The sequence below is a fragment of the Nicotiana sylvestris genome, chromosome 1, assembly GCF_000393655.2.
Source record: "Nicotiana sylvestris chromosome 1, ASM39365v2, whole genome shotgun sequence".
Classification (NCBI taxonomy): Eukaryota; Viridiplantae; Streptophyta; class Magnoliopsida; order Solanales; family Solanaceae; genus Nicotiana; species Nicotiana sylvestris.
In genome coordinates this window covers 99,944,329-100,016,417 of record NC_091057.1, presented here as the reverse complement: position 1 = coordinate 100,016,417, position 72,089 = coordinate 99,944,329, and the positions used below count along the sequence as shown (strand labels likewise).

Here is a 72,089-nt window from a genome sequence, read left to right as displayed (position 1 = left end):
TTTCCAGGAGACCCTCGGCTCAAAAAAGTAACAGGAGCCGATATATTAGTGACATAAAAATGCATAATAAAATAACAGCAATATATAAGAGATATGAAATACAGAATACGAAATACGAAATAGATGGCTGGTATAGTAAAACTAGAAGGTAAAGCCCTGCATCAATAGACGACCAATGACATTCTTAGTCTAACTCCTAACTGGCTAGTCTCACTCTATTGTGCTGTAGAAATATTCCCAACTCTCCCCTAACCTACAACCTTAATGCTCGACCTCCATAATTCCCTGTCAAGGGCCATGTCCTCAGTAATCCTAAGTCGCGCCATGTCCTGTCTGATCACCTCTCCCCAATACTTCTTAGGTCGCCCTCTACCTCTCCGCGTGCCCACTACAGCCAGTCGCTCACACCTCCTCACCGGTGCATCAGTGCTCCTCCTCTTGAATGTGCCCGAACCATCTGAGTCTTACTTCCCGCATCTTGTCCTCCATGGGGGCCACACCCACCTTCTCTCGAATATCTTCATTCCTAATCTTATCCATCCTTGTATGCCCGCACATCCACCTCAACATCCTCATCTCTGCTACTTTCATCTTCTGGATGTGTGAGTTCTTTACCGGCCAACATTCAGTTCCATATAACATGGCAGGCCTAACCACTGCTCTATAAAACTTACCTTTTAGTAACGGTGGCACTTTCTTGTCACACAAGACTCCCGACGCTAACCTCCACTTCATCCACCCCACCCCTATACGGTGTGTGACATCCTCGTCAATCTCCCCGATCCCCTGAATAACCGATCCAAGGTACTTGAAACTACCTCTCTTGGGAATGACTTGAGAGTCAAGCCTCACTTCAACTCCCGCTTCCGTCGGCTCAACTCCAAATTTGCACTCGAGGTATTCCGTCTTCGTCCTGCTCAACTTGAAACCTTTAGACTCAAGAGCATGTCTCCAAATCTCTAGCCTCTCGTTGACGCCGCCTCGTGTCTCGTCAATTAGAATAATGTCATCAGCAAATAGCATGCACCATGGCACCTCCCCTTGAATATGATGAGTCAGTGCATCCATCACCAGGGCAAATAGGAATGGGCTGAGCGCAGACCCTTGGTGCAACCCCGTAATAACTGGAAAGTGTTCAGAGTCGCCTCCTACTGTCCTAACTTGAGTCTTATCTCCATCATATATGTCTTTAATCACCCTAATATAGTCAATCGGGACCCCTTTATCCTCTAAGCAGCTCCATAAGACCTCCCTAGGAACCTTATCGTACGCTTTCTCCAGATCAATAAACACCATGTGGAGATCCTTCTTCCTATCTCTGTACTGTTCCACCATCCTCCTAATAAGGTGGATAGCTTCTGTGGTAGATCGTCCCGGCATGAACCCGAACTGGTTGTCTGAAATAGACACCGTCCTTCGCACTCTCATTTCTACCACTCTCTCCCAAACTTTCATGGTATGACTTAGTAATTTGATGCCCCTATAGTTGTTACAGCTCTGTACATCACCTTTGTTGTTATACAACGGGACCATTGTACTCCACCTCCACTCTTCAGGCATCCTATTAGTCTTGAATATAACATTAAACAATGCAGTAAGCCATTCCAAGCCTGCTCTACCCACACACCTCCACAGTTCAACCAGAATTTCGTCTAGCCCGGTAGCTCTGCCCCTTCTCATCTTACGCATTGCCTTCATGACTTCATCGATCTCAATGTCCCTACAATTACTTAATTCATGGTGACTGTCGGCATTCCTCGAATCCCCAAGTATAATATCCTGATCCCCTTCTTCACTTAGAAGTTTATGAAAGTAGGTCTGCCACCTCCTCTTAATCTGGTCATCTCCCATTAAAAATATTTATATGATAATCTTTATATAATCTGTACATTTTCAAGTTTCACAAAAAGTCGTCATTTCTTCCATCTCCTTACCTCTTATAATTTGTAAAATTTATTTACAATAAATTTTCAAGATATGAAAAATAAATTGCAATCACAAAATAAGAGAAAAATATTTTTACTAACCAATTACGAGTACAATTCTGTTTCTCCCTCGATTCTTTTCTCCTGATTATCTCTGTGATTCGAGGGCTGAAGCATCATATTTCTCGAATGTAGGATGATGCAGATCTCCTGGGGATGTATTTGATCTCCAGCTTCTTGAACTATTTGATTATCATGAAGTATCCGGCCATATTTTGATCTCTTTGTGAATATCCCAAGAGTTTATGTGATTTTTGAGACGCCTCTTCAAGGGAATATATATCCCTTTATTTAGGTATGAGTTAGGGTTTAGCGAAGACTAACTTCCAAGCAGCCCTAATAGACTTCTAGGATTTCAAGAATCTTGTAGTATCTTAAATTTAGGATTTATCTTGATCCGTTAACATTTTGATGTCTACAAATGCCCTCTGCTTCAAGGTTTGTCGGGGTGTAGGCTTGCCGAAACTTGAAGATGAGACTTGAAGTACTTGACCATCGCAATAAATAAATTTTAAAACTTGGAGTTTTTGATTTACAAGAGGAAGAGATAAAGGGTAGAACTGGTCCAACTGGGTGTGCCATAATTTGTAGACAGTAAATTGCATCAAGAAAATAATCGAGACAAAAAAATATTGCAACAATCGTAGTATTTGATTTTAAATAATTTGAGCGTTACAATCTCTATGATTCTTCTAATTCTTTTTTCCAATAGTAAATAAATTCAAGGGCCTTTAAGTTTGATCTTGAATCTATATTTGTTGTCACGGATGATGATCTTGAATTCAACTAGTATGAACTTTGATTTGAACTCGTACTCCTTAAACCTTGATTTGTTCTTCGTTCTTAAGCTTGAACTTGATTTCTTGAACTTGAGCTTGATTGCTTGAAGCTTGAGACTTGCACAGAAATTTATGTCGTGTGATCCACGAGCTCTCTCTTGCTTATTTTTATAACTTATGGTATTTTTTCTAAGTTATAAAGACTCATATTTATAGTTGTGGAAGGGAAGAGTTGCAATGAGACCAAACTCTTTCCGACCAGTCAGATTGAAGCGTGACAAGGCCCAATTTGATTGGATAGAATATGTCACTTGCACATGTGGCGCGATTTCATTGGCCTTTTAATTTGACTTGGCATGCCTTGTCATTTTGACACGTGGCATGACCTTATTGGATCTTCTGTTTGACTTGGCGCACCACGTCATTTGATATCTGGCACCAAACTGAGCCTCTAGAAAGATGACATTTTAGGCTTAATGAAGTGGACTCATTAGTTGTAGCCTAATTAAATAGGTTAGCCCAACGCATTGTGGACTTATCCATATATATTGGACTTACATAATTAATCCAATTATATTACCACATAATATTTATTTGGACTAATGCATTAAAATATGGGATTTTTACCTTCCTATACACTATTTGAAACTTTATTACCCTCCCTACTCAAGTTTCAACTTAATTACAAACGCATATACAATTTACCAGTTATATACATTTTAGAAATTAAATGCGTATCATTTTATATTAGGAATTGAATAAGGAATCAATTATTTCTCATCCTTATTCTCTCTCCCTCCTACGCGCTCTCTCTCTCTCTCTCCGGCTCTCTTTCTCTTTCTCCGTCTCTCTCTGTCTCCCAATCTCTCATTCTCTATTCTTTCCCCAATTTTTCTTCCTCCGATGTTCTCTATTTTTTATCTTTTCATGTTGTATATATTTTTTAATGGAATTCATCAATGGATTTCAATCATACTATAGAATTTTAACTTAGCAATTTCCTTTCATGTTGCACAATTGTTGTTCAAATTAAAATTGTCAATCAATAAATTTTGAAGGTGTTTGACTCTCCATCATTAACAACCATTAAAAAGCTTTGAATTCGAATTTGGATTTTCAAAAACCATTATTTGCTTGGACTGGGTGTTGTTGCAAACAATTGAGAATGTTATTTGGAGGTTATATCTCAATTTTGAGGGTGTTTGGTGAAGATTAGACTTGATTTTGGCTAAATTTCAGATTGAAACACAAAGAAGAAGAAAAAGAAGAAGAAGAAGAAGAAGAAGAAGAAGAAGAAGAAGAAGAAGAAGAAGAAGAAGAACACATGACATTATATATACTTACGAAATTGTAGTAAAGTTGTGGTATAATTATATATAAATTGTATTTTGTTGTAGTTATATGTATTTTTTTTATTAGAATATTGTATGAAAGTTAAAAATTAGTTGTATAATATATGAAGCATTGTATAAAATTTGTATTTAAGTTATCAATACTATCTTTTTACATAAAGTTGTTGATATGTATCAAAATTGTATTAAGAGAGAAAGTTGTAGTTGGAATTTTAGAGAGGAAAAAGCATACACCGCATACAAAATATATACAAATTATATACAAAATACATATTGTATAAAATTTATATCAAAATTGTATTTAAGTTGTATGATATTGTAGTTGTACTTAATTGGGTAATAATAATGTATGAAAGTTGTAGATAAGTTGTAAATTAGTTGTATACCGTATAATTAGTTGTATGAAATTTGTTTTTACTATGTATATTATTGTAGATATCAAATTTGTATTCAATTTGACGAATTTTATTTTTAATTTGTATGTTGATGTACCATACATTGTTCTTTTCTCATTTGATTTATTAAGGAAAGAAAAATAGAGAATGAATTCCAAATCGACTCATGTACAATGATTCATATTTGTTTGAATAGAAAAAAATTGAATATTGATGGGAACGGAATAATTTTGGTGGAGAAATTTCGAGTATCTATACTATAATAAAAGCACGAAGGCCCTTAGCGAAATGTTTTTCGTCTTTTTTACCCTTTTAAAATATAGTTCACATTGGACAAAATAGTCATTAGATCATTCTCCTAATATTTAGCAATAATTATTTAATTATTTTTCTAATATATAGGAGCATTTACTTAATTAGGAGTATTCATTTAATTATTTTCCTTATATTTAGAATTTACTTTTTTTAATTCTAGAATTCCTATACTTTTCGATCCAAACTAGGAAAGTTTCATCCACTTTATAAGGTTTTGTTTTATTAATAAAGTTTTTAAAATTTCAACTCCACTCAGATTAGGAGTACTATATTAAAGAGAAAAAAATATTTTAAAAAAAGGATTGAAAGAAAATAGGTGAAAGATCTCATGCATGTCAACAACGATGAGATTTTGTTCTTATTTCCAGCTTTTGTTTCATTCACTTAATTATTGTAGTGTTTGTACAATTCGTATAGCTTAATTATTGTAGTGTCTGTATAATTCGTATAGCATTAGAAAACATCCAATTAAGAATTTAAATAATATTTTAATTTATTGACTTCAAAATATTAGACATCAATAATAATAAAACAATGATTGAAATAACTCTTAAAATAGTATTTGTATATATGACACAAGAATAAATGTTATTTTTACTAAAAGTAATAATAGTAATAATGTATTAATAAATACATATAGAATATATAAATAATGTATTTGGTATTCTATATTATTTTTTAGAATGTATAATGTATAATTAGGTGAATGACAAATAAAACAAATGAATTACAAATATTATGGTTCTGTGATTCCACAAAGATGTTTGTTGAACAAGTTTTATTTCAAAAACATCTAATACTGTATTATAAATTAAAATAATTATTTAATTTTTAATATTTAAAACTTTAAAATTATCTAAAATTTTATTAAAATTTTCTATTTGAATTAAGTAGGACTCCTAATATTAGAAATTTAAATTGAATAAGATTTTGCTTGCGTTGTAATATCTATCTATTTATCTATACTATTATAAAACATAAAGGCTTTCATTTAATTTTATTTTATAATTCAGGACAGATAAATTTAATATTTATATAATTTTTAAGAATTTTATATTCATTGATATGGATACACGCGCAACGCGCGTACCCTTTGACTAGTTACATTAAAAGCGCCATCGTCACACTTCGGAGAAACTGAGTTTTATGTGAGATTTAAATTTTGTGTGAGAAATTAATTGTGTAGCATAGATTCTTGTTGGAATTACTAATATAAAGTTGAATCCGAAATTTGAAGGCGATTGAATTTAATTTGAATCTGCTCAATTATGCTTTAAGTTGTATGATGTTTTAGTTGCAATATCGGCAACCTAGGTGTATGATAGTAGGATATATAGACGCTATTTACACTCTAAATGTACCATACTTTATTGTGTTTTAAAGGCTAAATGATAACAAAATACTCTAATTGGTGTTCTTTTGCTTTGCAGGGACTAATCCAAGTTAGGAAGAGACTATGAAGTGTTTTGGAATCAATAATGTGGATATAAGGCCAATCAAGAAGAACCTAAACGAAATTAAGCAAGAAAGAGGTAAAGGAGGACTGGACAAGAGGCCACCGCAACCGCGGTCGACCGCGGCTGGAACGCGATGGGACAAAAGATTGAGGCAGAATAGTTGCGATTCACCGCGGTCGCGCCGTGTTCTGCCGCGACCGCGGTCGACTGTGTAATCGCCCAGAAATTTTGGGATTAAAGTGTAAATCGGGGGAAACTTATCCTAACCCTTTATAAACTCAACAAACTCACCCAAGCAAAGGTTAAGTTTGTTTTTAGATTGAATTGGAGGCAAGAACAAGTGTGAGAAGAGCAATCAACCATTAGAGTTTTTCAATCTTCTCTTTGTTATCTTTATTTGCACATTATGAATACTTTTGTAGTTTTATCTTGCTTTGATATGAGTAGCTAAATATTTAGTCTAGGATTTTGATGGAACTTGTTGAAGGATGAACTTCGTGTTATGTTAATATAATTTGTCCGGTTTAATCTCTATTTGTTCAACTTCGTTCTTGTTGTAGTTAATTGATAGGATCCTCAATTAGCTGTGCCTATTTAGTATGTATTACTCGGGAAAGAGTGCATACTTAGGTAGTTGTTGAGCAAAACCACTCCCAAAGTATATGAGGGATCAATAACCGAGGGTTTAAAGGCGGGATTAAGGATAACGAAGCCTTGGGTGTGATCTAAAGTGAGATGTAATAAAGGCCAGCTAGCGTAACTCAGGAGAGTGCGTCTAGTAAATTATCGTAATTACTCTGGAGAGATTTACGGTAGTAAGAGTGCTCATGATCGATAGAGATGATTATACAAATCTGTATAAAACATAAGAGGAAGAGATTCCATCAATAGGGGAAATCTTAACATTAAACCCTGCTCTTAATTATTTACAACGCAATCATAGTTAGTCTTTAGTTTACCTAATTGTATTCGGTTATAGTCAGTAAAAATATCATAAATTGTTATTCAAAATATTTGGGAAGTTGATTACGTAGAATTTAGTGAATCTAACAAGAGTAGTTGATAGGTTAATTCCCTGTGGATTCGACTCTGAGCTAAATACTCAGATTATATTTGTAATGTCCCCTTTTTATAAGATATAGTTGGGCGTGGTCAGTGTAATTCTCCTAATAGAATTAGACCAAAGGAAAAAGAAGTTGGGCATGAATTACGCTGCAAATTCCAGTTACAACAAGGAAGCTGCTGGGATTTTGAATTGTTATGAGACCAGATTGAATGGAGATGAATTGGGCAAAGCCATAAAGACAAGTAATAAGGAAGGCTTAACTGTTGTGTCACGCAATACTATTCCAAGTAGAGATAGAGAGTAGAGTTATTGTTTCTAAAATTAGTATGTACCTCCTCATAATCATATTTTTTAAAAAATGAAAAATTAAACAGGTTAATTCCTTCAGTTGTCAGCTAAGACTTCTTTTATTAGGAACGTGTCAACTTGACTTCTATGAAACACAAAGTCTGTAGATTTACAGATGTCCAAATAGCCTTGGATGCTAGAGTGGATTGTGAGTCGAGAGTTTTCCTTTGCATCTAAATATTCATTTTAGTTTTTCTATAGCTAATTACGGACAGGAGGATATTGGGGTTGCCAATGATAAGGAAATGTAACTGAGTAGGTGGCAAGAGAATAGGGTTTTCTGTTTAAAGTGTAAAGGTTTGCCAAACTAAGCACGGGACACAAAGATAGGATCAAACCCAACTGCCAACTTGAGAATTAGACCAGCCAAACCAAAGGACTTTCAGATGTTAACTCATTTTTTTTTTTTTAATTTTGTTCAACTTAATTGTATCAATCCAAATTGTAGTTGCAGAGAGTCCTCCATCTTGGTTGTTTTCTATACCATTTATTTAGGACATGAGAATACACCACGGAATAGTGAATACTCTCTCCTTCATGTACTTATTTTTAGAATTCTAATATACAAGATGTATACCAACATTTAATCTCGGATCTTCACACAATTGTTTGGCTTAATAATGAATGAATAATAGTACACATGCTCTTAATAATGTTGAACGGGAGCAAATTAAGAGTTTGTAGAAAAACAAACATGACGTTTGGTTTCTCAATGAAGTGCTTATTTCATTTTACCTAGTTTCATTCTATCTGTTGTAGATTGATAAAAGCAAGAATTTGCAAACTAATGATAATGATTATGTTAAAGATCCCTTGTTCAGTGTAGTATAACAGTTACTTTTACCGAGTAAGACACGTTATCATTACAAGACTACCAATATAGAAAAATTATCGAGTCAGACAGTTGTACAAACAATGTTTATTATAATAACTAGTTAATTTGTTCGCGCGGTAATAAAATACGTTATTGCATTTTAAAATATATAGTAAAATATTTCAAAAAATCTTATTCTTTTTTATTCTTCAAATTCTAATAGATTAATATAGGTGAAACTAATATTTATTTTCTTTAATAAGCATGTAAATTAAGAAAAGAATCAAGAATTCTGATATCTTTAATTTGTAGAAATAAATGTTTGAACAGTTCGTTGAAGAAACTTCTTATTGAATGAGAAAGTTTCTAATATTTGAAGATGATTAATACATTGTCGTTATTCTAAAAGGTTATAGACGGAGTGTGAACGTAAAAGTTTCTTTTGTTTAAGAAAGCAACAATATTAACTAGAATATCAGATATGAAATATGTTGCAAATAAAATCAAACTTCATCAAGCGAATTATGAATCGGTTCCTTTTCATTAAAGTAAGTACATATCAATTTTTATACTATTATTTTATTAAGAAAGATAATTTAGCTTCTAAACAACATTATTTAGCATTTGCATTCCAAACCGAGAAAGGGCCGAGAAATGTACCTAAAAAAAAAGATAAGATAGAAATATAAGTACACAAGGATAATTTTTAAAATTATTTCAGGAAGATTAAAAGAATTTGACAAACAAACAAAAATAAATTATAGGACAAAATTAAATGGCACCTAATATATAACAATGATTAAAGACAAGGGTGAGAAAAGTGGGATTGGTCAGAGATAAGTTTTGAACTTTGTAATCATTCATATGAATTTAGCAACACATATAACATATAGGCACTAGCCGGATTATTGATATCAGGTCTGTCTATGCATTTATTATTACTCTCACATTCGTGAGGCAATTTTTTGACGATTAACTATATCATAAGCAGATTAGTATTTTAAATCGGAAAAAATCTTAATATAACATATAACTACAAAATAAAAAATGAAAGAAAGACAAAGAGCAAAAAAATTACCTTGAGAGGTTGGAACGTAATGTCCATATCTGCTAGACTTTAAAGATAGCTAACCACAAAGTCATCAAAGTAATAGATCAATAATGATGTCACAAATTAAACTTATCATTAATTCGTAAATTTAAACAGAAACTCTTGAAAAAGAAGAAGTAAACACCTCTCGTTGATCTTCATTTTCTCTTCAAGTTTCTTCATTATCAAATTATCATCCTTATGGATCCGCATCTTCAGTTTATCATTCTTAACATATATTACCATTATCATATAATAGTAATGTACCATAATTGTGGAACAGGGAAGGTAGTAATGGTCCGTAACATTCATTGTTGGGACCGTTTTTTTATTAATGGATGGATATTATATTGTATAAAGAAAATGGCACACAAATATGGAAAAGGGGATAAAAGCCACACACAAAAAAAAAGAAGAGAAAATAGATAAATAGGATTCGTGGCCGTGCCAACACATTTCCTATTGTCCTAACTATATATATAGATTCTGATTCAAAAATAACAAGTAGCTTTAAGTATTTAAAAAAAGTAAAGTTAAAAGCATAAGAAAAAGTTCAAAAAATTAAAATGTAAATAAATAAATAAAAACTCCTCTTGAAGTTGGGGTTTATTTTTCAGATTTCTTTTGACATAGTTCTCTTAAGTGTCTTAGTACCTTCTACTTGGTCACCTAGTTGTTAAATACTTCACTGCCGTACTGTGGGTCACTAAAGTATAGGAAAAAACAATGTGTATAGTACATGCCATGAATTGTCACCAGAAATATGCCTAGACCATTTGAAGCTACCATTGTTCCTTTCATCCTCACCAGCAGCAGCAATAGCCTCCTTGAATCTCTTCCAATCCATTATCACATTCTTTAAATCAGCCACTTTGGCTTCTATGCTCCGGCAACAATTAGCATGAACGGTCACAACCAGCTCAATATCTCTATTATCGCTACAAAAACCACTAAAAAAATGAGTGTCCAAATATTTAATTTTAAGACCTAGCTCTCGATTCGATTCACACTTTGACGTATCAATTTGGCTAATGTTGCGGAAGCCAAATGTATATAGTGTGAATAAGTCACATCTACTATACCAAAAAATTATGACAGCCACCAAATAATAAATAAGACAATAAAACAACAATAAAGGGAACACCAGAATTTACGAGGTTCGGCTAATTTTGCCTACTCCTCGGACACAACCAATATTTTATTTCACTCCAAAAATACAAGTGAAATAATACTAAAGAGAGAAGATACAAATGCCTTAAACAGATGAGAAGGCAAATGAGAGGTGTGTTTAAATCCTAAACATTAGGCCTTCTTTTATAGGGGGAAAATCCCCCCAAAATTCAAGAGCCCACCGATGTGGGACAAATTTGCCAAACTTCAACAAATCTCCACCTTGGCAAAATTCCACATCTTCAATTTTCTCTCAATAACAAATTTTGATTGTGTCTTCATCTTTAATCTTCAGTTTTCAACAATGTTGATCAAATCCAAACAATGTTGAAACTTGACCGCAGTCACCACCTTTGTCAGCATATCAGCAGGATTCTCTGTAGTATGAATTTTCTTCACTGTGACTCCACCTTCTTCTATGATTTCTCGTACGAAATGATACCGAACATCAATGTGTTTCGTCCTTGCATGATACACTTGGTTCTTCGCTAATTGAATAGCACTTTGACTATCACAAAAAATTGTGATACCTTTTTGTTCAACACCAAGCTCCTTTAGCAATCCTTGAAGCCAAATTGCCTCTTTCACAGCCTCTGTAATAGCCATGTACTCTGCCTCTGTTGTAGACAAAGCAACTGTTGACTGCAAAGTAGACTTCCAACTAACTGGTGCCTTTGCAAAAGTAAACACATAACCAGTAGTTGATCTTCGTTTGTCCAGATCACCCGCAAAATCTGAGTCACAATATCCAACTACAGACTGATTGTCTTCCTGCTCAAAAACTAACCCGACATCTACAGTATTATGAATATACCGTAGAATCCACTTCACAGCTTGCCAATGCTCCTTCCCTGGATTGTGCATATATCTGCTAATAACTCCAACAGCTTGTGAAATGTCAGGCCTTGTGCAAACCATTGCATACATCAAGCTACCAACAGCATTTGCGTATGGTACCTTTGACATATACTTTCGTTCAGCTTCATCCATTGGCGACATAGTAGTACTTAGCTTAAAATGGGAAGCAAGTGGAGTACTAACTGGCTTAGTCTTGTCATCTATGCCAAAACGTTGAAGTACTCTCTTCAAATATTCCTTTTGAGATAAACAGAGTTTCTTTGAACGTCTATCTCTAATTATCTCCATGCCAAGAATTTTCTTTGCCTCACCCAAATCCTTCATCTCGAACTCCTTCTTCAGTTGAATCTTCAACTTATCAATTTCTTCCAAATTCTTGGAAGCTATCAACATATCATCAACATATAGGAGAAGATATACAAAGGAACCATCTTTAAGCTTGTGCAAATACACACAATGATCGTATTTGCTTCTCTTGTACCCTTGCCGCAACATAAACTCGTCAAATCGCTTGTACCATTGTCTAGAAGATTGTTTCAATCCGTACAACGATTTTTCAAGTTTGCACACCATATTTTCTTTTCCAGCAACTTTGAATCCTTCTGGCTGAGTCATGTAGATTTCCTCCTCCAAGTTTCCATGTAAAAACGCAGTTTTTACATCCATCTGAACTAGTTCCAAATCCAATTGTGCTACCAAAGCCAACATAATTCTAATGGAGGAATGTTTTACAACTGGAGAAAACACTTCATTGTAATCAATTCCCTCCTTTTGAGCATATCCTTTGGCCACCAATCTTGCTTTGTAGCGAACATCTACTTGGTTAGGAAATCCTTCCTTCTTTGCAAATACCCATTTGCACCCAATTGCTTTCTTTCCCTTCGGGAGATTGGCCAATCTCCATGTATGATTCTGATGAAGGGACTGTATTTCATCATTCATGGCAATCCTCCACTTATCTTCTTCTGAACTTTGGACAACGTCTTTATAAGTAGTAGGAACATCATCAGCTACAATTGAGGTTGCACAAGCAACCGTCTCTATGAGACGAACAGGTTTCGTTATTGTTCTTTTTGGCCTGCTGGTTGCTATTGATTCAAGTTGTTGTTGAGGTTCCTGAGTTGGAATCTCCTCTACTAGCTCTCCTTCCAGAGGGTAATCTTCATTTGTTTCCTCCTCTGCTTCTTGTGTAGGAAAAATAAATTTTCCCTCAAACTCCACCTGCTTAGAAGCACCTTTATTTTGTTTGGTATCTTCTGTTACCTTATTTACCATAGATTCATCAAAGGTAACATCCCTGCTGAATATTACTTTCTTTGTCATAGGACACCATAAGCGATATCCTTTGACTCCAGAAGTAATTCCCATAAAAATAGCCTTCTTTGCCCTTGGATCTAATTTTGACTCTGTCACATGATAATATGCAGTTGAGCCAAACACGTGCAAAGAGTTATAATCTATAGCAGGTTTTCCATACCATTTTTCAAATGGTGTCTTGCCATCAATAGCAGCAGATGGTAAGCGATTAATGAGGTGGCATGCATATGTAATTGCCTCAGCCCAAAATTCTTTGCCCAAGCCAGCATTGGACAACATACACCGTACCTTCTCCAGCAAGGTCCGGTTCATACGTTCTGCCACTCCATTCTGTTGTGGTGTATGTCTAACAGTGAAGTGTCGGACGATGCCATCATTTTCACATACCTTATTGAAATGATCATTTTTGTATTCACCTCCATTGTCTGTGCGAATACACTTGATCCTCCTGCCTGTCTGATTCTCCACCATCGTCTTCCATTTGAGAAAAATTCCCAACACTTCATCTTTGCTCTTCATTGTATACACCCATACTCTTCGGGAAAAATCATCAACAAAGGTTACAAAATAGTGCTTCCCACCCAATGAAGGTGTTTTGGAAGGACCCCAAACATCAGAGTGTACATAATCCAAAATGCCTTTAGTATTATGGATCGCTGTACCAAATTTAACCCTTGTCTGTTTCCCTTTGACACAATGCTCACAAAACTCCAAGTTGCAAGCCTTTACTCCTTTTAACAATCCTTGATCTGATAGAGTTTTCAAGGATTTTCCTCCAGCATGTCCCAAGCGCATGTGTCATAGCTTGGTTGCTTCTGCCTCTTTGTCGTCACTGGATGTCACTGTCGCTGTCCCAATAACTGTACTGCCACGATAGCGGTACATATTATTATTCTTCTGATTAGCCTTCATTACCACTAGTGCACCGGAGCATACTCTTATCACTCCATTTTCTGCAATGATTTTGAACCCTTTTGATTCTAGGGCTCCTACAGAGATGAGATTCTTCTTCAAATCCGGTACATATCGAACATCTGTCAATGTTCTGATCATTCCATCATGGTTCCTTAATCGTATTGAACCAATGCCATATGAGGTAAGAGGGCTGTTATCCGCTGTGTGGATGACTCCATATTCTCCTTCTTGAAATTCCACAAACCAGTCCCTGTTGGGACACATATGATGGCTACAAGCCGAGTCCATCAACCATATGTCTGATGATGTTAATGACTCTGTTGTAACTAATGAGAAGTCTGAATCATCACAATCAGCTACATTTGAATCCATAATGGCCTTTCCATTATTATATTTGGCCTTATTCTTCAACTTCGGACAGTCTTTCTTCCAGTGCCCTTTTTCTCGACAAAAGGCACATTCATCTTTGCTGGGTCTGGATCTTGACTTGGATCTTCCCTTCTTTGTCCTTGTTTGACTTTGAGGACGACCCCTCACAAATAGTGTTTCTCCTTCTCCGCCCTTCTGTTTTTCTCGCTTTCTTTGTTCATAGCTGTACAAAGCCGAACAAACTTCTCTGAGAGAAACTTCGTCATTTCCATGGAGTAGAGTAGTTTCAAGGTGCTCGTACTCATCAGGAAGTGACGCCAACAACATCAAGGCCAAGTCACCATCATCATAAGTTGTATCCATATTTTGCAAATCTGTGACCAACTTATTGAAACTGGTGATATGTTCATTCATCGTGGTACCAGGAACATAGGTGAAGTGAAACAGTCTCTTCTTCATGTACAATTTATTTTGACTATTTTTCTTCAAAAATTTATCCTCCAGTGCTTTCCATAATTTACTTGCAGAAGTTTCCTTTGTGTATGGATATTTCTGCTCTCTAGCAAGGTAGGATCGAATGGTACCGCAAGCAACACGGTTGAGAATCTTCCAATCTTCTTCTCCAATAACATCTGGTTTCTTTTCTTCAATGGCCAGATCTAGCCCTTGTTGAAAAAGGACATCTAGAACCTCGCCTTGCCACATCCCAAAATGCCCGGACCCGTCAAAAATTTCTACCGCAAATTTCGCATTTGACACAATTCTTGTCATAAGCGAAGATGCCAATGATGACGTATTGTTGACACTTGATGTAGATTCTTCTTGTTTATTGTCTCCCATATTTGACACAAATATTATTTAATAGCTGACGACACAAATCAAGATTATTTCCTTTCTGATGTAGAAGATCAGACTAAGCTGCAACCACAGAGCATACTCAGACAGAACCTTGACTCAGTTACCAAGATAAATCTTTTCTGATGTGGAAGATCAGACTATGCTGCAACCACAGAGCATACTTAGACAGTACCTTGGCTCTGATACCAATTATTGCGGAAGCCAAATGTATATAGTGTGAATAAGTCAACTTATTTCGAATAGTGAGATTTGACACGTCTTGCTCTTTCATCAATTCCTCCTCATCGCGTACCATATTTCGAATAGTGAGATGGTTTTTCTGTTGGACCGCACATAGTAAAAGCCTGTATTGAGTTGGAGAAAGGGTCTCCATTGAACCAATCAGTACTCATTTGTATATCTAATTTCTTGCTCTTGCTTAACATCAAAAATGGATTTCTGAGCCGCATTACACCTGTGTCCTGCCAAATTGCAAAATTAGCTCTACTCATATGGGCAATGTGGGAGGAATAAATGTGCCTTATGCAAGTCATCCATAAAAGGGCATTAAATTTAAAAAAGGAACACGCCCAGTATATATATAGGGTAACGGCCCAAATTGATTATATTCTCTAGTAAAAAAAATATAAAAGATATATATATATATATATATATATATATATATATATAGCTAGAATTTTAGAAGCGGCTATAACCCATGGCAATTTTGTGGGTCAAGAAATGTGACAATACTCAATTAATGATTTAACTAAACAATATTATATTTCGAATACGATTATAAATTAAACAATCTTAAAATCTCATTTCACAGAAGACAATCAAAACCTGTGAGATTTTTTTCTATATCTTAATTTTAGCCAAATTAGAGAGAATACCATTTGCAACTAGTGGTGGCCAAATGGTTTAAAAAACAGTTATTTGCCTATATTATCCATTAAAAATGGGTTGGATAATAAACTTTTCAAATATGAATAACAACCATATTTATTATCCATATTTGTAATGAGTTTAACAGTTTACATTTGTAAAGCCTTAAATTAGAGATTCCTCAAGTTTGGGAGACTAAATTTTTTTCCAAAAGTGATCATATTTAATAAGTCAGGGATAATATGGTTATCCATATTATCCGCCGGCTAACCTTTTTTATTCGTATTAAATACGAATCGGATCGGATCGAGTAATTTATCCTTTTTTGTATTACCTATTTTCGATCCACTCAAATCTGACCCGACTTGCCCTTCTGAAGTCTAATAAAATGTTTGGCAAATACTCGAATTATATCAACATAAGTAGGAAAATTAATTGAAAAAAAATAACTTTGACTGACTAGTGACTAGCCGTCGAAACGTACATCTATGTTAACTTTAGTAAAATCAAACTTCGATATGATAGTTACGCTTTTTAAAATCTTCCATGATGAGATGTTTGTATGGGTCAAAATCTGACCGAGGAAATTCAATACGAATAGGTGATTATCGTGAGATTTGTAACTTACCATGGGCAGTATGGCCGAGGTCGATCAGTGGTCAACAGAACAAGCCGTTGAGTGGCTCATCAGGGCCGATGTCGAGCAACATGGACACAAGTAACGGCTAGTATAGCTTTGGAACCTTCAAAAGGAATATTCTATTGAATATTCTTTTTGTTGTACCTTTTAAGGTTCTTTGGGAATATCTCATATAAATAGTAGGAGAGATAAGACAAAAACATGTAATATTCTATTTGATAAGAACACTTTTGAAAAGTAAGCTCTCTAGATAAATACAAAGAACAACTTTCTGAGAGAGAGATTCGATCTTTATATTTTATCCATTATCATTTCTACAAGATCCGAGAAAGTGTCCAATATTCTCTCGTATTCTTATTATCCATCATTGTCAGGGGAAGAATCATTCGACTCATTCAAATATTGGGTGAATCTTCCTCCTTATTTACATTTAGTGCCATTTATTTTTATTTATTACTTATTATTATTCTCATCCCATTAATAACCGCAACATTTATTGTGTATTGTATTAAATCCATTTCAACGTGATCCCATATTATCCGCATAAACTGATTTTAGATATAGGGTTTCCCTTATCCCTATATTTAATTAGTTTAACCAAAGATTCATATTTGCAGGACGGAGTGCTTCCTGACGATAAAAAAGAAGCCAAGAAGCTTCGAATGTAGGCGGCCAGGTACAACGTCATCAACAACGACTTGTACAAAAGAACGTATTGCGGCCCCCTAGCAAAATGCTTAGGCCCAAACCAGACGCGGCGCGTTCTAGAGGAAGTCCATGAAGGTCACTGTGGAGCTCATACCAGCAATCGAGCCCTAGTCAGATGCCTCATACGAGCAGGCTACTACTAGCCTACAATGAAAAAAGAGGCCGCCGACTTCATAAGAAAATGCGAACAATGCCAAAGATATGCCCCATGATCTACCAAGCGGGCGAGCACCTCCACTCAGTCACCTCGCCCTGGCCTTTCATCAAATGAGGGATGGACATCGTCGGACCCCTCCCGGCGGAACGAGTTAATGTACAATTTCTTTTAGTTTTAACTGACTATTTTTCCAAGTGGGTAGAAGCAGATGCATTCGCCCAAATACACGAGCAAGAAGTGATCACCTTCATATGGAGGAATATCGTGTGCCGTTTCGGCCTCTCCAAAGAAATCAGTTATGACAACGAGCCTCAATTCAATGGAAAAAAGATTGTCGAGTTCTTCGAGAAATGGCATATCAAAAGAATACTCTCCATGCCATATCATCCCGCGGGCAATGGGCAAGCGGAGTCCTTCAATAAGTCGATATTGAATATCATGAAAAAGAAGCTCGAGAATGCCAAGGGACTGTGGCCATAGTTGTTACCGGAAGTTTTATGGGCATATCGCACAATGCCAAAAACAAGCACGGGAGAAACACCGTACTCACTGGTCTATGGGACTAATACAGTAATACCGGTCGAAGTTGGAGAACCAAGTCTAAGGTACTCACACGAGAGCGGGCCGAGAAATGATGAAAGCAAGAGGTAAGACCTCGATGAGGCAGAAGAACGAAGAGATATGGCTTACATAAGGATGACCGCTCAGAAACAACATGCATAGCGATACTACAACAAAAAAGTCAAGATCACACCGCTCAAAGTCAAAGACTACGTACTCAAAGTTAAAACACAGGCAAGCAATTATCCACGAGAAGGAAAGCTAGGGACTAATTGGGACGGCCCGTACAAAATTACGGTGGCAACAAGCAAAAGGTCGTTCCAACTATAAACAATGGAGGGAAAACTACTATCAAACAACTAGAACATCCCTCACCTCAAGTACTTCAACTTCTAAGGAAAGATGTTCTCCGAGCTGTACTCTATTTCCCTCACCTGAGTTTTATCCCAATTGGGTTTTCTCGGGGAGGTTTTTAACGAAGTGACGAGGAGGACATTTTGAAGTTAAGCACGAGCTGGTGAGATTACAAGTTAGAAAGTTTATTACTCGACGCCTTGAATACTTCTCCAGGTCGAACAATAAAGGGACTAGATAGACTGGGACTGGAATACCAACCCGAAAAACATGTAAACTTCTCCAATGTATACATGTAAGCAGAGCATACAAGCACAAGATGTTTGCTTGTATCCACCAAGTTTTAACTCCGCACCGATCAAGATACTCACATTCGACCTCGTTCGAATTAACTAAGAGTAACATTCGACCTCACACGAATCAACTCACATTCAACCTCGTTCAAACTAACTAAAAGTAGCATTCGACCTTGCTCGAATCAACTCACATTCGACCTTGTTAGAATTAACTAAGAGTAACATTTGACCTCACTCGAATCAACTCACATTCGGCCACGTTCGGATCAACTCACATTCGACCTCGTTCGAATTAACTAAGAGTAATATTCGACCTCACTTGAATCAACTCACATCCGACCTCGTTCTACTTAACCAAGAGTAATATTCGACCTTGCTCGAATTAACTCACATTAAACCTCGTTCGAATTAACTAAAAGTAACATTTGACCTCGCTCGAATCAACTCACATTTGACCTTGCTTGAATTAATTAAGATACTCACATTCGACCTAGTTCGAATTAGTTAAGAGTAACATTCGACCTTGCTCGAATCAACTCACGTTCAACCTCGTTCGAATTAACTAAGAGTAATATTCGACCTCGCTCGAATCAACTCATATGACCTCGCTCGAACTAATTAAGACACTCACATTCGACCTAGTTTGAATTAGTTAAGAGTAACATTTGACCTTGCTCGAATAAAATCACATTCGACCTCGCTCGAATTATTTAAGACACTCACATTTGACCTTGTTCGAATTAGTTAAGAGTGACGTTCGACCTCGCTCGAATTCAACTTACATTCGGCCTAACTCAAACCTGATTCACAGAATAACCTCGTTTGAGTTAATTATGGCAACGTTCGACTTCGATCGAAGTAATCGAAAACACTCGATCGCGTTCAAGCTAACGTCTACCAACATAATTCTTTTAATCAAGGCAATCAATTGAGGAAAATATTCAAGGAAAAAATAGGAGACTCGGAAATAAACAACAAAAGTAGCATTCCTAATCAAAAGGTATCTTACAAGGGCCGAACAGACGCCCACAAAATAAAAACAAAAGATTACAAAAAGCATTACTCAGTAGCATCGCCCCCACCATTGCCTCTATCATTGTCCTCGTCATTAGAGTATTCGTCATCGTACCAAGCACCGGGCTCAATCCCATCCAAGTCATTTTCACCATCACCAGCCCACGGCGTAGTAGGATCGTAACCACAAGCGACCCGAGCTACGCGTGCCTTAGCACGAGCATCCTCAAACTCAGCCTCAGAAACTCTCCCTGCTGTCATCAATCCCCTAAATATGTCTAGTTGAGCCTCGACATGAATCCACTTCTCGTACGAATCCTGTGGAACATCGGGATAAGTGGAAGTACGAGAAGAAGATGGTTGAGCCAGTAGCTGCACCTTTTCGGCCTAGAGAATGGAGATCTGCTCATTAAGGTCCGAAACCTCTTTCTCAAGCCCACTAATCCGCTTGCCTCCCTGAGCGCGACCGTCCCCGCATCACTCGACCGCTTAGATCTGAGGACACGGATGGTATCCTCTAACGCCGCACCTTTGCCAAAGTCGCTTCCCTGGCCTCCTCGGCCCTCTTCGGCTCTGCCACTTTTTCGATCAACTCATCACTTAAGTCGTTAACTCTTATCGAGCTCTGCTCAAGCTCAGCCCGCAGGGATGCCAGTTGAGTTTGAAGGTCGACATGCTCAGCCACAACCCCTTTGCTCACTTCGAGCTCGTCCTCCTTGGCTCTAAGCGCTCCATCGAGCTTGCTGCATCTGCCGATGACCTTCACGAGCTCATCGTTCTTTTGCCCCAACTCGTCTCTAAGAGACTTGAAATTACTGTCCGCGCTGAACTGGGTGCGCATCTCACGGTACTTGTCATGGTACTTATGATACTTCAAAACTATTTTCTTAAAAACAACCTTCCTCTTCTCCTCTCGGCGGGCGTTCTCGATCTCCAAGATGAGAGTCTAAGTGAAAAAGGAAGAGCCAAAAATCAGTAAAAGCAAAAAGGAGAAAGAACGTAAGATACAAGAACAACAAAAACAAAAATACAAACTTACCCTCAAAGCCATTCCGGATATACCTAACGACAGATCGGCATCCTTAAATATCTGTAAAGTCTTGTTCTCGGCGCTAGAGCAAAGAGGAACCAAAGAAGGGACTACGCTCTCTGTGTTCGTCAATAAGTTGCAGTCCAAGGGAATGATTATAGAATGAGTAGATCCCTTCGTTCTTACCTCTACCCGAGTGAACCCCTCATCGAATATCCTTTACTCTTCGGGGCCGACGTCAGAACCAGACTCATAGCTGTCTACAGCCACACCTTTCCCCATTTCCACGGTAGAGGAAGGAACGTCGGCCTGCCATAACAGTGATGTATCACTCCTCGGAATGACCTCCGCTTCCTCTGATCGTCCTCTTCCTTCCACGGAGACCTCCGGCAAGGGAGAAATTTCTATATCTAAAAGGGGCGCAGTCTTTGTGCCCAAAGCTATGTCACCTTCGGGTGCGACCACGACCAGCTCGGGATCACCCTTGTTAACCCTTCACTTCCTAGTGTCTTGCCACCTTCTATTCTCTGCCTTTTTAACGGAACCGCTTCCTCCTCGCTCGGCGATGACTCATCTGCTAAATGCAATATAGGAGAAGTCAAAATATTCTCTGATGGGGCAGCCACTCGACAGCCAGGCCTACGCAGGACCGGGGTCTGAGAAAAAGCAGCAGTCTGCACGGACTCGCCTATAGTCGCAACGAGTAGAGACCCGGTCAAGGTACCCGATTGACAAAAAGTGGGGGTAGGAGCCTTCACTTTCCTCGGATCCCTCCGACCTAACAATAAAGAAAAACTACATGAAGTGAAAAAAAAGACGGTACAAAGGTCGAAGTAACTGAAGATCAAAACTTGACTTACCTGTCGAAGAAGGTTTACGTCCAAACTTCTTATTGAATGAAGACTACTTATGGATCCCCACCGTGTGGGGTAAAATTTGAGTCACCCAGTCGCGAATGTCGGCGACCAACCTAGGAGGCTCCTTCTCGACTGCACAAAAAAGGAAGAACGATTAAGTCACCAAAGAGAAACAACAAACAATCAGTTAGCAAAAACACTTATTGGTGAAGTTCCACACCTCAGGGAATCCACTGGGGTTCGCCCCCACATGCTCGGTCTTGATATAGAAGAAGTTGAACCAAAATTGACGATTTGCCTTATCATCCATTTTCACCACCAGACCCTTGGTCCCACGGTGGCGGAGGTGTATCATCGTACCCCTGTGGAAGCTCGACGCAAAAAGATATAACAGATGGCGGATGGAAAACCCACGATTGGCTAGCTCCACATATTTATCAACATAATAAAGAGCTTGTAAATATAGGGGGAGAGTTGGGTCGTACAGATGCTGTAGTAGCGGAAGAATTCCTCCACCAATAGGGGAAGAGGATGAGAATAGCCCACTTGGAACGAGTACGCATAAAATGCTCAATACCCAAGATGATGAATCTGGATCACGTCGTTCCCAGCTGGGACTAGATCGATGTGAGCATAGATGTTGTACTTGGACCTAAGCTCGGCAATATGTGTTGCTTCCATCTCGAATTTCACAGGCTCAGGCTCGTCCGCAGGTGGCTTTGAGAAGTCCGACCTAGAGCCTGAATTACGAGGAATGATTTCCTCCATAGTAAGAAAGCTTTCATCCTCTACAACAATGGCTTTCCCTTCATCATGAGAGGGCATGACCACTAACGATGGAAACGGGTCAGAGGTTCCCTCAGGGTTAGAAGATTTACTAGCCATCTTTTGTTATGTATATGCGAAGGAATTGAAAGTGCAGAAGAAGTGATAATGGCGTAAGCTGCTGAAAGTAGGAAAACAGAAAGAAGAAGAAGAGAAGAAGAAAAGATGTAGGTTCAAAAGATTAGAAAATGTAAAGGTTCATTCAAAGGGTTCCCCCCTTTATTTATAGAGAACACCGGCACTCGGATCGAGACAATTAACTGTCACATGCACAGGGATTGAAACAATAGGGACACGGGAAATGATGCAACACATCGGGAAGATGCATAATGATGACATGTGAGGCTGTGACATCACTCTGAACCAATGTCATTAGTGTGGCTCTCAAAATGCCATGTCACCATCTCGACCGCGATTCTCACTACTCGACCTCCCTATTCGAATTTCTCAAACTATGACTAATGAAGTCCACTCATTGAGGTCGACCAAAAGACGGCGTCACTAAGCGGAAAGACTAATTGTATGGGTCAAAATCCGATCGAGAAAATTCAACACGAAAAGGTAATTATCGTGAGATTTGTAACTTACCATGGGCAGTTTGGCCGAGGTCGATCAGTGGTCAGCAGAACAAGTCGTTGAGTGGCTCATTAGGGCCGAGGTCGAGTAGCATTGACAGAAGTAACGACTAGTATAACTTTGGAACCTTCAAAGGAAATATTCTATTGAATATTCCTTATGTTGTACTTTTTAGAGTTATTTGGTAATATCCCATATAAATAGTAGGAGAGATAAGACAAAAGACATGTAATATTCTATTTGATAAGAATACTTTTGAAAAGTAAACTCTCTAGATAAATACAAAGAATAACTTTCTGAGAGAGAGATTCGATCTTTATATTTTATCCATTATCATTTCCACCAGATCCGAGAGAGTGTCAAATATTCTCACATATTCTTGTCATCCATCATTGTTAGAGAAAGGAATCATTTACCTCATTCAAATATTGGGTGAATCTTCCTCTTTATTTATATTTAGTGTCATTTATTGTTATTTATTACTCCCTCTGTTCCAGTTTATATGAACCTATTTCCTTTTTGGCCTGTTCCAAAAAGAATAACCCCTTTCTAAATTTGGTAACAATTTAGCTTAAACTTACAACTCTATCCTTAATGAGAAGCTTTTATAACCACACAAATACTCTAGGCCCTTTTTTGCTTTGTTTAGGACCACAAATTCCAAAAGTCTTCATTTTTTCTTAAACTCTTTGCTTAGTCAAACATGTTCACATAAATTGGAATAGAGGGAGTACTTATCATTATTTTTATCCCATTAATAACCGCAACATTTATTGTGTGTTGCATTAAATCCACTTCGACGTGGTACCACATTATCCGCATAAACTGATTTTAGATCTAAGGTTATTATCTTTAACTAGGATTAATTCTTTATCCCTTTATTTAATTAGTTTAACCAAAAATTCATGTTTTTTGGCCAAACAATGTTTTTTGTGATATAATTGCATACCTTTATTCTTACCGATTACAAAATTTAGCCTTAAATATAATTTTGACTGAAGTCTGATTTGACCACTAAAATAGGCAGCAAAAGGGAAAGTTTATCGTATGATAATTGGAAAAGAACATTTTCATCTCTGAACCGTGAAAGTAAATATCGATAAGGGTAAAGTAAGTACACTCCTTAAGTTCCTTACACGTGTCCACAAAACTGACAAAACTTTACAACCACAGCCATCACAGGAATCTGAAACTGAAATGATGCCTTTTTGGGTATAAAATACGTTTATACAGTTAAAAAAAGGTTACATTTCTACATAAAATGCAGTATAATACTGCATTTTACAATAATTTGGGCCCACCAAATATCTGCAGGGCTGCCAATTTGTTTTTTTAGTGTAAAACGTAGTATAATACTACGTTTTAATGAAACGTAGTATTATACTGTGTTTTACACTAATTTTTGGGCCCACCAATAAGTGTTCTGCGGATAGCTGACATAATAATAATTCAGATACATAAAACGTGATATTATACTGCGTTTTACATAAAAAAATTCTGCACCCCAAGCTAGGACTTGCCTTATTTAAAGGCGTTAGAATTTTATGAAAATCCATTTAAAACTTTTCTTCAAACTTCCATTCATACTTCTCTTCTTCTTATCAAGCATTTTTTATAATGTCTGAAGAGTCAAAAATAAGGGTTTCATTATATTGGCGGGGTAAGGTTGTAATGGAGAATAACTCTGTGAGGTATAGTTCACCTCCACAGTATCATGTTAAATTGCCGCTTACAATGGAGTACGATAAATTGGTATCGTTGTTACGTAAAAAAATGAGTGTGAGGAAACGTTCGATGAACCTAAAGTAACCGGTAGATTTTCGTATTCTATGACTCCGTAGGGGTTTGCTTATTATTTCGAGTTTAACACCGAATATATGAAACTCTTAGAGATTTTTTGCGGATTCCGGATGAATACAGGGAATTTATTATAATAAATTTGTTGGAAATATACGTCAAGGTTGAAAACGTTCCCAATAATGAGGGTGTGCATAGTAGGGATAACCCCCAGTCATCGGGTGGTTATTCTGGAGCAGTTTTTGTCGGGCAGATTCCTGATGAAAGAGCTTGCCTTGATTTAAACTTGTCACTACCGACGAATGGGCAGCTACAAAATAATTTTTCGACTTTATATAATCTACAAGACAACTGGTAAACTTTAATTTTTCTACGCTTTAGCGATGTTTATTTTATGTTTGAATTGGATTTGTATTAACACTCATATTTTTCATAGGGGGTACCGTCCGGATATGAATTTTACAAGTTATGACCCCGCTCCTAGTTGGAATATGCATAGTTCTGGCGTGTTGGACTACGGTGGTCCTTCCAGGAGTCAGCACCAACAAGAAAATGTACATCATGGAACATCAACACAGTACGACTTGTAAGTAAAGTGATATAGCTATATGTAAATTATTTATCTAGTTGAGTAGCTTATCATTTTGTTCTTTTTGTATAGTGAAAACGAGCAACTTGATATTCCTGACCTCACACAGTTGCCCATAGACGACGTATTGACTCGTGATTTGGCAGATGCGCAGTCAGGAAGAAGATAGTGATTACGACAACAATGCCGATGAGTTTGGAGATGACACACCCTTCCTTGATGAGGGTGATGACGAGGAGGAAGTGGATGCCGAACCTGAGCTGACGAGGGAGCATGCTCCTCCACCTCCTGTTAGACCAAGAGTGTACGAGTCCCATGTGTCGTTTCATGAGCAGAATATTCCCTACCTTGATAATCTATTAAGTATGTCGGACGTAGATGCCCTCATAAGGGATGATAATGAAATTCAGTCAACAATATGGGATGAGTCTAGACCAGCGGTGCTGGAAAAGGGCATGTATTTCCCCGATAAAGCTCGCCTAATCAGGGCTGTAAAAATCTACAGCGTAAGAGAGTGCCGTGAGATGACGGTAAGGGAGTCAACTATGGAGGTATACAAAGGAGCCAATTTTAACTTTGAACCGCTTTTATTCAAATTATTAAAGAAAATTGAACATCGTTTAAAACATGTCTTTGGATTGCGTCACATGAAATGCACCCGCAATCTTGAACACATTTGATTCGATGTTTTGGGATTTGGACTTGGGTCGCACGAAATGCACACCCGAATTTAAGAAGGTAAGATTAGTAAACACGCGCCTAAAGAGACTATCGTGTTATTATCTTGGGATGGGCCGCGAAATTCGCTAAATGGCCCCTCCCGAAATCTATGCAATTATTAACATCTATTGAGGGCCCCGCAGCCTGTGCATTTTATTTGGCGAGGCTCGTCTCATTTATTTTTAAAAGGATAATCCTAAAGTGACTACATTTTTTATTAAATTCGTCTCTAACATAAAAGAGAAAAATCCTAATTAATTACATGCTTGAAAAAGGGCGTAACATATTAATTGTTAGACTAAGACAAATGTTAACGGAAAGGAATATTACTAAAAATTGAAATTATAAATAAAATACGGAATCGACAAATAATATATTCAAAAGAGACCAATTATTCTATAACTAGTTTAAACTGACATTGTTAGATGACTTGAACCGTTGGAATTAATTATTTACAAATATTTGAAACTAGAATTAACCTTAATCACTAATGCTTATTGGAAAGTTTATTAAACTTAAACGTTATCTAGTCTTGTTTGAACTCAAATCATGTCTTAATACCTAATTCACGAAATTAGTTCAAATTCATGCCTTAACTAAATTTAGTTACATGTTCACGATTAACCTACTGTTGACAATATTAAAACCTTCATAGCTAGTGAACTAATTAGTTTTGCCAAGCCGATTCACTAAAGACCAACTTATGTTATTTTCCTCTTATTCCAATTATTAAACAGTTTGACAGTGATGAGCATGCTTAAACATATACTACCTAATAACCAAACTAAAACAGAGTATTATTTAGTACATAACTACAAGATGCCTAGTTATGCAAAGCAACAGAAATTTATAGAATAAGAATACATGAAATAGCCTAAATACAATCAGTAAAAGAAACAAAGAAAAAGCTAAATTAAAGCTTCAAAGTTCCATTCTTCATATGTATTCATGTTTTCACATTTCAGCTTACAATATCGACAAGGTTACAACCATGTACCTGGTATTAGAAGTAAAAGAAAAGGAAGATCAGCAGTAGCAAAGCAACAAGAACAGTCAGCAACATCAGTAGCAAATTGAACACCTACGGACAGACTTTAAAACCAACAGAGATGATTCCACAACCAGTAACAGATTCAGGAATAACCCAACAACAAACAATATCAGAAACCCAAGCTGAAACCCAAGAATTCAATTAAACAGCACTCTAGAACCAAAAGAAAACCCAGGAAGACCAATCTGAAAATCAGTAGTACCAAATGCAAATCACAGAAGCAGTAACAATATTCTGATTCTCAGTAGTAAAGAAAGGCTTTACTTTCAGTTTTTAATTCTCAAAGATTGAGTTTTTTAAGTTCTGACAAATCAGTTTTCTTTTCAACTTAAGCTCTGAATTTATGATGATCAAATCCAGTCTATTCTTTTTAACTCTCTAACTCGGACTCTCCAAGATTTTTCAAAAGTTCCCTTAATTCTGTCCAAACTCTCCTTATTTATGTCCAAAAACAGACCACTTTAAACAATTAATTGAATAAAGAAAAGGTCACATCTTCTTGAGCCTCGTAATCCCACTACTATATGTCTTGTTCCCCATTACTGATTAAACAAATACATTATCCCCTCCATTATATCTTGTCCCCCATGCCTACCTTAAATAATTATATTATTCCCCCACTAAATTATATCTTGTCTCTCACCATGTACTATTTTAATATTATTAATGCTTAGTGGGTGGAGCACTCAAAATAAATAATAGCTCAAATTTTCAATTCCAAAAATACCCCTCTGAAATTAGTAAAATTACCGTTCTACTCCCATCAGCTATAACCAATTCACCTAAATCAATTAACCAAAATATAGCAACTATAACCAATTTTTAATCAAATTCAATCAACAAATTCAAACTAAATGATGAACAACAAAAAAATAACTGGAATTATTTTGACTAAACAATATTTTTTAACAACAAACCTACTTTCAGATTCAACAACAATATCAAACAATCATATTCAAATTACTGAGTTCAAATTCAAATTAAGCTTAAACGGAACAAATAAACAGATTCAAATCACTGAACTAAATAACCAATTGAACCTCAAACTGAATCTAACAATATTATAGTCAAGACGAAGGATTCAAGTTATCAAACTAACATATTTCTATATTAAAACTAAATCCTTTTAAATGAATAAAAACAAACTGAAGAAATAATTAGTTGAACTTCAACTTAAATCTAACAACATTATAATTAAACTAACAATTTCTATATTAAAAATAAACTAGAACAAATGAAACAACCTGAAGAAATAATCAAGAAATGATGAACACGAACAAAAATAAGAATAAAAAATTTACTGATTCCAGATCCGAGAATATCAAACAAAATATGGATAGAAATGAAACTTAAAACCACTAACCGGATCGGAACGACGATGAACTCGAACGGAAACAAATCTGCCCGGAAACAATTATCGCACCAAAATAACTCGACGCCGAAGACGACCACGAACGGACTACTGTTCAGGTGGTCGTTGCTGGGCGATCGAGATGGAAATAAGGTGGTCACTTGGACGAAGAAGAAGGAGCAGGGTTGCCATGGAGGGGTTACTACTCGCTACTGCTCGCTACTGCTCGACGGGAGCTTGGAGATGGTCGTGCCTCGACTGACGAAAAAGAAGAAACAACAGCCATGGTTACCGGAGGTGAAGCTCGTTTTGGACTGGTTCGCTGCATGCTGAAGAAGATAACGAAGCAGCGGCAGCAGTAGGTGGTGACGCTGGGCAGTCCGTTGCTGGAAGAACTGGATGTCGACGAAGCAGCCGGTGACGACGATGCAGAAACTGGACGAAGCAGCAATAGCAACGCGGGCAGCCATGGTCGTGCGTCGTGATGGTTGACGGACTGGAGGTTCCATGGCGTGGAGCTTCGCGTCTGGAGGAGGGCAGCCAGTGGTCAACGAGGAGGGGGCTTTCGGACTAGTGGTCGTTTTGAGGAGGTGAAGCAGCAGCGATGGCTGCTTGTCGTGGTGGAGTTGGACGATGAAGAAGACGACGCAGCAGAGGTGGTCGTTGAAGGTGGTGAAGCAACGGGGGGGGGCAGCCATGGCAGTTGGAGGGGAGGTTGAAGAAGATGATACAGTAGGGGGTGGGTAGCTTTTTTTAGGTTTAGGGTTTGTTTTTTCTTTTTTTGTGAAATGAAAGATAGGGAGATAGGGGTGTTGGGTCTTTTGGGTTATGGACTGGGTCGACCCGGTTTGAAATGGACCGGGTCGTAGGGGAAGGTTGGGTATCTTTGGGCTTGTGGTTTAAAATTGAAGAAAAGGCTCAATCCGGTCTTCTTCTATTTTTGTTCTTTTCTATTTATTCAATTTCCTAAATAATAAAGCTAAAAGTGCTAAGATTAAATTATAAAACCCAAAATTATCTGGAAATACTAATTAACTCTTAATAATAATAATTAACACACAATTAAATAGCGATTAACGATAAAATCACACAATTTGGACATTAAATGCTAAAAATGCAACGTACATTATTTTTATGATTTTTTCATTTTGTAAAACAAACTTAATTAAATATCAAATGCAAATGCGACATATTTTTATATTTTTTTATTAATTTAACATATTAACATGCACATGCAAAAATTCAAATAATTATCAAAAACGTCACGAAAATTCAAAAATATCACACAAAGGAAAATTATTTTATTTTGAATTTTTGGGAGTAATTCTCATATAGGGCAAAAATCACGTGCTCACAGCTGCCCCTCTTTGTCCGGAAGCACGAAGGGTTTTCGCGCAAAGATAAAGTGAGCGGATACGAGCGATTTTTGCCCGTTGGAATACTCCGTGTGAAACATTTTTTGAAAGATTTGACTGAACCTTTGCTTCAGAGGTTTCCTACATATCCTGGGCTAAACAGGAATCAGGTCAATGTAGTTCGGGAAGTTTTGGTAGCTGGGACTACCATGGGACTGCAATTTTGCTGTTACTGCTGATGCATGCTGTTACTACTACTTACCGATCTCCTTATTACACTGTGCTTAAAAGAAAAATCAAGAAGCTAGGCTAGACTACGGATTACAAGATCCCATCTATCTTCCATTTGTTTTTGATGCCTTGCTTTGTTGTCGGCTTGCATCTATTCCGGTGCTTCTTTCTTCCGAGAACTGACGGGGATGACACCGGCCTCTTGCTTTCCTGAACACCAGTTTACATCATTTTGTTCTGTCCGCTTGAGGATGCGGCTTCCTGCATTATGCTGTGAATCTTTTGTTGTAACCTTCTGCCTTTCGGTGGGTTACGGATTTCAAGACCTGAAATGTAAAGACTGAAAAATATTCCCTCGTTATACAGGTGGACGCCTAATGCTAAAGACATGAAAAGTATGCCCTTGTTATACAGGTGGGCGCCTAATTGCTAAAGACATAAAATGTATTTCCTTGTTCTGCAAGTGGGCTCCTGACTCCACCTTGACTTTTGAAAGATGACACAACCTCCATTCTCCAGGAGGGCTCCTGACTTTCATCGGTAACTTTGAAAATAAAATGCATTTGGCAATGATTTATGAAAATATATATTTTGGCAATGTTTATACAAGCAGTACCACTCGGGTCAAAATAAATTAAATGTCCTTTTGAGAAAGGATTAAATTCAATATACTATTCGAGGGCGGATAGACCCATCATATCCTGTTCGAGGGCGGACAGACCCATCATATCCTATTCGAGGGCGGACGAACCCAAAATATCCTATTCGAGGGCGGACGAACCCAAAATATCCTATTCGAGGGCGGACGAACCCAAAATATCCTATTCGAGGGCGGGCGAACCCAAAATATCCTATTCGAGGGCGGGCGAACCCAAAATATCCTATTCGAGGGCGGACGAACCCAAAATATCCTATTCGAGGGCGGACGAACCCAAAATATCCTATTCGAGGGCGGACGAACCCAAAATATCCTATTCGAGGGCGGACGAACCCAAAATATCCTATTCGAGGGCGGACGAACCCAAAATATCCTATTCGAGGGCGGACGAACCCAAAATATCCTATTCGAGGGCGGACGAACCCAAAATATCCTATTCGAGGGCGGACGAACCCAAAATATCCTATTCGAGGGCGGACGAACCCAAAATATCCTTAAAACGTGAATTGATTTCCTCGTTCCTCCAAGAAAATTTTCGACAATGGCAGAAATTTTCTGCCTCAGTTTTGGTGCTTTTCCTTGTGGCATGTTTTTTCGCCATTAATAAGATTTCCTTTTCCTACTTCAAATCAAAAAAATTTGTTAGTTTTAAAACATGGTGAGTGGTCGTGTCACTCCTGCTGGGGATGGTTTTTCCCTTTCTCCCTTCTCCGCTCTGTGTTTCATTACGCTATCAAAACTTGCTGGGGATTATTTTGCTGGGGATGAATTTTCCTTTTCTTCCTTCCCCACTCTGTGTTGTCCGACCCTCTTGGAACTTGGTCGAAAATCTGTCGGGGATGCCCCTACATCTCGATGGTCTGCTGGGGCCCTCTTGGAATTGGGTCCACAATTTTCTCAACTGTTGTTTTCCTGTTTTTCTCCAATTTCCCCTGGAAATTTGGTCCTCTTAGGATCTAGACCCATTCATCATTTGGTCTTGCGACCAACTTCTTTTTGCTTTATCGCCTTATCTTTGGCCTGTCCTATTCGCATTTTGCTTTGCATCATTTTGGCAACATGTAGTAAGCTCTGAAAATCCTTTTTAAAAGAAACCTGCTGGAGAGGTAAAGTCTTTAAACCAAGAAATAAAAAAGTGATGATTTTAAAAAAAGTAGAAAAAGAAGAAGTCTTTCTGAACAAATGCTGGGGAAAAGGAAAGAAAAGAACTTATCTGAGTGATATAACCGATCCCAACGATCATGTCGCGCATTCCGGATTAATCAACCCAGTCTATTTGTATCAATCAACCCTTCGGACGACCTCATGTTGCTGGGGATAAACAGGCACTTAACTCTTTGCCAAATGCGGATCCTTTCCGCCAATCTTGTCTTGTCGCCTCATAGTGCCCTTCGAGGGGTTTTCACTAATAAGACTCTCTTGTTTCTCTCCACTCCCGTCGTCTTATGGTGCCTGTGAAGGTTTTCACCGATAAGACTCTCGTTTTATTTCTCTCATCTTTCGTCGACTTATGGTGCCTGTGAAGGTTTTCACCGATAAGACTCTCTCATTTTATTTTATTTTTCAGCTGGGGATTGGAGTGCTGCCGATATGACTCTCTCTGTTGGGGATTCTTTCGGCTATCAAGTCATTTCCAGCTTATGATCTTCTTCTTTGCTAGGGATCAGAGTGTTATTCCCGACTTCCGTTTGCATGACCTTGCACTTCTCGGATACTAATCGGGAGGTTTTTTTTGGACATCAATATGGGTTTTTGTGTATGTCAAAAAGAAAAGGGGTATCAAGAGGGTTCAAAATCATTTTGATGGGTAAAACATTACAACTCTTGGAATCGAACTTTCTTCCCAAAATTACAAACACAACTTCTGCCCCAGTTTTCTTGCTTGGGGATTTTTTTTTGTTACACTATGACCGAGCCGTGAGGCGCCTACGTATCCTTTTTTGAGGAATCAGGTCAAACGTAGTTCCCAATTCCTTTGTTTTTCTTATGACTTTTCTTTTGTCTTTATTATCATTATTTTTCTTTTTCTTCTCTTTTTCTTTCATTTTCATTATTGATTCCAAAAGAGGGGTATGAAAGAATAAATAAGGCTCAAAAGGGGAAGCAAAGGATAAAGTGTTTGGATAGAAGAAAGAATTGCCTCCGTCACTTCATTCTCCGATAAATGCTAAGTACAAACAAACAACAATTACAATTACAAGAAATCATACATAATATCTCTTAACTGCATCAGAATTGATAGCCATGTCGATGCATTTCCCTTCGATATCTGTTAAACGTAAAGCGCCATTGGGCTTGCTTTGTTCAGATTGCGATAATCAACACACACCCTGATTTTTCCATCTTTTTTGGCCCTGGCACCACATTAGCCAACCAATCAGGATATGGAGCGACCCGAATAACCTTAGAATGCAGCTATTTGGTTACTTCTTCCTTAATCTTCACACTCATGTCGGTTTTGAACTTCCTCAATTTTTCTTAACGGGAGGAAATGCCGGGTCAGTGGGCAATTTGTGAACCACTAAATTGGTGCTTAAACCCGGCACATCGTCGTATGACCATGTAAAACGTTTTTGAATTCAATAAGTGCTTTTATTAGTTCTTCCTTGATGTTTGGCTCAATATGGATGCTTATCTTAGCTTCCCTGATATCATCCGCATCCCCTAGATTGACGACTTCCGTGTCATTTGAGTTGGTTTTTTTTCTCAAATTGGCTCAACTCTCTGTTAATTTCTTCGAAGGCTTCATCCTCATCGTATTCCGACTCATTATCACAATCTTGTACTATAAGTTCGAAATCAGTTTGATTTTTTAGACTAGGTTGAGATCCATCATGCATGCCATGTCATTAGAACCAGTATAAAGAGAACTGTTCAGAAGAGAAAAAGAAGAAGAAAAATTAAAACAAAATAAGGAATGAAGAAAAAAATACTTTCACTTTATTAAAATAAGGGATAGCAAGGTTTCACACTTTGGCGAGCACAAAAAGAAATCTGGATTACAACCCTGAAATAATCCAGACAACAAGAAAGAAAATCAGAGCCCACTACCAAGACTCCCTTCGGATAGGAAGAGGAGTAGCCATTCAATTGTTGATTTTTGCTTTCAACCACACAAACTGTACATCCGCCTTGCTGGACCCTTCCCCCATCACCATAACTGGCTTGTCATCTACACACTGCACCACTGCTTTTCCACTGGTCGGTTTTTCTTTCAAACTATTTTCACTGGCACGGATCGTCATTACCGTTTGTGAGGGCTTCTTAATCTCCCCTACTTCGTGCACTAGCTCGATCATGTGGGTTTCATGGTGTGCCGGCAACGGGTTCTGATTGATGTTGGGTGCCTCTAGTGTCTGAACCTCAATCTTGTTGGTGTCAATAAGATTTTGCACTGCATGTTTCAACTTCCAACACTTCTCGGTATCATGTCCGGGAGCCCCCGAACAATACTCACAGCTTACCAAGTGGTCCATATTTTTGGGAAGGGGATTTGACAATCTGGGCTCAACAGGACTCAACAAGCCTAACTGCCTTAATTTGTGGAACACGACAGTATAGGTTTCTCCCAACTCAGTGAATGTTCTCTGTATTCTTTCATTTCTGAAAGCCTGATTTCCCCGGAAACTTACCCTTGAGGGTTCCTGTAGGCCCTTGGCGGCAGATAGGTGCTTTGTGGGGGTGGGTATGTATTTTGTGGAGTCGGCGCGCGCTATTGCAGTCGAGCCGGAGGCTGAGTGTATGTCTGGACTTGGTGTACGGAGAAGTGTGGTTCTTGTGGCGGGTAGTAGGGTTGTGAAGGGTAATTTGGAGTGTGAGGGTAGTTTGGGTGATGGGGTCTGGGTTGGTAGCGAGGGGAAGGACCTCTCGATCTGGACCAGTTGCCTGCCTCTATTGTCGCGACCTCTTCTCTCTTTTTCTTTCCAAGCGCACCTCCTGTGTCGCTCTGAATGGCCTGAGTCGTTGCCTTGATTGCCGAGTAACTCAGGATCTTATTGGAATTAAGTCCCTCTTCTATCATAACTCCCATTTTCACTACTTCATTGAAGGATTTACCAACCGACGTCACCAGGTGACCAAAGTAGGTTGGCTCCAACGTTTGTAAGAAGTAGTCCACCATTTCACCTTCCCTCATTGGCGGATCGACTCTTGCCGCTTGCTCTCTCCAACGGAATCCGAATTCCCTTAAGCTCTCTCCAGGCTTTTTCTCAAGTTTTAACAGTGTGAGACGGTCGGGGACGATCTCAAGGTTGTATTGGAAGTGTGCTGCAAAAGCCTATGCCAGATCATCCCAGGTGTACCACCTGCTTGGATCTTGTCTTGTATACCACTCTAGTGCCGACCCGCTCAAACTCTGGCCAAAATAAGCTATCAGTAGCTCATCTTTGCCCCCCGCTCCTCTCATCTTGCTACAAAAGCCCCGTAGATGTGCTATAGGATTGCCATGCCCTTCATATAAATCAAAATTGGGCATCTTGAACCCTGCTGGTAATTAGACGTCAGGGAAATGGCATAGATCCTTGTAGGCCACGCTGACCTGGTTGCCTAACCCGTGCATGTTCCTGAAGGACTGCTCCAGGCTTTTAAATTTCCGCATCACCTCGTCCTGCTCTGGGCTCTTAGCCTGCTTTTCAATCTCCGTCGAGACCTCAAAATGGGGATTATAATTATGGGGCTCGGGTGGTTTGAATGTGAGTTCAGGGGGGTAATATTGTGCATTGTGAGCTTGAAACAATGACTCACTAGACGATCTGTGCAATGAAGCTAGGGGAGGCGCCACAAAGACGGGAACATTTGGTGGAGGAGGATTTTGATTGGGTGGTGGAGCTTGGGGATCATATGCCTCTCCTCCCTGATAGTAGTGATGGCTTGGGAAACTCGTTGAAGGGCCGGGAGAGGGGTATTCCGGCGTGTGTCCTGGGGGAAGAATAGAAGTAACAGGTGATTCAGGCCCCTTTTGGGCTCTAGCTAAGGCTAGCTGCATTTCATTCATTTCTAGCCTCATCTTTTCCATTTTTTCCATGGCCTCCTTCAACATTTGATTTGTCGTCTTTTCCGACTCAACACTGTTGTCTGAGCCAGTCATGCTTTCTGGTATGGGCCCTTTCGATCTTGTTTGATAATGGTACGGTGCCAGTACGCTCTAACAAACTAACTGTTTTGAAATCTCTTTCTCTGATAATAGAACAACAAACTTGTTAGCGTTAGAGTTTAACACATATTGCAACTTCATATTGGGGAATGCAATGTTCCTAGGCAGTTAACCATTTCTATCATGTTTTTGCTTCGACTGCATGCGTCATTCCAACTTATATTCTTTCTTTCATTCATTTTGCCTCTTCTTTTTATCTTTTAGTGGCGGTCGAATCTTATGTGGATTGCCTACGTATCATGTCCCCGCATGAATCAGACCGGGCATAGTTCTGCCCAATAAAAGATAAATAATACTAAAACATTTTTTTGGAATTTTCAATTTTCATAATAAAACAAACTTGATTACAAAAGTTTAAAAACTGACCATACTAACAAACTTTGACAAAAGACAACAAACGGTCTCGAAAATCAAATAACCCGCATACTCTAATCAAAGAATTACAAACTCAAAAACAAACAGCCAGATTCTTTCCCCTATATGCCAATTTTAACCAAATGGTTGTTTTTCAGACGTGGCCCCTTCTCAATTTAATTTTAAGGCGGGGAAGGATTATTTTACGACCTTTCACAAACTTGTTCGTTTTTTTACGAAAATAGCCCTTCGACAACTGAAAGATACTCTAAGGCTATCTCAGAAAGAACGGTTTAAGACATCACCGAAGCTGGGGCGGCTTATTTTAACTAAAAATCAAATGGTATTCACTTGACCACTGACAATTTTCTTGTTTTTCAAATAATAAAAGACCTGGTTTTGCAAACACGACCTTTCAGCACTTCGGAGATGAAGATTTTAAGGCTGTGCGGGATAACTGATCACAACCCAAAAGAATGACCAAAGATGGTCGTTTATGCAAAGTCAGCCTTCCGGCGTCCCTTTCGGGAACATTCAGCTACATTTGACAAAAGCGGCGTCACCCGACTCATTTATGATAAAATTAAAATTCTGACATTTTGGCTATTTCTGCAAAAAGGGAGGTTGGACCCGACGAAGGTTGCCTACGTATCTCACGCCCTGTGAGAATCAAACCGGCGTAGTTCCGACAAATAAACTAACTAATTTTTGAAAACAAACATATTTCTTTTATAGCAAAAGAAACTTTTTTTCCTTTCCGTTTTTTTTAAAAAAAAAAACAAAGCAAACTAAAATAAAGGACTCTTTCCTACACACTTTCTGTTTTTTGGGTAAACAAACAACTTTTAAAAATAAAATATATATTTTTCAAAATTTCAGCAGAGTTCCGACAGTACTTAGACACTGGTTTTTTTTTCTTCTAAATTAATCATCTAACTCTCCCCTTGCTATTTTCTCTTTTTCTCAATTTTTTTTCCAAATATTTTCTAACATTTCCTTAGATTCAGAAGCCGGTCAACATGCGGGTTCGAAACAAATAAATGCACAGAGCGTAAGTAGGATGCATCAGGATGGTCTTTTCTGTTTCAGGTTGCTATTCCTAGATGGACCCAACCCCTGTGTTGAGTCCCCTAAGTCAAAAAATGCACATGATGCAGATAAGCGTTCCTACTAGGGATCCGGCATGAAGTTGAGTTATTCTAGGTTCAGAACCTGGGTGTTTGTTTTAGACCTGGGTTACCCAAGCGGACAGCTCGAGCCGAGGGGCAGCGTACCGGGGATACAGAAGCTCAACCCGGCTTTGCAACTTATCCGAACCTCGTTCTAAAAATGGGATTGACTCTAAACAGAAAAGAAGCCACACGAAGTGCACCCTTCTTCATGATTTAGAAGACTCAGAGAGCAGATGGGTTTCGACACTGTTTATATACAGTTCACAAAATATCAAAGCGGTAAAAGCATCATTTTGCATATTAAGCACAGATCATATGAGAATATCAGATAATAAAGTCAAAATACAACAATTTATCAAGCTCGAATTTCTAACCCTGAACTGGTGGTTCTGGGTAGTGTCCCGAGAAGAGTCGCCAGAGCTGTCACACCTCCTTTTTACCCGCGCCAGAGAGGGCGCAGAGGGTTCAGGGAGTTTTTCCAATCAAAGGACAATCAAAATGGGATTTATTTATTAAGACAGAGTCGCCACTTGGGAGATTTATGGTGTCCCAAGTCACCTGGTTATAATCCCGAATCGAGGGAAAGAATGACTCTGTATTACAGTCCGCGAACCAAAAATCCGGATAAGGAATTTTGTTAACCCGAGAGAAGGTGTTAGGCATTCCCGAGTTCCGTGGTTCTAGCACGGTCGCTCAACTGTCATATTTGGCTTGTTTATCTAATTTTCATACAATTGTGAACCTATGTGCCAATTTTAACTTTGAACCGCTTTTATTTAAATTATTAAAGAAAATTGAACATCGTTTAAAACATGTCTTTGGATTGCATCACATGAAATGCACCCGCAATCCTGAACACATTTGATTCGATGTTTTGGGATTTGGACTTGGGTCGCACGAAATGCACACCCGAATTTAAGAAGGTAAGATTATTAAACACGCGCCTAAAGAGACTATCACGTTATTATCTTGGGATGGGCCGTGAAATTCGCTAAATGGCCCCTCCCGAAATCTATACAATTATTAACATCTATTGAGGGCCCCGCAGCCTGTGCATTTTATTTGGCGAGACTCGTCTCATTTATTTTTAAAAGGATAATCCTAAAGTGACTACATTTTTTATTAAATTCGTCTCTAACATAAAAGAGAAAAATCCTAATTAATTACATGCTTGAAAAATGGCGTAACATATTAATTGTTAGACTAAGACAAATGTTAACAGAAAGGAATATTACTAAAAATTGAAATTATAAATAAAATACGGAATCGACAAATAATATATTCAAAAGAGACCAATTATTCTATAACTAGTTTAAACTCACATTGTTAGATGACTTGAACCGTTGGAATTAATTATTTACAATTATTTGAAAGTAGAATTAACCTTAATCACTAATGCTTATTCGAAAGTTTATTAAACTTAAACGTTATCTAGTCTTGTTTGAACTCAAATCATGCCTTAATACCTAATTCACGAAATTAGTTCAAATTCATGCCTTAACTAAATTTAGCTACATGTTCACGATTAACCTACTGTTGACAATATTAAAACCTTCATAGCTACTGAACTAACTAGTTTTGCCAAGCCGATTCACTAAAGACCAACTTATGTTATTTTCCTCCTATTCCAATTATTAAACAATTTGACAGTAATGAGCATTCTTAAACATATACTACCTAATAACCAAACTAAAACAGAGTATTATTTAGTACATAACTACAAGATGCCTAGTTATGCAAAGCGACAGAAATTTATAGAATAAGAATACATGAAATAGCCTAAATACAATCAGTAAAAGAAACAAAGAAAAAGCTAAATTAAAGCTTCAAAGTTCCATTCTTCATATGTATTCATGCTTTCACATTTCAGCTTACAATATCGACAAGGTTACAGCCATGTACCTGGTATTGGAAGTAAAAGAAAAGGAAGATCAGCAGTAGCAAAGCAACAAGAACAGGCAGCAACAGCAGTAGCAAATTGAACACCTAGGGACAGATTTTAAAACCAACAGAGATGATTCCACAACCAGTAACAGATTCAGGAATAACCCAACAACAAACAATACCAGAAACCCAAGCTGAAACCCAAGAATTCAATTAAACAGCACTCCAGAAGCAAAAGAAAACCCAGGAAGACCAATCTGAAAATCAGTAGTACCAAATGCAAATCACAGAAGCAGTAACAATATTCTGATTCTCAGTAGTAAAGAAAGGCTTTACTTTCAGTTTTTAATTCTCAAAGACTGAGTTTTTTAAGTTCTGACAAATCAGTTTTCTTTTCAACTTAAGCTCTGAATTTATGATGATCAAATCCAGTCTATTTTTTTTAACTCTCTAACTCGGACTCTCCAAGATTTTTCAAAAGTCCCCTTAATTCTGTCCAAACTCCCCTTATTTATGTCCAAAAACAGACCACTTTAAACAATTAAACGAATAAAGAAAAGGTCACATCTTCTTGAGCCCCGTAATCCCACTACTATATGTCTTGTTCCCCATTATTGATTAAACAAATACATTATCCCCTCCATTATATCTTGTCCCTTATGCCTACCTTAAACAATTATATTTCCCCCCACTACATTATGTCTTGTCTCCCACCATGTACTATTTTAATATTATTAATGCTTAGTGGGCGGAGCACTCAAAATAAATAATTGTTCAAATTTTCAATTCCAACCTCTCTGAAATTAGTAAAATTACCGTTCTACCCCCATCAGCTATAACCAATTCACCTAAATCAATTAACCAAAATATAGCAACTATAACCAATTTTTAATCAAATTCAATCAACAAATTCAAACTAAATGATGAACAACAAAGAAACAACTGGAATTATTTTGACTAAACAATATTTTTTAACAACAAACCTACTTTCAGATTCAACAACAATATCAAACAATCATATTCAAATTACTGAGTTCAAATTCAATTAAGCTTAAACGGAACAAATAAACAGATTCAAATCACTGAACTAAATAATCAATTGAACCTCAAACTGAATCTAACAATATTACAGTCAAGACGAAGGATTCAAGTTATCAAACTAACATATTTCTATATTAAAACTAAATCCTTTTAAATGAATAAAAATAAACTGAAGAAATAATTAATTGAACTTCAACTTAAATCTAACAACATTATAATTAAACTAACAATTTCTATATTAAAAATAAACTAGAACAAATGAAACAACCTGAAGAAATAATCAAGAAATGATGAACACGAACAAAAATAAGAATCAAACATTTACTGATTCCAGATCCGAGAATATCAAACAAAATATGGACAGAAATGAAACTTAAACCCACTAACCGGATCGGAACGACGATGAACTCGAACGGAAACAAATCTGCCTGGAAACAATTATCGCACCAAAATAACTCGACGCCGAAGACGACCACGAACGGACTACTGTTCAGGTGGTCGTTGCTGGGCGATCGAGATGGCAGTAGGGTGGTCACTTGGACGAAGAAGAAGGAGCAGGGTTGCCATGGAGGGGTTACTGCTCGCTACTACTGGACGGGAGCTTGGAGATGGTCGTGCCTCGACTGACGGAAAAGAAGAAACAACAGCCATGGTTGTCGGAGGTGAAGCTCGTTTTGGACTGGTTCGCTGCGTGCTGAAGAGGATGACGAAGCAGCGGCAGCAACAGGTGGTGACGCTGGGCAGTCCGTTGCTAGAAGAACTGGACGTCGACGAAGTAGCCGGTGACGACGATACAGAAACTGGACGAAGCAGCAGCAGCAACGCGGTCAGCCATGGTCGTGCGTCATGATGGTTGACGGACTGGAGGTTCCATGGCATGGAGCTTCGTGTCTGGAGGAGGGCAGCCAATGGTCAACGAGGAGGGGGTTGTCGGACTGGTGGTCATTTTGAGGAGGTGAAGCAGCAGCGATGACTGCTTGTCATGGTAGAGTTGGATGATGAAGAAGACGACGCAACATGGGTGGTCGTTGAAGGTGGTGAAGCAACAAGGGGGGGGGGCAGCCATGGCAGCTGGAGGGGAGGTTGAAGAAGATGATACAGTAGGGGGCGGGTAGCTTTTTTTAGGTTTAGGGTTTGTTTTTCTTTTTTTTTGTGAAATGAAAGATAGAGAGATAGGGGTGTTGGGTCTTTTGGGTTATGGACTGGGTCGACCCGGTTTTAAATGGATCGGGTCGTAGGGGAAGGTTGGGTATCTTTGGGTTTGTGGTTTAAAATTGAAGAAAAAGCCCAATCCGGTCTTCTTGTATTTTTGTTCTTTTCTATTTATTCAATTTCCTAAATAATAAAGCTAAAAATGCGAAGATTAAATTATAAAACCCAAAATTATCTGGAAATACTAATTAACTCTTAATAATAATTAACACACAATTAAATAGCGATTAACGATAAAATCACACAATTTGGATGTTAAATGCTAAAAATGCAACGTACATTATTTTTATGATTTTTTCATTTTGTAAAACAACCTTAATTAAATATCAAATGCAAATGCGACATATTTTTATATATTTTTTTATTAATTTAACACATTAACATGCACAGGCAAAAATACAAATAATTATCAAAAAAAGTCACGAAAATTCAAAAATTGCACACAAAGGAAAATTATTTTATTTTGAATTTTTGGGAGTAATTCTCATATAGGGCAAAAATCACGTGCTCACAGCAGCCATTGAGTGCTGAGCATTATTAGCCGCCGGAACCTTTTAAAATGGTGTGTAACAATGACTATTTGTGCAAGCTGCAAGTGCAAAAGAGAACGCGTATACGGAACCAAATGGATATTGGTGACACCGTTTATGAGCGTAAATGTGGCATATGCTCGCAAACAGGACACGACCGTCGTAAATGTCCTTCAGGTGGTGTGCATGGCGGTGGTAATCCAGCTCCTAGTGCAAGTTCGTTCAATGTACCCAACTATCAAGGATACACCTAGTCTTTTGTTTTCGTATTATTTTTTGTAATACGCTCCTATACTTGTGTATGTTGCAATATCTATCAAATAAAATTATGTTCCACAATCTTGTTACATCTTATTTTTTAACATGACCTTTTGAATTGGGATGCTGATATGATTGTTCAAATATTCAACTTATTTGTATTAGTAAAGAAGACGAATCTAAAAATTAAAAAAAACCTATAAAATCAAGACATCCTTTATTATCTTTCTTAAAATTTAATATGTAAAGCGTGGTATAATACTACGTTTTGTGTGTTGTCTTGTTGTTCTGAAAATAGCTGAACCGACTGCGAAAAAGCTATTTTGTTTCATAAAAATTTAATATGTAAAGCGTGGTATAATACTACGTTTTGTCTGTTGTCTTGTTGTTCTGGAAAAAGCTGAATCGACTGTCAAAAAGTTGTTTTGTTTCATAAAAATTTAATATGTAAATTGTTACTACGTTTTATGTATTATCTTGTCGTTCTAGAAAAAGCTGAACCGACTGTCAAAAAACTGTTTTGTTTCATAAAAATTTAATATGTAAAGCGTTACTATGTTTTGTGTATTGTCTTGTCATTTTGGAAAAAGCTGAACCGACTGTCAAAAAGCTGTTTTGTTTCATAAAAATTTAATATGTAAAGCGTGGTATAATACTACATTTTGTGTGAAATCTTGCCTATAAATAACGGGCACATTCTAGTTATTTTCTGCGCTTAACAATAACCAATAACAAATATTTTCATAAAACCAAGGTTTCTCTTTAACAAATGTCTCAACAACCTCTTTATGTCCCAAGGTGCGAGTGCGGCAAAAAATGCATGATGCATGATTGTTGGGAAGAAGCTGGATGCCGCTACTGGGTGTGTATGAACAAGTTTTATAGGCAACCTGACAAACCTACATGCAATTTTGAGGTATGGGTTGATGAACCCTGTCAGCAGGAGGTAAATAACCCGGCTGATCATCTCCACGATCCTCATCATGTGCCTCAACAAGTGGGTCGACAAGTGCCTCAACGCCCCCTTGCTGGGGACCACCTCCTCGCCGTCCCCCGCGACCCCGTGGGGCACCCCTGCCTCGTGGGACAACCCTGCCTCGTGGGACTACCCCGATGGTGCTTCTCTGGCGCTGTATACTCAGCCTCGTGATCCAACCTCGCGCCCTCTCTAGCTTGCTGCAGGGTCCGGAGAGCCAGCTCTTCCACCCGTCGGCCATACTCAACGACTGTAGCATTGTCGCCATGCTGCTGCATCTCCTGTCCTAACTGGTAGAACATGTGATGCCCAATAGCCTGCACAATATTTAAAATATTAATTAAATAATGCTATATCACACTTATAAGACTTATCCCACAAAACATACCAGTGCCTCGTGCCTCCCGGCATATGGTCTGTACCTATCGCCAAGTACATGAATAGGGTTCCCGATCATCAGTTGGGTGTGACGACAGTACCATGACATATAAAGCTCAATAGTCGCCTCCTGGATCAGTGAAGGTTGTGGTAGAATCAACTCCTCTCGCTGGTCCCAAATATGGACCTGTGCCTCTAGCCATCCTACAAATTCATTGTCCACCCTAGTACAATCATCCCGCTGATAATATGTAGGCACCCATCCAGGCTACCCTGGTATAGTCTAGGTACGGTCAAACTGGAGAAGTACACGCTCTGTGGCATGATGCTCCACCACATCGAGGCACATCATCGGGACGAAAGTGCTCCAAAACAGTTGATCGACCGAGCAATAATCGGGCAGATGAGCTAGCAACTCGTCACTGTATGGCGTCCAGATGACCTATCAAATAATAACAAAAAGTGAGTATTCACACCACAAGTGAATTTATAACAAGTTAGTTTAGGTACATATTTACCTGTCCGGCCACCAGAATATCTAACACATCCCTGACAAGGGGGAGATTATGATGAGCATCACTCCCTTGGTAGTTCACATGCCGGAGAACCCACCTCGTAGCTAGATGGAGAAACGGAGATGCTACACCTAGCTCTAGTGGTGGTAGAGGTGGCTGCAACGGCAGGATCCGCTGCCAGGCCCAAACCTAAGATAAAAGGTTGAAGTAAAATTTAAGAGTCATTTTAACTATATAGAATTTGGAGTAATGAACAGAGTATTCGAAAATATTGTCACCTGTAGAAGCCGCAGAAAACCACATATGTCCACCTGGGTGCCCATGCTCGCCCGACACATACTCCTGTACAGGTATACTAGAACAGCAGCACCCCAGTTATACTGGGGTAACTCATCTAGCTGCTGCAGATGATGCAGAAAACGCAGACTCAATAGATTTTCCGAAGTGTTCGGGAACAAGACACCCCCAAAAAGAAGAAACAACGCCAACCTCGTGTACTGGTCAATATGGATATCCTCTGTCTCGCCGGAAATGTCGGGGTGCAATACCTCCATATGCTCTCTGATAGCCGTCACAGAAATGCGACTGCCCCCTCTAAGTGCAGCCTCACCCTGTGGTCTGAAACCAGTATACTGCCCCAGTAAATCCAAATACTGGGGATGCATCATAGCTCTCATATACTGGGGTAGTGCAATGATCAGTCCATCTACACGCAGCCCATACAAAACCTGAACATCCTGAAGCGTGATGGTGGCCTCTCCAGTGGGCAGGTGAAAAGTGTGCGTCTCCGGTCACCACCGCTCTGTCGACGCCGTGATGAGAGGCCAGTCGAGCTGCATCCGCCCAATCTAAAAAATCCTAAGGAAGCCCGTAGTACAAAGGCGATGGACTACGCGGGCATGGAAAACTCCCCCCCTCAAAAAATTCCACAAGTCGTCCGGTCTCCCCGCGCGGAGACTCTGATCCAATAGATGTCCCTCCTATACATAGGCGGACCTATGGTCGCCCTGTAACACTAATATCTGATCCGCGACTGGTGCAGGATGCACAGGCGGCAAGTCCATGTCGTCTACTATAATTTAAACAATATTAATTGTGTGTTTGTATTATAATAAATTAAATAATTAATTTTTAATTAGATAGAGTAATTATCTATGGGTTCCAGGCTCGATATTTGAGGCCTAGTAGCACCAAGCTATCCTTAATTATTATGTGTGTCAATTTCAATATTTTTAAAATTTTGTTAGTTTAATAAATTCATTAATTAAATTTTAATTAGATAGAGTAATTATCTATGAGTTCCAGGCTCGATATTTGAGGCCCAGTAGCACCAAGTTATCCTTAATTATTATGTGTGTCAATTTTAATATTTTTAAAATTTTGTTAGTTTAATAAATTAAATAAAATTATTTAATTTGATAGAGTAATTAGCTATGGGTTCCAGACTCAATATTTCAGGCCAAGTAGCACCAAGCTATCCTTAATTCTTTTGTGTGTCAATTTCAATATTTTTAGAATTTTGTTAGTTTATAAATTAAATAATTAATTTTTAATTGGACAGGGTATACAACTATGAGTTCCACGCTCAATATTTAATTTGACAACATATATTAATTTGTTAGTTATGTAAGTTTATTTTATAAATTAAATAATTAATTTTGTAAAAGGCTCTATATTTTATAAGTAGATACTTAAACTACAGAGACTGTATGCTAAAAGGCTCTATATTTTACTACGCTATAAGGCTCTATATTTTACTACGCTAAAAGGCTCTATATTTTACTACTCTAAAAGGCCACTATTCTTTAAACAAATAAATAATATAAACAACAAACATATGAATATAACATTCACGAAATTACATATAAAACAGTAAAAGATATTTGTGAACAATTTCATTAACAATAAAAATTATTTTTCAAGTTTTACCTATTTTTTTAAAACACTAATAATTTAATCCGGGTAAAATAAAATACAAATTTAATCGCAAACATAACACAAATCAACGTGGAAACACATTCAAAAAACAAATGTACATATGCTCTACGAGTTTTGAAATAAACTAAATCGGAATACCTCGATTTATGTTTTTTGAAATATCGGAAATTTGGAATTTTGACCCCGAAAGAAAGAATCCAAGGCTTGGGTTGTATGCGGGACCTACGCTCTTCACTTTTTGTGTGACGGGTGGGGCCCAATAATTTGTTTTAATCGCGTGTGTGTGTGGGGGGGGGGGGCAGAAATGGTGGGGGAGGGTTTTTTAAAAATGGGGACTGCTTCTGTCGTGGGGAAGAAGATGCAACTATATTTTATTAAAGGAAAACGCAGTATAATACTACGTTTTCCTTAAAGGCAGTATTATAATGTGTTTTCCTATAATAAAACAAATAATTAAATAAAATACAGTATAATACTGCATTTTACTTTAACGGCTAACTTTCCGTTAAAGTGAAATGCAGTATTATACTGCGTTTTATGTAAAAATGTAAATTTTTTTTAACTGTAAAAATATATTTTTTGTCCAAAATGACATCATTTCAGTTTCGGACTCGCCATCACAGCATACGGTGTCAATCAAAAAGTTTTGTTTTCTGAAACAGAAATTTTTACAGAAAATGGCAGTCAATCAAATATTTTGTTTTCGGTAAATATTTCTCATCAAAAAATTCAAAAAAATTTCTGAATGTCCCTTTGGTAAAAGGAAAATAAATCAAACTGCTACCTATGTTAATCCGAGATAAATTTTACATATTAAGGGCGGTTGGAGAAAAAGTTAGATCATCCAAACAGACTTAGTAGGTGTTTCAACATAAAAATTTGAGATTTGAAAAAAAGTAATTTTTAAAATTAAGTTGAAAAAATATTTGAAAAGTAAAATCAGTGTTTGAACATATATTTCCTTGAAAAAGTGGTTACAAGAAACTCATCTTCAATTTGTTTTAAATTCATCTTCAAAAATTCATTCCTATGTAGTATGTATGTATAACCAAATTATATTTTGAAAATGAGTTTAAGAAAAAGAAAACAATTCTTATGGATAAACGGTTCCTTAAATACTTAAATTTTTTGAAATGTATGTTAGATAATTTATTACCCATAAATAAATATGAAGGTGTTAGTTGTCAATTGACCTTTGTTAGTAAATTTCACTATCGATAACCATCAAATATGAACCTTTGGTAGTAATTTCACTATGTATGAAATTACCTGACCTAAGACTGCTAGACAAGATGTACGTTAAGTAGTTCATCTAAACCGAAAGTCTCTTAACTGTCATTCTCCATGACATGAGTTTTTCTTTTTTCATGTTAAAAACCACACACTTGATATGACATATCGTATTATGTGAGCCTCTTTGGACATAATTTTTTTTTTCCTTTTATTCCAAAAAAATTTCACTTTTTTTTGAAATCAGCGTTTGTGCATAAAATTTTCAGTTTTCACTTGAATATACATTTTGAAATTTTTCGAAAATTTGAAAAACTCTAAAAAGTTATTTTTCAAAATTTTCACTCAAATCACTCACAAAACTTCAAAAATAACCCAAACTGAAATTTGTCCAAACACAACTCTAAATTTCAAATACCATTTTCACTTGAATTTTTTTTCACCATTTAATTTTACAATTCTTATGTCCAAACGCCTACTTAATGCCTTTTGGGTAGAGATTGAAATTATATGTCACATAAAAAAAAAGATGAAATATTATTAGCCGAACAGTTTGTATACGGTCCCGATTTCGTTCTTCAATGAAAAAGGTGTTGTAAAATAAGATGATTATGGAGAACAAAAGATTTAGCTTGAGGCGTGTCAAAGATATTGTCTTTAAGGATATTTCGCCCACACTGAGATGAATATTATTGAGCATATCCCCCAGGATTCAACAAGCTCTTCTAGTATAACTAGGAGTAGAAACAACAAAGATTAAGAACTAAACCCATCTCAAAACAAAATAAGAAAGAAATTTTTTACTTCACAGACACTCTTATTAAAGTAAAACCAAAGACGTATATATATATAGTGCAAATGAAATGCACTTTCTGATATCAAATTGTCCAAGCCATAAAGACCTTTTAAAGCTTCAGAAACGTATGTTTAGAAATGTAAGCTTCAAGAACGTTAAAATTAAACATATACAAACGTTATAATCCAAATTGAATACAAAAACGTAAGCTTCAGATTGTTGGCATAACTGTTCAAGAATTAAGGCCATTAAGGCTCTTAAAAAATTGAAATGTTTCACATTCATTGGTCAGATTATTTGTCCCAAATTAAATTCAGCATTAAACTAATTTCGGTTACAAATATATTTAAAATAATTATTATAATAAAGATCCATTAATATAATAGTAAGAAAATAAATCCAGACCTAGTTTTAGAATATTTCTTTTTGAGATATCAAAAATATTTTTCTATCAATCCCCCACATATCCCAAAAAGAATATTAAAAAATAAAATAAAAAATAAATAACTTGCTGGGTTTTCACAAAAGAGCATAATGCGTCGAATCTGGTTTCTCTTGGACTATGAACTAGATCTAGATAAAATAAGATTAAACTTACAGAACAATTGGTGAAGTTTAGAACTTCTATGAACCAAGAATTCTTTTGTAAGTTTAGTGTCTCACCTATCACATTATACTCGCACACACTTTGTTGTTTGTCGCAATTTTGCGCTAATAGACCATGCGTACGCCTGGTTTTCATGAGTGCTCTAGAAACTTTTTGCCATAAATTTCATAGGAGCGGCCCCAATCCACACTCGTATAGGTCTATCCATCAAGTGTATTCTGCAGCGCAATACACCACTTAAAATTAGGCTACGGATTAGATTAAGAGTTTAATAACTCAGTCTCCCATTCCTTGCAGTCTTGCACTATATATACACACACCATAGGAAGGGATATAATTAATAGTGCACGTTTGATCAACTAATGACTTGTTATTACCCATATGAACCTACTTCATGGGATCTCCAATCACATAGGTTGGGTTACCATCATAGTTGATATAACTCAAATTGGCAAAAGTCTCATTCCCCTCGATGTTTCAGATATTAATTTTCTTCCCAAAGATTTAGTCAAAGGATCGACCAAATTCACTTCTCACTTCACATAATCTATGAAAATAATTCCATCTTTCAGCAGCTGTTTTATCACATTATGTCTCAATCGGATATGTCTACTCTTCCCGTTAAAGGATTTATTTTTAGCAATGACTATTGTAGCTTGGCAATCACAATGCATCGACACAGAAGGTGCCGGTTTTATTCCCAGTGGAATACTTGCCAAAAGGTTCTTTAACCACTCGGCCTCATTGCCAGCTAATTCTAATGCCACAAACTCAGATTCCATGGTAGATCTAGCTATTATTGTTTGTTTAGCTGATTTCCATGCCACAACCCCTCCATCGAGGGTGAACACATAACCACTAGTGAATTTTGTCTCATCTGAATCGGAGATCCAGTTAGCTTCATTGTATCCTTCTAGTACAGTGAAAAATCCACTATATTTAACACCATAGTTCATGGTACCTCTCAAATATTTCATTACTCTTAGTAATGCAATCCAATGATCATGACTCGGATTTTGAGTATATCTACTCAATCTACACACAACATATGCAATATCAGGTCTAGTAAAATTCATCAAATGCATTAGGCTACCAATAATTTGAGCATATTTATTTTGATCTATAGCATCTCCCTTATTTTTTTTAATTGACTATTAGCATCATAAGGAGTGCTTACAGGTACCACATCAAAATTATCATTTTTTAAGAATTCTTTCAACATAATGTTATTGAGTCAGCATTAAACTATTGCCATCTCTTATTATTTTCATGTCTAAAATAACACTAGCTTCTCCCATGTCTTTCATCTCAAAATTAGAGGACAAGAAAATTTTGGTTTTATGTACCAAATCAAGGCTAAAACTAAAAATAAGCATGTCATCCATATAAAGGCAAATAATAACACATGTACTATCTACACATTCTGTATAAAAACATTTATCTACTTCAATTGATGAAAAACCATCATTAATCAATACTTGATCAAATTTTTCATGCCACTGTTTAGGTGCTTGCTTTAGACCATACAAAGATTTTAGCAATTTACATACTTTGTTTTCTTGGTCAGACACTATACAACCCTCAGGTTTCTCCATGTAAATTTCCTCTTCCAAATCACCATTTAAAAATGCAGTTTTAACATCCATTTGGTGAATATAAAGTTTATAAATAGAAGCCAAGGCAAGTAAAACACGAATCGAGAAAATTCTAGTTACAAGAGCATAAATGTCAAAATAATCAACATTTTGCTTTTGGGTAAAACCTTTTCCAACAAGTCTAGCTTTATATTTATCAATGGAACCATCCGGATTGAGTTTCTTCTTAAAAATCCATTTACAACCAATAGGTTTAGCCCCCGGAGGTAAATCAACTAAAATCCAAGTTTTATTTTGTAAAATTGAATTTAGTTCTACATCAATACTTCTTTCCAAAATGAGGCATCAAACGAAGAAATAACTTCAGAATATGTTAAAGAATCATTATCCACAAGATAAGTATAAAAATCATTACCAAAAGATTTTTCTTTCCTTGGTCTTTTGCTTCTTCTTAAATCCTTACTTTCAAAATCATAATTGGAACATGTGAAATATTATCACTTGGAATAATATAAGCATCAGAAATTTTCTCAAATTTTAAAGGAAAAATATTTTCAAAAAATTCAGCATTTTTTGTTTCAACAATAGTATTGTTTTTAGGTACATCACTTTTGACTACTAAAAATCTATATGTTGCACTGCTTTCAACATACCCAATAAATATATAATCAGATGTTTTAGATCCTATTTTTCTTTTCTTAGGATCAGACAACATAACTTTAGCAAGTCACCCCCACACTTTTAAATATTTCAAATTAGGTGGATACCCTTTTCACAACTCATAAGGAGTTTTACCCATTTTTTTATAAGGAATTCTATTTTGTAAATGACAAGCCAATAAAATGGTTTCACCCCAAAGATTATCCGGAGCACCAGAACTAACAATCATACTATTTATCATTTCTTTTAAAGTCCTATTTTTTCTTTCCGCCACACCATTTGATTGTAGAGAATATGGCTGAGTTATCTCGTGAATTATACCTTCTTTCTCACAATAATCATTCAACAAAATAAATTCACCGCCTCTATCAGATCTAACTCTTTTGATTTTCTTATCCAATTGATTTTCTACTTCATATTTATAAATTAAAAACTTATCAAAAGCTTCATCTTTATTTCTCAACAAATAAACTTTTGTATATCTAGAAAAATCGTTTATAAAAGTCACATAATATTTTTTTCCTCCTCTAGTCATAGTTTGTTTCAATTCTCCTAAATTAGTATGAATTAAACTTAATAATTCAGATTCTCTAAATACTGAAGCACATGATTTCTTAGTTTGTTTAGCTTCTAAACAAACTTCACACTTATCAATATTCGAAAATTAATATTTGAAATAAAACCTTTAGAATGCATTTTCTTAATATAAGATAAACTAACATATCCTAATCTAGCATGCCATAAATTAAAAGAATCAATTAAGTAAGTAGAAGTGCTAACATTTTCATTGATAACATTGAGTACAAACAAGCCATGGTTATAATAACCCTTGCCAACAAAATTATTATTCTTGGTCAACACGACCTTATCAGATTCAAAAGAAACCTTCGCCCCCACTTTTCCTAATAATCCCACAGAGACCAAATTGGCTCGGATACTAGGAACATGCAACACGTCATTTAATGCCAAAGTTTTGTCAGATGTGAGTTTGAGAAGAACTTTGCCTTTTCCAAGAACTTGAGTAGTTCTTGAATCACCAAGATAGACAACTTCTTCTCCCTCCTCAACTTGGGTATAAGACACAAAGTTTTTTTTGTTAGCACATATGTGCCTCGTGGCACCAGAATCTAACACCCAATCTTTCACATTGGCCACAAGGTTCACTTGGGAAACAACCGCAACAATTATATCATCCACTTTTGCTTCAGTCAAATTTACTTTAGCCTTAGTGGGATTGTCATTCCCAACCCTTTTTCGGCATTGAGCAACATAGTGACTAGGTTTGCCACACACAAAGTAGTTGTCTTTTTCCTTGAAGGTTTGATTGTTGGTTTTGGGCTTATAACCATCTCTTTTATCATACTTGTTACTTGATTTTCTCCGACGGTTGTTGTCCTCCACAAGGCTGCTTCTAGTAGCAATTTCTTTTCCTTTGTCAACAACAGCGTGCTTGCGATAAAAATTATCTCCACCAAAAACCACAATTTTTGAAACATCGGGGAAAGGTTTGACACATGTAATTAGCGAGGGAACAACAACAGAAACAGTAGGTGCAACGGGTGTAGCAGCAACAACAACAATATTAGTAGCGTTATTCTCCATAATAACAACGTGTAAATATCCTTAAGATTGTTGTAAAATAAGATGATTATGGAGAACAAAAGATTTAGCTTGAGGCGTGTCAAAGACATTGTCCTTAAGGATATTTCGCTCACACTGAGATGAATATTATTGAGCATATCCCCAGGATTCGACAAACTCTTCTAGTATAACTAGGAGCAGAAACAACAAAGATTAAGAACTAAACCCAGCTCAAAACAAAATAAGAAAGAATTTTTTTACTTCACAAACACTCTTATTAAAGTAAAACCAAAGACGTATATATATAGTGCAAAGAAAATGCACTTTCTGATATCAAATTGTCCAAGCCATAAAGACCTTTTAAAGCTTCAGAAACGTAAGCTTCAAGAACATTAAAATTAAACATATACAAACGTTATAATCCAAATTGAATATAAAAACGTAAGCTTCGGATTGTTGGCATAACTGTTCAAGAATTAAGGCCATTAAGGCTCTTAAAAAATTGAAACGTTTCACATCTATTGGTCAGATTATTTGTCCCAAATTAAATTCAACATTAAACTAATTTCTGTTACAAAGATATTTAAAATAATTACTATAATAAAGACCTATTAATATAATAGTAAGAAAATAAATCCAGACCTAGTTTTAGAATATTTCTTTTTGAGATATCAAAAACATTTTTCTATCAATAGGTGATACCACGTTGAGAGGTCAGAACTCCGAGCTTGAGCTCGAGGTTCCTTTCCAATACGAGGTCGAGGTCGATAACTTTAGTTCGAGGTTGGAAGAAGGCCCACTTCGAGATAATACCGTTATGGTTCGGTAATAGGAAGAGCGAGATTCTCGCAACGGCCAAAGATCACAGTGTAAATCCATAATGGATTAGTCCTTGGCGATTAGACAGCCGTACATTAAGATTCCATATTATAATTAGAAGTGTATCTTATTTAGGATTCCCCTATTATATAAAGGAGAGCCTATTCATTTGTAAGATATAATTCATTGACAAGAGAATATACATTCATCATTTTCTTGCTTACTGTTCATCAGAGTTGCCTTATAATTTACTGTTCTTACTAACCCACCTCAAGACTATCATAGCTCGAGGTCCGGAGTTGGCTTGCACACTGGTTTGACTTACTTTACTCTTTAATTTATATATTTTCTTTGTTTATCAATTGGTATTGGACTAAATCACATATCTTTAAAATTACAATATAAGTTTAATTGTTACTCGGATTTTAGGGCAAATTTAATATCATACGAGTCTGTCATGTCTACCAGTCAAGTTTCTATTCGAATGAAACTCTTGTACGTAATATACCAAAATACTCGCTAAATTTTTGAATATTCTTACTGTTTATCTCTAAAACTTATGATTTATGATGTATAGAACTTTTTGCATTTTTATTTTGAAAAAAATTATAACTTGTCCAAAACCGACTAAATGATTATAAAAAAAACTTAAAAGATTGTCATTTTAATATTCATGATTATTTTAGACCGTTAATGCTAACCTTTAAATAAGAATGCAAATTTTGGAAATAAACCAAAGAATGCCTACTTATTGTTATTACTATTTTGTCCCAAATGTTATCATTCTATAATTCAAGAGAGAGTTCGATAAATTTTAAAGGCCAATGAACAGTGACGAGTTCATGATTTATAAATAGGTAAAATACTTTATCACCCCCTTAAACTTCATACAGATTATTAGTTATAGCTTTAAACTATTCGTGGTTTTAATTACCCCTCTCAACTAAATCTTTTGAGAGCCATTACCCCCTGGACGCTGATGTGGCAAAAAGTTTGGGCACACTTGCTTGCCATATGTATTTTTCTATATATATGATTTTTTTTGAAAAATAAAATATATTTTTACCTTTATAAGTATGTTACAATTGCAAGAAATAACTTATTATTTCTAATATACTTATTGCTCTAAAAATGTATCCATAAAGTAAGTTATTTCTTGCAATTGCACACTCTTTTTATTTCTTCTTTTAATGCAATGACTATTTATTTCAACTGTGTATTTTTACTTGTTTCAGGTAAAATCCCTAAAAAGATATATTTTTAGAGCACCATAATTTAGAGCTATATAGAAAAATTATAACTAAAATAATTAATTTCAAACTATGTATTTTTATAACTTTTTAGGTGCCTTGACTATTTATTTTAATTGTATAAATCTTTATTTTCAGGTCAAATTCAAAGAAAGATTAACTAAAACATTATTATTTTTAGCCAAATAAAAAAATTTAGCATAAATAATATAGTTCTATCCAAGTTTTATTATAAATTGTATTCGAAAAAAATTATCTAAAAAAGTAACATACTTAAAAGGTAAAAATATATTTTATTTTTTAAAAAAAAATACCACATATACAGAAAAATCCACGTGACAGACGAGTGCACCCACACTTTTTGCCACATCAGCATCCAGGGGGTAATGGCTCTCAAAAGGCCAAATTGAGAGGGTAATTAAGACCACGAATAGTTTAAGGCTGTAATTAATAATTCGTGTCAAGTTTAGAGGGTGGTAAAGTGTTTTGCCTTATAAATACTATAATATGAGAAGACTCCTTTTTGACAAATTTTTTAAAATATATATATATTTGCTGTTTCAAAAAATAATAAGTATTTATCACTTTTGCTAAATTCATGCTCTAATTATTGGGAGTATTAATTTGCTGAGACGTTGAGTTGAGAGAGAATGAGAGATATGAGTGGTTATTTACTTACCGTGAATATGAAATTATAAACAAGTTTAAGCACATCTATCAAAAACTGTGTCCTTCTCCACATCATCTTAATAAACTCCTCCGACATGTAAATCTTCTCGCCAGCGAAATCCACGCCGTCGGTAAGCAACCGGTAGCAATGAAGTCGCCGGAACTTGCAGAGTTCGTACGCCGTCTGATCCATGGCAACCACTAATAAATGGTCTAATAATGACCTTGTCCTTTCTCCTTCCCAAAAAGCCTCTAAAAAAAGATCAAACATCGATGGGTACTCGCCTTTGTAGGGCTCCACGTAAGCTCTGTTTATTATAGTAATAATCACTGTTTTTTCCTCCGTTGAAGCATTCTTTGAGCTCATTTTTCTCCATTCCCTATTACCCAAAAAAGAATTTTTTAAAAAAGATTCATATATATATATATATATATATATATATATATATTTGGGAAAAGAAATTAAAGGATACTGATAATGATACTGATACTTACAGGTGAAGAGTGGGTTGGGTTTATTTTTTGGAAAGAGAAGAAGGATTTAGGAGAAAAAGGTGATAAATTAGTTGAAATATAGATAAATGCAGCTAAAAGGAGAAAAAACTGCAAGACTAGAGATGGACTGCAAAACTACAATACTGATAGATAATCCATTCTTTTTATTACTCTGAGATTTTTAGCTCAGTGGTCTTTGGATCTTCCCAAAAGTGTTCCAAATTTCTGGGGATTTTGCCTTTTGTTAAGATTTGGGGTGGGGTAGGTAAGGAACTTTTTTATTCACTTTTTTTTTTTCTAGAGAGGGAAGGAACTGTAGTGAGTTTATTAATTTAACTAGGACTTAGGAAGGTCATGCAATTAAAATGAAGTGGGAGGAAACTAAGGACAAAGAAAACTTAGGAAAATACTTTGCAAATTCGTATAAACGATTTTAATTTACTTAAGATTGAGGCGTGGTTATCATTATATCTCTTTAATTAAATGTAAGTCAAGTTAACATACTTTGATTGGGACAGATGAATGATATTCAACTGTAAATTATATATACTAATTCAATCACAATCTCTTCGTATATTAGTTCAAGCTTGAACCCAGAAACATCTGAGATTCCTCAACTAAAACATTTAAGTTTCGCCCCAAGTAACATATTGGTATTTGGTAGTAGTAAATTTGTGTCAGTGTACGTGGCGAAAAACAAGATGCTATAAAGAGATGTTTCACAAATGTGTTTTGGCATAAGTTTCATGGACAACGTTTTCTCAAAAAAAAAAAAAAAAAAAGTGTTCGGTTGGTGAGTAAAACATATTTCTTCTTTTAAGTTTTAAATGTTAATAATAATATTAGGTAGCTATTTGACCAAAAATATAGATCTTGGTTCAACCAATTAGATTTAAATAAAGAAGGGTTAATCTCAGTTAAAAATAATATCCTCAAGATGAAGCTATCGATGGTATGACAAATAACTAGTATATTTGTCCAAATGGCATCGGGTATAAGTAATAATAACATTATTCAATGACTCAAAAAGATGGAATACAACATTAAATAATAATAAATGACATATAAGTAAATAAAAGGTATAAGTCACCCGAAAAGGGGTGAGATCAGTGGATATTTCTTCTGACAATGATAAATGATTGATATGCCTTCGAACACTTAGGTTGTTCTTGGATCCGGTGGAAATGCTAGACAAGAATTTTAGTATAAGGATATTTTTGTATGCTTGCAATAAGACCAAATTCTCTCTATAAAGTCAATGTGTTTCTTACAAAATGAATACCCCTTGTCCCGTATCCTTGAGTCTCTTTCTATTTATAGGGAACACATTCCTAGAAACTGTAATAGTACATGTACAGAGAATATCCACTAGGATATTCTCTTTTATGTCTTATCTTAGAACTAGCCGTTATAACTCTGTTTAAGATGTTCGACCTCGACCTTGAACTATGGTGACATCACGGCCTTGATTTTTATTGACTCTTTGGTAGCACTCTCTGTGGGGCCCTTAATGATAGCACGTGGTGGTCGATGAACGCTATAATGATGCTGACGTGGCCTACCTATATCAGAATATTTTTTGGCTCATATTAGTCCCTACGCTTATCGAGGTCGTCCTCGCAGGCGAGGTTGATGAGTGGATAATGCCATTTGTAGTTGAGCTTACCGATCTGGCCATGCAGGTCATGGTCGTCATAACAATCAGGCAACGTGACTTTCTGCGGACCGCGCATTTTGAATTCTTTGAACTTTCCCGACAAGTCCGTTAGAACCATCTAGTCCAAGAGAGAGAGAGAGTAACATCATGAAGTCATGCGTCTTGATGATGTCGTTTCCCGATGCATTGCATCGATTCACCTGTGGCCCTTGATTGGTTCTGTTGTTTCAATCTTCGTGCCAATCATGGCATGCCATTTCGATTCTGGTGCCCCCAAGTCTTATAAATAAGGGGTGTTTTGTTGATTTTGAAACTTTTCCAAACTCATTCTACTTCATAAGCAGAGCTTATTCTTCTTCGTAGAACCTTTGTATCTCTTTGTTGTTTTCTTTGCTCCTTGTCTCTTTCCACACAAACATGTTGGGCCTACCATCAGATATCCATATACAAGATCACTCTACTCCTCTAGATGTCATTTTTCCTGTCCGGAGGGAAGATGACGGAGCTACCGTTGAGAAGGAAACCCTACCTACCATAAAGGAAATCGTACCTCGATACCCTGATGCTAAACCCGACTTTCAAAAGGCTCCGGAAGTGATGACAGAGAAGTTTAAATCTACGATGGCGGTTGAATGGCTAACCGAACTCAAAGCTAGACTCGGCCTACCTGGTCATGTGGACTTGATACCTGCGAGTGACGACGAGGGTTCATCGCCCCGGCTTCTGCGCCCTTTACACATATCCATTCTTAGTTGGATATTCGTTCCCATTACTGTTGTTTATAGAAGAGTTATGCCGCTACTACAACGTATACCCGGTGCCACTCGCCCCTTATATCTTCAAAGCGGTCATATTGTTGACGAAATTTGATGAATTAGTTGATGTAGACATAAAAGTACGCTACCTGATCCATCTCTTCGCCCCTTATTACTATCGAGGGACTTTGCTGAATCTTCACCACCATGGGGAGAAATGTTTGGTGATGAGGATGGATGACAAGTCTAGTGGGAATTTTCGGCTCGACTATTTCTTTGTCGGGACCAAGGATGTAGTGTCCACCACCGCAAGCTTCCCTGAGGCTTGGAACCCTACTCGCAAGTGCTCGTACCTGTTTGTATACTTCTTTGTTTCCATTGTTTTCTTTACTGTGGGTAGGTCAATCGGCTTTCCCCTTTTTGCAACTACTGCTCGACCTCTCCAGATAGTGGCCCACATTACCGATTGGGTTAGATAGATTCTTCCTCATACGGCGGGGATAAGTGATTGGTTGAGCTTTTCTCAGAGATTTAGGCTATCTCTTTCCTCGGCAGGTAACCTATTCCATACTACCGACATCGTGGTTTCTTCGCCCATGTCTATTACCTTTGTTGATTCTTTCCTTTCTCATTGCTCCTTAGCTTTGACCAGGGGGTCTACGAGGAGGTCAAGAGCCCCCACGCCCCCGTTTCTGAAGAGGAGGGCCACTACACCTTCAGTCTCTGCTCTTGCTTCAACTATAGTCGATCATGTCTGTGTTCCAATTCCTCCTATTGCTGCTTCCTTCATTTCTACTCTGGCTGTTGAGACTTTTGCTCCTCCTCTATATTCTCTCATTGATATGGACGATGAGCATTTGCCCAGTGATGAAGATCTCGAACCTCTAAAGAGGAGGTCAGTGGATACAGGTGACGGAGTTACTCTAGCCATTGATGCGATAGAGGGGGACTTTTTGTTGCATGAGACATCAACAATTTTTGGGAGTGGTGATGCTGAACTGAGTCTTGAGGATCCGAGGCTGGTAGAAACTGATGTAGGCGTATCTCTCAATTCCGAGTGGATGGAGACCCAAGGGGTGGCTAAAGATGTCCTTGATCTTTCGCGGTGAGAGGAGGCATCGACCTCTCGAATAACCACGTATGATTCTTCGCTTGCCGATGATAGAGACATGAGCATTGCTGAAGAGGGCGATGAGTCAGGTTCCGACATTGATGTGGACATCCTGAGAATGATTCAAGAGGGTCTTACTCAACTCGAGGTAAGTTTAGAGGGGGGTTCGAGGACTATCTCGATCCCTATAGATCATGACTTGTTGGTGGACACTGAGGAGGTAGTCATTGCCCTAGTCCTCTTTGCTCTGAAGTCGAGGGTAAGACCCTTAAGGAACTAAATGAGGGTGCCTTGTCGAAGAGTATTGCTGGTCTCGCTCTTAGGGTGAGTGTTTATCACACGAACTTTTTCCTATTTTTAGAGCATGCAAAGTTTTGACCTTTTTCTCTTCATTTTCTTTTTTGTAGACGGTGATTCTGGAAATCGAGAGCACCCGGAGGGAGAAACAACATAAAGTGGTCTTCGTGAAACTGAAAGACAAATACCTTGAGTTTCACAACAAGTATCAGGATCTCCGTAGTCAGTTTCGCAAAGGCGACGATATGCAGGCCCTAAGGGAAGATATGAAGAAGAAGGATAAGGAGCTGGTGCATGCCATAGAGAAGTGCAGCGTCCTTGAATAAGGAAGAAGAGCTTGAGGTTAGTAGGGGCGTGGAGGCCTAATGCAATGACCTTCAGGCTCAAGTGGTTGAGTAGTAGGGGCAACTTGAAGAGTGCCAGTTTCAGACGAAGGCCCTTAGCGGCGAAGTTGCCGAGAAATAGGAGGAACTTGAGAATGTAGAGTCTTCTCGTTTGGATGCTCGAAGGAAGGCGGGGATGATTGTGTTAGCGAATAAGACTCTTCAAGTTAAGCGGGAAAATAATCAATCGACGGGGAGGGCAAAAAAGGACCAACTCGAGGAGAAGATCGGGGAGTTAGAGAAAGACAACTCTGTCCTTCATGATCGAGTGACCGCCCTAGAGGCCGAAAAGGCTCAATTGCTTGCACAAACGTCCTTTTCTAACACTTCTAACTTTCCCAGCGTGGCTCGGGAGTTATATGAAGAATGGATCCATGCCGAGGCCCGGTTAGATGTGTTTCGGGACTTGCATCCAGTGTGCTCCATTTCTAAGGCTGCCCGGGTTAAGGCTCTTGAAGCTTGAGTCGCTTGTGGGTATGATCCTGCTACGTCTCAACTTGATGAGGAGGATAGGGAAGAAGGTGTAGACTGGCTTGAGGAGGACGCCTGGTATGATACCATTTACCCTCAGAGCGAAAGTGGCGAGGATGTTGGGGGTCGAAGTAGTGAGGTCGTAGAGGGCCGTGATGGCGAGGTCAAGTAGTTTTCTCACTTTTTGTGTAGTTTTACGGGCATTTTTAAGAGCCTTTGTAATGTACTTCTTATGTGTATGAATATTTGTTTTCTGCGCCTTCTTCCATACCTGTTACTTGGTTTCACATTTGTGTACTTTGCTTTCTGTTTTCTCTCTTGTTGTTATCTTCTAGTTGGTCGTAGCCTTGTTGACGAATATTTATGGGCCGTATCTACTCTTTGTTTGTACAGGTCGGGTGTGCCTCTTTATTTTGGGTTGATGGGTGTTTGATCATTTGTTAAGTTGTGGCCGAAGGCCAGTAGGTGTTACAAGAACGTGGTCGAGTTTAACCTTTTATTAATTCACGACCAATGGCCGATAGGTATTTTTCGAGCTTGGTCGAAATTAACCTTTTATAAAAATGCGATCGAGGGTCAAAATATGTTGTCTAAGCTTGGCCAAATCTTAACCTTTTATTAATTCGCGACCGAGGGCCGGTATGTGTTGTTCGAGCTGGGTAGAATCTTAACCTTTTTATTAATTCACGATCGAGGGGCGATAGGTGTTGTTCGAGCTGGGTCAAACTTAACCTTTTATTAAAATATGGCCGAGGTTCGAAAGGCGTTATTCGGGCTGGGTCGAACTTAACCTTTTATTAACTTGCGGCCAAGGGCCGATATGTGTTGTTCGAGCTGGGTCGAACTTAACCTTTTATTAATTCACGGCCGAGGGCCGGTAGGTGTTGTTCGAGTTGGGTCAAACTTAGTCTTTTATTAAAATGGGGCCAAAAGGCGTTGTTCAGGCGGGGTCGAACTTAACCTTTGCTTAAGTCGCGGTCAAGGGCCGATAGGTGTTTTTCGAGCTGGGTCAAACTTAACCTTTTGTTAAATTGCGGTCGAGGGCCTGTAGGTGTTGTTCGAGTTGGGTCAAACTTAACCTTTTATTAAATCGCACCCAAGGACCAAAAGGTGTTGTTCGAGATGGGTCGAACCTAACATTTACGTAAAAGGCATTCTGGTAAATGTATGTTTCTTATTACTTCGACGTTCTTGCTCGGGTTACATGATTGGAGAAAGTTACAGATTTTGGGCGTTGGCTGGCGTTTTAGTCCTAGTCCAAGTCTGTCTAGTCCTTTCATTGTTCGACTTGGAGAGTATTGAGGAGTCGGGCAATGAAAGAGAAGAGCAGCCCCCCCTCGCGTACTTCAATTCAAAGTGTCTCTTTTGTCGCCTCATTAAAAAACTCCTTGAGAAAACCCTAATGGACAAAACTTAAGTGAGAGAAAAAGAGTATGACTTTGGGACGCCTCTTCCTTTTAAAATTTGAAGTATTTAAGGTGGCTGATGTTCCAATTGTTCGGTAATCATCTTCCTTCCATCGTCTCTAATTGGAATGATCCTTGGTTTGCTTTGGCTATGTTTTTGTATGAGCCGTCCTAGTTTGTTCCAGTTTGCCTTCCCGTGGATCTCTACTTGCTTGAGTTTTGGCTTTGAGTACGTAGTCCCTAAATTTGGGCGGGTGGACCTTTTCTTTTTGTTGTAATAACACTCTGCTTGCTGTTATTGGGAAACCATCTTTATGTACGCCATATATCTTCGTTCGTCGATTTTATCGAGTTTCTGCCTTCTATTCTCATCATTACTAGTACCACTCTCATGGGAGTACCTTAGGCTGGGTTCTCCGACTTCGACTGGTATAACTATTTCGGTCCCATCGACCAAAGAGTATGATGTTTCTCTTATGCTCATCTTCGGGGTAGTTTTATATGCCTATAATACTTATGGGAGTATCTCCGACCACGTCCATTGGCGTCTTCAAGCTTTTTCTTCATGATGTTTAATATGAACTTGTTGGAGGATTCTGCTTGTCCGTTACCCACCGGGTGATACGGGGTTAAAAGTATCCTCTTAATATGCCATTTCTCGAAGAACTTGGCGATTTTCTTTCCCATAAACTGGGGTCCATTATCGCAACTGATCTCCTTGGATAGGCCAAATCAGCAAATGATGTTTCTCCATATAAATGTGATTATCTCTCGTTCGCGTATTTGGGCGAACGATCTTGCTTCCACCCATTTAGAGAAATAACTAGTTAAAACCAAAAAGGAATCATATATTACCTCACTCTGCTTGGAGGGGGGCCACGATGTCCATCCCCTACTTGATGAACGGCTGCAGAGAGGTAACTGAGTGGAGGTGTTCGCCTGCTTGGTGAATTATTGGGGTATATTTCTGACATTGTTCGCATTTTTTCATAAATTCTGAGGCGTCTTTTTCATGGTGGTCCAATAGTATCCTGCCCGTATGAGGCACCTAACAAGTGCTCAATTTTCGGAGTGAGCACCGCAACGGCCTTCGTGAACTTCTTCAAGGACGTGCTGGATTTGGTTTGGTACCAGACATTTCGCTAGAGGGCCGTCATATGTCCTCTTGTACAGGTCGCTATGGAGGAGATTGTATCTGTTTGCTTACATTCTTAGTTTCTTGGCTTCCTTTTTGTCATTTGGGAGTGTGTCGTCCTGCAAATAGGCAATAATACGCACCAATCCCAAGTTAAGCTTACAGATCTTACCTCGATTTGGTCTAGTGATGAGTTGAGGAGGTGGACCACACTTTTATCCCCAGTTGTGATGCTTTTTGGTAGCCACGACCAGTTTGGCGAGGCCGTCTGCTTCAGCATTCTATGCACGCAGGATCTGGTCGATCTGGCATTCGTCGAACTCGGGCAACAACTTACGGATCTCGGTCTAATATTTTTAAAACCTTTGTTCTTTAATTTAGAAAGTCCCTATGAGTTGGTTGACTATGAGTTGGGAATCACAATGTAGTTTCAACTGCTTTGCCCCATACTTGAGTGCGAGCCTCAATCTTGGAATAACAACCTCATACCCGGCTTCATTGTTAGTCATATTTGGGCACCTTATGGACTGGCGAATTACTTCGCCGGTAAGGACCTCGAGTACGAGTCCTAGTCCAGATCCGGATGCGTTGGATGTGTCGTTGGTGTATAGGACCCAGAGGTCTTGTGTTTGGAGAGAAGTGTGGATGGCTTCCTTCTCGACTTTAGGCATTATTTTTCCATTGAAGATTGCGACAAAGTTGGCAAATGCTTGCGACTTTATTATCGTTCGCAGCTGATACGTGATATCGTGCTCGCTTAGCTCGATAGACCACTTGGTCAGCCTTCCCGATAGCTCGAGTTTATGTAAAATGCCTCTTAGGGAAAGGTGGTAACAACCAAGATAGGGTGACATTGGAAATAAGGTCTAACCTTTCGTGAAGCTACGACTAGTGCCAGGGCCAGTTTCTCGAGGTGCGGGTACCTTGTCTCGGCATCAACAAGTGTTTTGCTAATGTAATAAATGGGAGATTGCGTACCTTTGGTTTCTCGAATGAGGACTACACTTACTACTACTTTATAGATGGCCGATAGACATGAGATGTTCCTCAGGTTCGAGCTTTGAGAGTAGAAGTGGTAATGAACGATACGCCTTTAGTTCTCGTAGAGTTTGTACGCACTCGGGGGTCTACTCGAGGCTGTTGACCTTTTTGAGTACGCCAAAAAATCTGTGACATCTGTCATACAACCGCGAGATGAATCTCGATAAGGTGGTGATTCATCCAGTCAACCTTTGGACTTGCTTCTTGGTAGTCAGGAGCTTCGGTATTCCTTCAATAGCTTTGATTTGGTCTGGTTTGACCTTGATCCCCCATTGTGATACTAAGAAGCCCAAGAATTTCCCGGAGGCTACGTCGAACGCGCATTTCTCTGTGTTTTATTTCATTCCATACCGTCTTAGTATGTCGAAAGCCTTCTTTAAATGGCCGATATGGTCCTCTGCCTTTACAGATTTAACAAGCATGTCATTAATATATACCATCATCCTACCGAGTTGATCTTTGAACATTTTTGTGACCAGTCGTTGATACGTTGCCCTTGCATTTTTCAACCCAAATGGTATGACCATGTAACAATATATTCCTTGGTTGGTGATTAACGTGGTTTTCTTTTGGTATTCTTCTTCCATAAGTATCTGGTTATAGCCCGAGTATGTATCCAAAAAACTTAATATCTCGTGCCCGGTCATTGCGTCGATGAGTTAGTCGATATGTGGTAATGGGAATGAGTCCTTCGGGCAATTTTGTTCTAGTCTGTGAAGTCAACACACATCCACCATTTCCCAATTTTCTTTTCAACTATCACTACGTTGACGATCCATTTGGGGTACTTCGACTCCCTGATAGTGCCATTTCCTAATAGTTTCTCCACCTCCTCATGGACGACATCATTGATGGCGGGATTGAACTTACGTCTAACCTGCCTTATAGGGGGTAGAGCGGGCTAACGTTTAATTTGTGTGTGGTTATCCCTTGGGATCCCCAGCATATGTGCATGGCTGAAGGCAAACAAATATGCATTAGTTACCAAGAATTGACTGAATTTACCTGGTTCTCGGAGTTTGCAGTCGATGTAGGCTTTTTTGTTGCAGCCGTTGGGGTCCAATTGAAATCGAATTCGCGGCTTCAGCTATTTCGGGATCCATGATGGCGTCTCTGCTATTTCCTTGCGTCAACCTCAGCCCTGTTGATTGATATGCCTTTTTTTCTTATCTTTTTTTCTATTGGGTTGTTGGTTCGTCTAAGGCGATGCAGGAGCATTCCTAGGAAGTGCGATGCTCTCCCCGTATGCTGAATATCCCCCAAGTTGTTGGGAATTTGATTACTTGGTATAAGCTGGAGGGAATGGCTTTCATGGTATGTATCCATGGTCGTCCTATTATGGGAATGTATGTAGTAGCCTGATCCATGATGTGGAACATCGTCTCCAGCATTAGCTGTCAGCCAAGACATCGACTGTAATTTCTCCCGATGTCCATTCAACTACATTATTAAACCAGTTAGTGTGATGCAGTGTGGCACTACCTTGTCCTCGAGTCTCATTTGGGCAAGCACTCGGGGATGGATAATGCACGCTCCATTTCTATTCTCTACCATGATACATTTGACATCAGTATCTAAAATGCGCAAATAATGACGAGAGCATCATTATGAGGGATAGTTAAATTGTCGGCATCTGACTCATCGAAGAAGATACTCTTTTTGAGTCTGTCATACTGTTCGCGAGTGATAAATCGCTTGAGTTTGTTTGTGGTGGTAAATTTAATGCTGTTTATGGAGGCATCGTCGCTTTCGCTGATGATCACGTTGATATTACAAGGTGGAGACAACGACTTCAGTGGGCCTTGGTGTTCACGTCCTCTAGCGAAGTTGTTCCTCCCCTTCTTGATAAGCAGCTCTTTGAGGTGTCCCTGCTGCAACATGTTTACAACTTCTTGAATGAGGGCGATGCAATCTTCTATTTTGTGTCCGCGCTCCTGGTGGAACTTGCACAGGGCATCAGGTTTTCTAGTGCTCAAATCGAACCTTATCTTTGGTGGCCACTTCACCTTCGTTCCGAGTTTCTCTAGGGCATATACTATTTTTATAGGTGACACATAAAAATTGTGAGTAGATAATAATGGGGGCATACCTCTCTCATTCTAGTGAGTCCCTGTTCTCGGCTTGGATGAGCCTTCCTCATAGTGGAGAGAAGGTTGTACGATGGACCCTGATGTATGGATGGTGTCGTTCCCAGTTGGGTTGTGGGACCGGGTGATCTCTCCTGATGTTGTCTCTGTCTTTTCTGGACTCGGCTTGTATCGAGATGAACCGATGAGTTGGTTCGTTGAGGTCATCCTCATCTGCTCGGATTTCGGGACATTAAGCATTATGGATCTCGTCCCAAGTGGTTGGAGAGTATTTTATCAATCGGCTTAGTAGTTTTCCAGTTGCTCAGACACGTTTGGTAGGGTCATCCTTACCCTGTTGATCGGGCGAAGAAGTCCCTCAATCCCTCTCCTAAGGACTGCTTGATGGCGAACACGTCGTTTACTCTTGCCTCTGCTTTCCTAGCTCTGACATGCGCCATTACGAACTTATCAGCCATTTCCTCAAAGGTTTCTGTGGAGCGGGCTGGTAGCTTTGAGTACCATGTTAACAACCCTCCCGTCAGAGTCTCACCAAATTTCTTCAGCAGAATAGATGACACTTGCTCTTTGGTGAGGTCGTTGCCTTTCACGGCGGTGACATAATGAGTCACGTGATCTTGGGGATCAGTCGTACCGTCGTATATCTTGAGATACAACGACATTTTGAATGTCTTTAGTATGGCATGTGGGGCTGCTTCTTCACTATACGACTGCTTTACCAACCTACCGGCATCCCTCTTTGGTAATAGTTTAGGGGTGCCCGATATCTTATCGACTTGTTCTTGGTATTCTTTTATTTGATCTGAGTGCTTTATTTTCCTTCTCCATTTCTTCCATCCTCTTTAGAATAGTGGCAAGGGCGTTGTCACTTGCAATGTCAGTAATAGTATGAGTTATACCTAGCGTTGGAGGGTCTGGTTTGTTGTTCTGTTCGTCTGCTCAATGCACTGCACTATATAGGTTCTTGCAATCTCTGTAGTCGTGCATGGGGTGGGCTTGTTGAGTACGCTGACTAACGTAATGGTTAGCCATGCTTCGAGTAGCTTTTACAGTCGGTGGTGTCCCTTCTTCTATGGATGTGGAGTCCTCTTTTTCCATTTGGTTTTGTTATGCTGCAATGGGGGGAGGCGACCTAGCTCTCATAGGGGAGGCAGTGGGTGTCACGTCCCCGCCTAATGTTTCACAGTTCTCATTGATAGCGTTCATGAGGTTGCTAGGGAAATCACCTATTACTTTTTTCCTCTCTCCTTGGTTACCTACAATGTAGGTTTTTGTTCGTGCAAAGAAAGAGAAAGATCTTGGGGTTTGTGAGATTAGTGACTCACGTTAGCTGTAGATTTAAAAGATACTAAAAAATTAACTAAGAAATCCCCATAGATGGCGTCAACTATTTGACCAAAAATATAGATTTTGGTTGAACTAATTAGCTTTAAACAAAGAAGGGTTAATCTCAGTTAAAAATAATATCTTAAAGATGAAGCTATCAATGGTGTGACAAATAACTAATATATTTGTCCAAATGGCATCAAGTATAATTAATAATAACAATATTCAATGACCCAAAAAGAAGGAATATGACATTAAATAATAACAAATTGCATATAAGTAAAGAAAAGGTATGAGTCGCCCGAAAAGGGGTGAGATCCGTGGATATTCCTTCTGACAAACGCAACAACAGTTGGGCGATGCGAGCCTTATTGCTCGCTATAGAGCATGCGACCAAAAATTTGTTGCTCCCAAACGCACACGCAAGTATACGTGGTCGACAAGTAATATAGGATTGTAAGTCCAGATATCATACTCACAGGGACTTGTGATTAACTATCCACTAAATTAAACCAAACAATTAATTTATTCAAGGGAATTCTAACGTATGAATATTTAACTAAATTTAATCTAGAGTAAAAATTTAAGAGATTAAAGAATACAACGACAAGCTTAAAGACGAATCCAATGTGAGTGAATATTCTAGAGCTACGGGTTGGTTAACAATCCTGTTGAGTTTTCCACTTAAATCGTCTAATTAATTTGTCTGATTTATTGGTTGATAGGGTTAATATTGCTCGTAGCCTTCTCCCGAAGTATAACTTGCCTATTCAAGCTAATCTAACGCCTATATTCCTATGGAATTAAAAGTAAAAACAATGCATTAATAATTCCTGTTTAGTAACCAAGCAAGGCGATTAGGTATATCCCTATCCTAATCGCAAATCCGCCCCCCACTCTTAGTTAAGATCTTGCTCTACTCAATCTTATATGTAACCTAGAATTCACTCTCCCGAGTTAAATCCTAGATTCGTAGATAGTATTCAATTGGTGATCAAGCAATCAAATAATTAAGCGCAAGATTGAATAAATAAACCAATATGATATACTAATAAGAACAATTCAAGCTTCAAACTACAACGTTTATGCAGCACCCAAAACTCTAGAACTAACAAGTTATGAGATTAAAAGAAAAGAAGAGAACAAAAATTAGTTAGAAGCCTCCTCCAAGCCTAGTGTGTGTTCTTGCCTCTAGTCGCAAAAAAAAAACTTCCCTAAAAATGGTGTTTAATGACTATTTATATGTGTAGGAAAGAGACCTAGACGAAATAACCAAGTCCAAACCAAATAGGAGACAAAGTAGGCTTTAAAAATTCGGAACACGCTCGCCACGGACCTCGCCTCGCGAGGCAAAACGTACGGTCCACCTCTCCTCAGCCTGTGCTACGCAAGACCTGCTGCGCGCTGGGTCTCGCTGTAAGCCTCGCGGCGCACTGTTAAACGCGAGCTATGTCTCTCGTGTCGTCTGTTCCAACGCGATCAAGATTGCTCCCTACGCCTGCTGCTTCTTTACTGCTTCGTTTCTCATTTTGTTTTATTTTGAAGCCCTTTGCTTTTGAGTTCCAAGCCTTCATTCTTTAATCCTTGCCTAACTTTTCCTTTTCCTTTCTCATTCTCGTTTCAATTTGCTGCTTCAATTGTGCTTCATTTTCCATTCTTGTTTCTTCTTTCAATTGTTTTTTTTGGTCTTCTTTTGATTTGTTACACTTTAATCATTGCTCCATAATATCATTATAATGCTTCCAATCAATAAATGATCATGGACCATTTTTGTAGTGTATACAATACACATAAAATTTCTACTTTGTTCCCACTCATCTTCAACGTACCTACATATAAAATAGACTCAATTAAGCACAAATATAGTATAGTTTAGCATTAAAGCCCCAAAATGTAAGGTAAATAATGCACTAAAAATATGAAATTATAGCTAAACATCAATAGAGTTCGTGAGGTTGCTAGGAAAATTACCTGTTACTTTTGTCCTCTCTCCTTGGTTACCTACCATGTAGGTTTTTGTTCGTGCAAAGAAAGAGAAAGATCTTGGGGTTTGTGAGATTAGTGGCTCACATTAGCTGTAGATCTAAAAAAAACTAAAAAATAAACTAAGAAATCCTCACAGATGGCGCCAAACTACTTGACCAAAAATATAGATCTTGGCCAACTAATTATATTTAAACAAAGAAGGGTTAATCTCAGTTAACAATAATATCTTAAAGATGAAGCTATTGATGGTGTGACAAATAACTAGTATATTTGTCCAAATGGCATCGGGTATACGTAATAATAACAGTATTCAATGACCCAAAAAGATAGAATATAACATTACATAGTAATAAATAATAACAAATTGCATATAAGTAAATAAAAGATATGAGTCACCCGAAAAGGGGTGAGATCCGTGGATATTCCTTCTCACAATGATGAATGATTGATAAGCCTTTGAACACTTAGGTTGTTCATGGATCCGGTGGAAATGCTAGACAAAAATCTTAGTAAAAAGGATATTTTTGTATGCTTGCAATAAAACCAGATTCTCTCTATAAAGTCAATGTATTTCTTACAAAATGAATACCCCCCCCCCCGTCCCCTATCCTTGTGTCTCTTTCTATTTATAAGGAACATATTTCTAGAAACCCTAATAGTACATATGCAGAGGATATCCACTAGAATATTCTCTTTTATGTCTTATCTTAGAACTAGTCGTTATAACTTTATTTAAGATGCTCGACCTCAACCTTGAACTATGGTGACATCACGACTTTGATCTTTGCTGACTCTTCGGCCGCACTCTCTGTGGGGCCCTTAATAATAGCACGTGGCGGTTGATGAACGCTATAGTGATGCTGACATGACCTGCCTATGATACTTTTTGGCCCATACACTAATAGAGTAAGTGACATGAACTTATAAGTTGATTGTCGTGCCCCCTTCCCCTCCTCCGTCGGAGTGGAGTTTCCGGGTTTCGACATTCATGGGGTGTAATGACTCATTTCCTCTTTGGGAATTGAGTATTTTGAAGAGTCGCCACCTAATGGTTTAAGGCACATTAGGACACCTATAGAGTTCATTTACAATTATGTTTGATAACTAGAGTTTGGGTAAGAGCTAGAAATTATCCTAAGGGGAAGGTGTTAGGCACCCCCAGGATCCACTAGTATGGTTCCCGGCCAGATGGTTCTTGTGAATTTGTGCAATTAGCAAGTAAACAAGTAAGGCTCAAGTAAGAGGGGATTTAAGTTAAACACACAAGCGTTTGAAACAAATATTGAAAGGCAAGGTTTGAAAGAGTTATAGACTAAACATGCTTGTAAAAAAATAAAAAGGGGTCCTAGGTTTGTTTATAATATGGATCACCTCAATGCAATACCCGGTATGACACTCTTCAGAAGAGGGGATACACATGGTATTAGTGCACCGGTCATCATATCCATATCTACCCTTCCCACCCCGTTAAGGTATTAAAACGTGGATTGGTCTCGACCTCTATTGCATGCTATTATCCGTCCCATTCCTATCAGTTTCGGAGGAGTTTAGGACTAATATTCCTATAAGAGGGAAGGTTTTAGGCTGACTCTTAGGTTTAAAGGTAAAAGGCTAAGGCGACATACAAAAATACGTAGGACTGCATTTTGAAGGGGGAACATATAAACAATTAGAGGGCTCATGTATACCTCCGCAAACAATGCGTATAAATAACATAACTTAAACACAATTAAAGTCTGAGTTTTAAAAAATCCTAAAGCAGAGTTTGAGTCAGAACCAGATTCATTATATAACTCAGAAAAGAAGTCTGAATCAGGCCTGCCTGCTGGTTGTAGCAGTTGGCAATTAACAAAGGCAGTTCCAGTTTTATTCGAGTAATTACCTAAGGCTTGCCTAGGCGTAATAATGATGTCCTATGAACATAATATCTATATGGATTAGGAATGAAGTAGAGCAATGATTAATTTTAAATAGGCGATTTGGATCCTATAGGCATGCTTTCTAATGATATTGATTAACGCGAAAAGAGTAGGCTATTTAGTCTGATTTAGACAAGCACGAGCCAAACTGATTTTTAACTAAAACTGGTTTTAGACCTTATAGGCATAATTTCTATTACAGTTGATTTTGAATCCTGTAGGCATGGTATCTAATTATTGAAAGCTGACTTTTAACCCTATAGGCGTGATCTCTACTGTTAAAGCCATTTAGACCCTATAGACATGGTTTCTAATTGTGAAAGTAAAGCATGCAAAATTTATTTTAAATCAGAGCAGGCCCTATAGGCATGATATCTATCAAGCCATGTTTGGAATCAAAATAGACCCTATAGGCATGTTATCTACCCAGTTTACCCATAACATACAACTACCCGCCCTTTTTCACTAATCACCCCATAACTGTTTATAAATTATTACAGCCCAAATGATTGAATTACAAAAGAAGTGCAGAAATAAGAAATTACAACCAAAGGAAGCCTGACCTTGGCTTCCTCTCTGAGTTATGTAATGAACCACTTCAATGTCAGCATTTCAAAACCTTTCTCATACCTGAGTGTGTCAAAGTTCCCTAAGGACCTCAAGGGATCCGGGCAGTGC

At 37.8% G+C, this 72,089-nt stretch overlaps 1 pseudogene; it reads right to left on the bottom strand.

Annotated features, from left to right (window-relative positions):
- Positions 1-15,358: 15,358 nt before the first annotated feature.
- LOC104231196 (uncharacterized protein At1g28695-like) lies at positions 15,359-56,101 on the bottom strand (annotated as a pseudogene).
- Between the last annotated feature and the right edge of the window lie 15,988 nt (positions 56,102-72,089).